General features: G+C 40.0%; 1 protein-coding gene across 3 annotated transcripts; it reads right to left on the reverse strand.

Moving 5' to 3' along the window:
- Window positions 1–11769: 11769 nt before the first annotated feature.
- LOC134334720 (uncharacterized) lies at window positions 11770–35583 on the reverse strand. Of its 3 annotated transcripts, XM_063017167.1 has the most exons (9): window positions 35497–35583; window positions 29014–29063; window positions 28525–28931; window positions 28248–28358; window positions 20329–20378; window positions 19840–20246; window positions 19563–19673; window positions 13092–13170; window positions 11770–12976 (listed from the first exon to the last, which is right to left on the reverse strand). In XM_063017167.1, the coding sequence occupies exons 1-5, from the start codon at window positions 35538–35540 to the stop codon at window positions 20361–20363; spliced, it is 630 nt and encodes a 209-aa protein (XP_062873237.1). In that variant the 5' UTR covers window positions 35541–35583; the 3' UTR covers window positions 11770–12976; window positions 13092–13170; window positions 19563–19673; window positions 19840–20246; window positions 20329–20360. The 3 variants fall into 3 exon arrangements, with proteins under 3 accessions (XP_062873237.1, XP_062873228.1, XP_062873245.1); XM_063017158.1 differs by lacking the exon at window positions 11770–12976 and having other exon boundaries at window positions 13010–13170; XM_063017175.1 differs by lacking the exon at window positions 11770–12976 and having other exon boundaries at window positions 13010–13170; window positions 20329–20979.
- Window positions 35584–72089: the final 36506 nt, after the last annotated feature.

Raw genomic sequence — 72089 nt, forward strand, 5'->3', positions numbered from 1 at the left:
GACGCTGCTGCAGCATGTGATCGCCTACACACCGTGGTATCAGAGCTGCAGACCTCGCACCCTCAGTCCCTCATCCTCATCTCCGGGGACTTCAATCATGCATCCCTGTCCTCCACCCTCCCCACCTTCACTCAGTACGTTAAATGCCATACAAGGGACAGTAAAACGTTGGATCTACTGTATGTTAACACAAAGGATGCATACAGCTCTTCACCCCTCCCCCCGCTTGGTCGATCTGATCACAACTTGGTGTACCTCCTGCCTGTCTACACCCCCATGGTTAAGAAACAACCCCTTACCACAAGATCTGTGAGGAACTGGTCTGCAGAGGCCAGTGAGGCATTAAAGGACTGTTTCGAGATTACAGACTGGGAGGTGTTATGCAGTCCACACGGGGAGGACATTGACAGCTTGACTCACTGCATAACGGACTACATAAACTTTTGTGTTGAGAGCACCGTACTAGCACGAACTGTACAGTGCTTCACTAATAACAAACCCTGGGTGACGCCTGAGCTTAAAGCACTTCTTAACGAGAAGAAGAGGGCTTTTAGATCAAAAGATAAGGAGGAGCTAAAGATGGTCCAAAAAGAACTCAAAAGGAAAATAAAAGAATGCAAGGACATTTAAAGGAAAAAAAATGGAGGGACACCTTCAACAAAACAATGCAAGAGAAGTTTGGAGAGGACTCAATAAAATCTCAGGACGGAGAAGCAGCAGAAATGGACCAGTGTGTGGAGACAGGACATGGGCTAACGAGCTGAATTTGTTTTTCAACAGATTCGACTCAGGCTCCTCCATGCCCCCCATTCACATGCATATGAACCAAACAGTGTCCAATACACAACAATCCATGCTATCTCACTTAACCACCCCCTCAAATACGGCGTCACCCATGCACAGCTTGGGTCCAATCCACCCCCCACAACTCATTGGTGAAACCTCCCTGTGTCTACCACCTCTAGATTCCTCCCCATTCATCTCTATAACGGCTGAGCAGGTGAGGAGAGAACTCAAGAGGAACAAAGTGAGAAAAGCCACAGGCCCAGACGGCATCAGCTCCAGACTTCTCAAGGACTGTGCAGACCAACTCTTTGGGGTGGTTCTTCACATCTTCAATCTAAGCCTGAGTTTGAAGAGGGTGCCAGTCCTATGGAAAACTTCCTGCTTGGTTCCAGTGCCTAAGACTGCGCACCCCAGGGAGCTGAATGACTTCAGACCAGTGGCCCTTACTTCACATCTAATGAAGACTCTAGAGCGGATTATACTCAGCCACCTTCGACCGATAGTGGACACAACGCTGGACCCCCTGCGGTTTGCCTACAAAACTGGCATTGGTGTAGAGGACGCAGTCATCCACCTGTTACACAGATCCCTCTCACACCTCGACACCCCTGGGAACACTGTGAGGGTCATGTTTTTCGACTTCTCCAGTGCTTTCAACACTCTACAACCATCACTACTTGGAAAGAAGCTGGAGGTAGCTGGAGTTGACCGTCACCTCACTGCGTGGACGATTGATTACCTCTCCAACAGACCACAGTACGTGAGGCTTCAGGACTGTGTGTCCAACGTAGTGGTTAGCAGTACAGGGGCACCGCAAGGGACTGTCCTCTCTCCATTTCTTTTTTCCGTATACACCTCAGACTTTCAACATAACACACAAGACTGTTTCCTGCAAAAGTTCTCAGACGACACAGCCATTGTTGGATGCTTATCTGACGGGAATGAACAGGATTACAGGAGTATCGTCAAGGACTTTGTTTCCTGGTGTGAACTGAATGTGCTTCATATTAACACCAGCAAAACTAAATAACTGGTGATCGACTTCAGGAAAAAGTCGCATCACACCACACCTGTGAGCATCCAGGGTTTGGACATTGAGATGGTGAAGGAGTACAAATACCTGGGTGTTCACCTCAATAATAAACTGGACTGGTCTAGCAACTCGGATGCCCTATACAGAAAGGGCCAAAGTCGCCTCCACCTTCTGAGGAGACTGAGGTCTTTTGGAGTGTGCCGACCACTGCTTAGATCCTTTTATGACACTGTGGTAGCATCAGCCATCTTTTATGGAGTGGTGTGCTGGGGTGGTGCAATATCAGAGAGAGACAGAAAAAGACTGAACAAGCTGATCAAGAAAGCGAGCTCTGTCTTGAACTGTCCTCTCGAACCTGTAGAGGAGGTGGGAGAAAGGAGGATGATAGCCAAGCTGTCATCCATCCTGGACATCACCACACATCCACTACATGAGTCTGTAGGAGACCTAACAAGCTCCTTCAGTACCAGACTCCTCCACCCCCTGTGTAAGAAGGAGCGCTACCGCAGGTCCTTTATTCCTGCAGCCATCAGAGCTTATAACAGTAATAATATATAATAATATCAGTCATTCCTTATCTTTCATGTTGGGTGTAATAACAAGTGCAATATGTAACCTATTCACAATAAGTGCAATTATATATAAAACTTAATATATTTTGCATATTTTTAATGTATATATTATTTTTTAGATATTTTATAGAGTAAATAACTACACACTATGTGTGCAATATTTTTTACTTAGTTGTATTTCTTGTATTCCTGTCTTCATTCTGCTGTAACAAGTTAATTTCCCTAAGGGGATCAATAAAGTCTTATCTTATCTTATTCGTATGATATGGGAATAAAATTCTTAGAAAATAAAATTGCAACACCTCCACTAATTGTATTGTTGTGGCTTAAAATAGAAAGTCCATTCCATTCTATAGCCCAATCAGTAGCGTTCTCTGCATCACTATGTGTTTCTTGCAACAACATTATATCAATGCCCTTAATTTTTAATAACTCATAAAGTTCTGCTCTCTTTACCTTATCTCTTGCCCCATTTAGGTTTAAAGCAGCAATGCGTATCTCACCCATAAATATGAGCAAGGAAAAATTTTTGCAGATCCCCATTATGCTGTTATTTAACTCTAATATTAAACATTACAATCGATTTCTCTTTTATCTTTTTATTTCAGTTTTCTTTTTGCTAATGTCTAAACACTTCAGTGTTTTCAAAGATACCCTTGGTCATAAACCACTTAGTTTTCTCAACAAATTGTTCCAAATCTGGGAAGTACTCTTCAATTTTTACGTCTCTCATATTTTTTGTTGACTTCAGAAATAGTTTAATGTCTTCTACATCATAAGTCCTATATTTACTCTCACTTTGAGAGTTTTCCATAGCACTTGAGTCTGACAAGTCATCATCACTACTGATATCTATGTCTCTGTCTATTTTTTTAGCCTGGTTCTTTTCAATATGACTTGCTCTCCTCTTAATTGGTGTTTTTCCATTAAATCTTCAAGTTTTTCTTTTTCATTGTTTTTGCCAGAATCCTTTTGTATGGATTCTGTGTTTTCACCGTTCTCACTTTTATCAGAAACTCCTGGGTTTTCAGAACTTTCTGTTTACTGGATTTAATTCGATTTCAACTGGGTTTATTATTTCTGTTTCTGCATTGACACTGGCAGTAATGTTAAGATCCTCTACATTATTTACTTCCCCCATTAAATCGTTTTTTGATACCCGTGTGTCTTTTTGGACCTCAGTACTATTTGTTTGGTTATCTTTGCTATTAGCATTATCAGACTCACTTACTGGATTTTTTTTAAGTGGGCATGCTCTAATGAGGTGTCCTGGTCCGCCACAACCAAGACATTTCATTGTTTCTGTAGTGGCAAAGACTGTGTAATCATAACTGTCAATATGAAAATTAAAAGATAAATCTAATTCTGTGTTGTTTTCATTTAAAACCATGTACACAGAGCATCTGAATGATACAACATGTTTTAGAAGAGGCGACTTGCTGGCGATTGAAATTTTTTTGATAGGGGAAACTATTTTACCATATCTGGCTAGAATTTCAACTATCTGGTCATCTTTTATAAAAGGTGGGACATTTGAAATGGTTATTCTTTTGGCAGGTGTAGAGAGAGGAAACACTTTGATATGACTGCCTCCTATGTTTACCACATTCACAATTAGTTGGTTTGCTTTTTCAACAGTACTTAAAAAGATTACAATAGTACTGTTCATTCTTGAAGCAGATAAAATAGCTTCGTGACCAACAACATTCCCAACCGCTAAACTGCACTCTTCTATGTTTACTGCTGACACGATTTTAACTGCATGACGCCGCGTGAGAAATTCAAAACTTCCTCCGTCAGCAGCCATGGTTTGTACATGGCAAGAGACCAATCGGTCTCCTCCACTAAAGAAAAAACAATTCTAACTAAAATTCTAAGTCAAACTATTTACAAAACAAAGAAATAATTACTTACAAAGGTAGAAAGAAGATAGAAAAAGAATTAAATGCACAAACGCAGCACAGAAGCCACAGCTCACACACGCTCACGTTCACACTCCGCCTACTCACTCCCAGCATGCACTCACAGAGAGAGAGAGAGAGAGAGAGAGAGAGAGAATTACAGTACATGTACAGAAAAAATTGGGACAGGATGGAAACTGTAAATAAAATAAAAACAGAGTTTCTTACATTGACTTTTATTTGATGTCAGACAGGATGAAGCTGAGATATTTCATCTTTTATCTGCTTAACTTCATTTCATTTATTATTAAACATCCATTCCTGCATTTCTACACATTCCAAAAAAAGTTGGGACGGGAGCAATTTAGGGCTAATAATGAGGTGAAAAACTAAATAATGATGTGATTTTAAACAGGTGATTGTGATGGTTTGGTACAAAAGCAGCATCCAGGAAAGACTGAGTCTCTGATGAGTAAAGATGATCAGAGGATCCAGTGAGAAAATTATTGAAATGTTTAAAAACAATGAACATCAAAGAAAGATTGGAAGGGATTTGCATGTTCTCCCTCTACAGTGCAGAATATCATTAAATGATTCAAGGAATCGGGATGAATTTCAGGGTGTAAAGACCAAGAGTGCAAGCTTAAGCTGAACAATAGCTGATATAACCACATGGGTGATGGATTAGTTTATCAAACCTTTATCAAGCTCTACAATACAAAGTTACTGCACAAATGATACTTCAAACTTTACTGTGCAAAAAAGAAGCCTTATGTTAACCATGTCCAGAAGCAGCGTCGACTTCTCTGGGCATTTGGCTTTTTTGGAAAAAATAGACATCGTGTGTACCAGACCAAAGATGAAAAGGACCATCCAGACTGTTATCAGCAACAAGTCCAAAAGCCAGAGTCTGTCATGGTATGGGGGCATGTCAGTACCAGGGTCTGTCATGGTATGAGGGTGTGTCAGTACCAGGGTCTGTCATGGTATGAGGGTGTGTCAGTACCCCGTACTGTTGTACATCTTAAGACGTGTTTGCAGGAAGAACGAGACAAAATAAAAGCTGAAACACTAAATCACTTGTTCTCCTCTGTGCCAAAACATCTTTTTTAAGTGGTGAAAAGGAACGGCAACATTACAAAGTGGTAAATGGTTTACTGTCCCAAGTTTATTTGGAATGTGTTGCAGGCCTGAAATGCAGGAATGGATGTTTATTAATAAATGAAATGAAGTTGAGCAGATAAAACATGAAATATCTCAGCTTCATCCTGTCTGACATCAAATAAAAGTCAAAGTAAATGTAAGAAACTCTGTTTTATATATTTGCATTTTCCATACTGTCCCCTTATTGTGGCATCGATAATTGGTTAGCACTACTCTGTACTGACTGAACGAGACACACTGAAGTCCTACAGTTCATTTATGCTACAGTTCCTACAGTAACAAGATATCCTCCTGACTACCAGCAATTCAATTTTGTCCTTTCTAGAGGACATATTTAAACCTGAATATCATCCACACCATGCATTTTACTGGGCTAACTCTTTTTGTTCTCTAAAGAGGACATTTAGAACTAGGGGGTGGGGTTTGGGGAACTGCCTCTTGCTCTTTAAAAAATATGGCGTCCATCAACACAATCACCTTTTATGGAAAGAAGATGCTTAATAATTATAATTGAGCACATTTTGTCTTAAAATGTTGTTGTATTATTTTATATGAATATCTGAAGAATGCTTTAAACCATTGTCTAAAGTAATAAAACTATATTTTACCATGATAGGACAGTGGACATTTGTATTGATTACCTCAATTTTGTTCTCAATTTTTTCAACTGAAATGGAAGGGATTCACTATCTGAGGCAGAGAGAATTTTACTGCAGACTGTTGATGAAAACTCAGATATTGAGTTGCAAGGAAGAACAAGGTGCTGATGGAGAAAGGGTTGGCAGGTACTGGAACTCTCATGAAGAACATGATGAAGAGTGCATCACTATAGTGGATCAGGCCATGAAAAAGAAAGAAAGCGGGGCATCTGTGATAGTTGTCAGAAGAGGTCCTGAACATGCTTTCATCAAGTGGTTTGAAAACAAGCCAGTGGTCATGACATCCTCCACCTTTTCTTTGGAATTTATGTACAGTAATTATTACAATTATGATTCAGTTTCATATGTACCGTCTTCTGATGTCCACTGTAGTGGACACATTATATTTTTAAAATAAAAACATTTTTAAAAATAAAAATGTTTTAAGTATGCTTATTGACTTCCAGACAATGTGGGAAATAAAAAAAAACAAAGAATTGGGAGACATTTTTCCCCTGGTAGTCAGGAGGATATAATGATTCATTAGTTCACAAGTGTTAAATTAAGGGGGGGGAGGGGGTGTAACATGCAGGAACTGCACACACAGACCAATCAAATGGGTGAATAAATATATGAACCGAGGAGGAAGTGAGAGAGAAATGCTTAAATTACAAGATTTCCTGAGAAGAACAAGTTTTCTTTTGCTCCATAATAATACTTGGTGTTTTGTCTAGATACACACAGTCTGACTGGGTGCTTTATGATACACTATTACTGCCTAGACACAAAAGTTGTATATTCAAATCTTTTCAGACAACAAATAATGATATAAAAACATTTATACAGAACAAAATTACAATTAATATCCACTTTAGCGCTGTCACCTTTTATATTTGTTCTATCATCACAAACCTCTGTATACTCTGCATTGTAAAATAAGGGGTTCAACACAATGATGAATATAACTATGAGCTCTGATGTACTTCTGAGCAGAAATACCAGTCACTTAACACAGTCCACCACTGCTTTTCACTCTTATTTTGCTTGTCCCAACTTTTAATGTGCAGCAGGCATTAAACTCTAAATGTGTTTATAAAACACAATCAAGTTGGTCATTGTAAATCTTTTCTTTCCACTTTTATTACTTAAAAATCTTTAAGAGAATTAACAAATCACAGATTATTGTCTTAATTTACAAAATATCCCACCTTCTCCAAAGACCCTGCAAATCCACATTTATGCCTGAGAGGTCATTTTTTACATTTATTTTACAATACAGCCACATTATATTATTTCAATTATGATATATTATATCATTTAATAGTAATTACTTGATGGTTATACTTTTTTTTTTTTATAATAACCATAAACTATACTGTTTTATACCATGATATTATAGCATAAAATAAAAATAAATAAAAAAAATGGATAAAAAAAATTAAATAATTTCACCAATAGTTTACAGCTCATATATAAAAAGTTAAGTGCATTCATGAGTGAGTGAGAATAGTTTTTTTTCTAGTTCCCCAAACTTCCTATTTGTATTACCCTGAAAATAAAAACACACAGAATAAATGTGCATGTAGGGCACTAACACCTACCTTCTCCAGGAGTTGATTCATGATCTCAAGTTCATCACTGGTGGTCGCTGCATTATTGATGAGCTCTTTAGCAGTTTTGAAGAGGACAAAGGCATTATTAACAAAAGCTCTCTCTTTCTCCAGGAATTTGTTTTTAGCCCTGTTAAATGATTACATAGATAATTAAAAGAGAAATAAGAAACATTTAATTCTCCACAGCAGAAGACTTTACAACATACAGCAAAACAAAAGTAAAATTAGATTCTTATAATAATTCTGCTTGGTAAATGTATGACAAATTCTAAATTCATCCACAAAAATATACACCTTACCTTTCTGATTTATCTGTCATCTGTTAAAAGAGAAAATGCACATTATTAAACACATCAGAGAAATATCAATCACAGGTAATAAATAAAGATGTTACAACCCCTGGCAAAAATTATGGAATCACCACTCTTGGAGGATGTTCTTTCAATTGTTTAATTTTGTAGAAAAAAAAATAAATCACAGACATGCCACAAAACTATCATTTCTCAAAATGTCAACCTTTTGACATTTAAGAAACAATAAAAAAGAAACAAATATAATAGTTGTGGTCAGTCACAATTGCTTTTTTTTTAGATCAAGTAGAGGAAAAAAATATGGAATCACTCAAATCTGAGGAAAAAAATATGGAATCACTCTGTAATTTGCAGTTTAAAAACAAAACATCTGCAGCAGATTAGATTTGCTAATTATTCTTCAGTTTAAAAAGAGTGCTTACACCTCGGAGAGCTGTTGCACAAAGCAGATTGTCATGAATCATGGTTCCAACACAAGATATGTCAGTTGAAACAAATGAGAAGATTATAAAACTCCTTCAAGAAGATAAATCATCGTGGAATGTCGCAAAAGATGTTGGTTGTTCCCAGTAAGCTGTGTTTAAAATCTGGACCAAGTACAAACAAAATGGGAAGGTTGTAAAAGGGAAGCATACTGGTAGACCAAGGAAGACATCAAAGCATCAAGATAGAAAACTTAAAGCAATATGTCTTGAAAACAGAAAATGCACAACAAAGCAAATGAGAAACAAGTGGCCGGAAAGTGGAGTCAATGTCTGTGACTGAACTGTAAGAAATCATCTAAAAGAAATGGGATTTACATACAGAAAAGCCAAACAAAAGCCATCATTAACACCTAAAAAGAAAAGAACAAGGTTAAAGTAGGCTAAAGAAAAGCAACCGTGGACTGTGGGTGACTGGATAAAAGTGATCTTCAGTGATGAATCGCGAATCTGCATTGGGCAAGGTGATGATGCTGGAACTTTTGTTTGGTGTCTGTCCAGTGAAATTTATGAAGATAACTGCCTAAAGAAAACATGTTAATTTCCACAGTTGTTGATGATATGGGCCTGCATGTCGGGTAAAGGCACAGGGGAGATGGTCTTCAATAAATGCCAAAGTCCACATTGAAATTTTGGATGCTTTTCTTATTCCATCAGTTGAAAGGATGTTTGGTGATGATGACTTCATTTTTCAAGATGATAATGCATCTTGCCATAGGGCAAAGGACATGAAAACTTTCATTCAAGAAAACATATAATGTCAATGGCATGGCCTGCAAATAGTCCGGATCTCAATCCATTTGAAAATCTCTGGTGGAAATGGAAGAAAATGGTCAATGACAAGGCTCCAACCTGCAAAGCTGATCTGGCAACAGCAATAAGAGACAGTTGGAGGCAGATTGATAAAGAATACTGTTTGTCATTAGTTAACTCCATGCCTCAGAGAGTTTAAACCATTATAAAAGCCAGAGGTGGTGCAACAAAGTAATAATGGTGCAGTGTTTTCTAATGATTCCATAATTTTTTCCTCAGATTTGAGTGATTCCATATTTTTTTCCTCTACTTGATCTAAAAAAAAGCAATTGTGACTGACCACAACTATTATATTTGTTTCTTTTTTATTGTTTCTTAAATGTCAAAAGGTTGATGATAGTTTTGTGGCATGTCTGTGATTTTTTTTTTTTTCTACAAAATTAAACAATTGAAAGAACATCCTCCAAGAGTGGTGATTCCATAATTTTTGCCAGGGGTTGTATAAACCAGAGCAGCTTTACCTTGAGAGCAGCTTTACCTTGAGAGCAGCTTTATCTTGAGAGCAGCTTTACCTTGAGAGCAGCTTTACCTTGAGAGCAGCTTTACCTTGAGAGCAGCTTTACCTTGAGAGCAGCTTTATCTTGAGAGCAGCTTTACCTTGAGAGCAGCTTTATCTTGAGAGCAGCTTTACCTTGAGAGCAGCTTTACCTTGAGAGCAGCTTTACCTTGAGAGCAGCTTTACCTTGAGAGCAGCTTTAAGCTGAATGTAAAAGGAAAAGGAGTGGCCTGCTCAGTAAAATAAGGAAATGTGTGTGTAGAGGGTGGTGGTGATTGTCTGATAGACAGACAGACATGCATGACAGATGTTTACAGTTTCAGCATTTAACATTTACATATTCAGCATTTACATTTTCAGCCTTTAGCAGACGCCTTTATCCAAAGCGACTTACAGTACAGTGACAGTCTATAGTCTAAGCAATTGAAGGTCTTGCTCAAGGGTCCAACAGCAGCAACCTGGCAGTGGTGAGGCTTGATCCAGCAACCTTTTGATTACTAGTCCAGTACCCTAACCACTAGGCTACGACTTGCCCTTGTTGGCTTTTGCACCTTCAGCTGCTAATAGTCACTCATAACAAGCACAAAGTTTCTGAGATGAGATCAGACCTCGAGAACTCAGCAGAGTTTCTGTGTAGATCTGATGTCTGGCTTTTTCTTCACAGAACAGAGATTCAGGTCGTCTTCTTTCATGCAGCAGCAGACTGTATTAAATGACAAGGGTTTTCAGTACTACTCCGTACTACATGTGGCTTTATTTTCATAAAAGCATTGTGGCATCTCATCCAGTGTCATCTGAGAGATCAAAGGTCACACAGACACAAAGATCATTTCCAGCCTGGCCTTACACAGATATTTCTCCAGATTTTCTTAATCTTTTCACAATAGTGTGGTGAAAGACCCAAAATATTATTTTCTTCCCAAGTTGGTGAGCCACAGCCCATTATTGCTTGTACGGACTAATTATTTGATGTTTCCTCCTTTTATACTCAATCATGATTCCCTCACCTGTTACCAACTTACCTGCTTATTGTGGAATTCTGTAACTTGAATATTCTATAAATAAAAATTTAATATTCTATTTTCACTCTTATTTTATGCCAAAATTTTATAAATGAAGAAAAAAATAATAAGAAGTGAAATTACAGTTGTAATACTGGGGTGTTTCAAAAACAAATGCACATTCGAGAGTTCAGTGGTGCAAAAAGCAGGCGAGCACATTGTGGTAAACACCAAGAGAACCTTTACAGCATGTTTTATGCATACAGTGGGTAACTGGTATGTTGTGGGATTTAACATGGTTTGTGTTTATTATACACTGAGCCTCTTTCTTGTGATTTAAGTAACTGACAATGATATAGTCTGTGGTACCAGGCAAGCTGGTCAGAAGACTAAATGACAAAAGATCACATAGGGCTTCTGTACAAAAAAACAACTTTCAAGCAATGAAACATTTCTTATCTGTGAAGTACTTCAATTAAATACACACGTGTTAAAATACTTTTACTTAAACTTAACTCTACAAGTGTTTATGTTTTGGCTACAAGTCATTTAGAAGCGGAGCCATTGCCAACCTGTTGTGACTCTATTTTATAAATTGTAGCATGTAAGCTCCTACATGGACTTCATTGCAACCTATATTGTAAATGTGTGTAGTTAATGTGGGGATTATGGGTAGGCAACTGGGTGCTACACAGAAACATTGGTGCTGGGAAGCTGGTTTTAAACCTCACCTCTGATAACTGACTTTTCACATTGTGTCACATAGATTTTCACCCATCTCCTAACATGCAGAAGGAACAGTGGTAGCTAGAAGTTCCAACAAGGTATATGACAAATTAGCTTTGTTTCTGCCTAGATACATAAAAAGTGTTTTGGCCACTGTTGATTTTTATCACAATAAATGGTTTCAGATCAGATCATAAAACAAAATGCAATATAAGAAAACAAGGAAACAAGAATTAAAGCTTTTTCATGTTTATTTGTTTATTAGGATTGTAACGTCATGTTTTACACTTTGGTTACATTCATGACAGGAACGGTAGTTACTCATTACACAAGATTCATCACCTCTCAAGGTTATATCAAACACAGTCATGGACAATTTAGTGTCTCCAATTCACCTCACTTGCATGTTTTTGTACTGTGGGAGGAAACCGGAGCACCCGGAGGAAACCCACACAGACAGGGAGAACATGCAAACTCCGCACAGAAAGGACCCGAACTGCCCCACCTGGGGATCTTCTTGCTGTGAGGCGACAGTGCTGCCTACTTAGCCACCGTGCCGCCCAATGATAATGAAATGAGAAGCAGATACAGCAGTTGGAAATTTTAAACACCACAGAGAAAAATAGTGCTTCAGCCAAAAACAAAGCTAACAGTGTCCTAACATAGGAAAATGTCCACTGATAAACTAGAGGAAGATAAACACATATTGTGCATTAAAAAGAAAGCAGCTGTAGTTTTTAGCTCTACACCTACAACTAGAATATGTGTTATATGATATACGTTATGTAATCCTAATAAAGAGACCAGTACATTTAAACAGTATTTAAATATCTTCACAACTATATACATTACCAAATGCACTGTTTTGCTCTGTTTTACCATAACCCAACCTAAACACTTGGCAAATGAAGTACCCGCAAAGCCAATTCATTTTATTGGTGGTGCAGTGTGGTGGGGTTTGATGACTACTTGCCCATTACACACTTGTAGAGCTTGTGAAAACTGGATGATCTAATTATAAATGATTTCTCAACACATTTTAGCATTCACCTCAAAATTATTTCTTTATTAAGCAAACACGGTAAAGACTGTCAGAATAACTTCTTAAAAAATGTTTAATTATTAATTTATAAAAGTCTATCTAAATTAATCAGTTAATCATTGAACTTAGGGAATAAGTTTCTAGAAGTCATTGCATTGTCATTTGTTCATGACAAAGTTAAACTGTACAGAGAAAATTTACTCTGGAATGTTCTGTTCACAAGTCTACATTTAATTCTGCATTAGGTTTATGAGTTTACTATAGAGAAACGCACAAAAAATCATTAACCACATCTTAGTATACTGACAAGTAAATGTTCAATAGTTTTTGATTTACACATGAATGTTGTAGGTCTTCAGACTTATATACACAATCCAGAAAGAGTGAAGTTTCAGTATCTGAGATTGAACAGTAAGAGAAACAATACACAAAACATTTTACATACGTTTAATTGAAACATCTTTAACTTTTAGAGAAATAACAGCAAATAAAGAGAGATTTATTTTTACACACAGTTTAGTTGTGTTTTTATTCTTGTGCTTCTTTAAGCAGCTTATTTTGCTGCTCCCCCCATTTGAGCAGGATCATGATGCTGTAACAAAACAAACACAGCAGAACAGAATAAAGGCATTAATTTGTCACAAATACATACACACAAAAAAAAAATTCCCTGTTTATCCCAACTCATTTGGAGTGCAGGGTCAGCCATTGTACAGCACAGAGAGGGTTAAGAACCTGGCTCAAGGGCCCAACAGTAACTGCATGGCAAAGCTGGATTTAAACTCACAACCTTTTAACTGATAGCTCAAAACTCTGACCACTAGGACAGGGATAGCTTATATATATATATATTAGGGCTGTCAAACGATTAAAATTTTTTATCGCGATTAATCTCAGAATTTCATGTAGTTAATCGCGATTAATCGCATTTAAAAAAATCTGTGTAAATGTTATAGAAAAGAAGGATTTTTAAGTGAAATGTTACAATTAAAATGGTGAACACATTTTATGCTAAATGTACTTATGTTAAAAACTGCTGGGACAAGAGAAAACTGTAAGGGAGTTTTATTCACTCACATACTAGGCAGTAATACTATCCAATGGTTTAATGGACGTTTCTACACGAAGTGAGTGTGTTTTGACCCTTTGGGGCTTCCATAGTTCATGGACTAACGTGCTTGACTCAGCTTTCCGGTATTCTTTACCGTAACAGAATAAGTTAATAAAGTGTTCTGCTCCCGACAACTTGTGAATATAGCGTGTATTTATTTCTTTATTATGCAAGTGCATTACTACGACACTACGACGCTCGGTTACATTATGTTAACAAACCGCAAATGAAAAACGGTGGCAAGTCCGACATTAAAACGTTTGTTCTACCAGTCAAGTCTCAACATGAACTAGAATTTGCGTTAACGGCACTAATTTTTTTAATCGCGTTAAATTGAGATTGCGTTAATGCGTTATTATCGCGTTAACTTCAACAGCCCTAATATATATATATATATATATATATATATATAAACCCAAGTTGGGCTAGTATGGAAAATGCTAATAAAAATAAAACACAGTGTTTCTGTGTTTTTGTCATTGCAGACGGTATGAGCCCAATATATTTTATGTTTTGTCTGGTCAATTTCATTTTATTTGTTAATAAATTTCAGGACACACCCCACGCCATGACAGACTCTGGCTTTTAGACTTGTAGTTAATAACAATCTGGATGGTACTGTTTGTTTTTGATCTGTAGTACACCGTGTCCATTTCTTCCCAAAAAGATCTGAAATACTGATTTGTCTAGCCACAGTTCACCTTTCCACTGTGTGATAGTCCATCCCAGATGCCCCCAAGACATCTGGACATGTTCAACATAAGGCTTTTGTTTCACAGTAAAGTTGTGATTGTTTTTTTTCCTGAATGTAACTCTGTATTGTAGTGCTTGACAAAGGTTTGCCAAAGTAATTCCCTTCCTGTGTGGTTCTATCAGCTATTGATTATGGATGGTTCTTGATGCAGATCATGGCTGTTCAGCTTAGGCCCACACCTTTGCCCTTTACACACTGAATTTTCCAGATTCTCTGAATTGTTTAATGATATACCATAACATTGTAAGGCTAAAATAAGCATTCATCTCTTTTTTAAAATGTCTAGGTCCCGTTGAGTGTTTCTGACATTTGGTTCAAGCTGAGAGCAGTTTACAAGCTACATGCTGCTCCAACATGCTTAGAGTTTAGCTCAGGATTAAGCTTAGCATCTGCTTAGCATTTAGCTTAGTCTAAATCCAAGCATTAGTTTAGCAATGTTCTCTTTTTATATGCTTTGACATTTAGTACCATCTAAGGTCAGTATAAAAGCTAAATGCTTAGTTTGGCTGAGTGTTTAGCTCAGGCATAGCATTACATTTGTAAGAACCAGTTAACACTGCACCTCTGTCATTACATTGTTTACCTGAGAGAGAGAGATACTTTATTTTTCCAAGGGAATTTTTTGAGATAAACTGTTTTTTATCTTGAAAGAAAATAAAAAATCAATCAATTGTCCCACCAGGGGCAATAATACATTGGACCACTGCTATACTGTAATTAAAGATGCGTACCGCTCTGTGCCCCGTGCAGCTCTAGGACATTCTGATCACTGCTTGGTTCATCTTGTTCCAACATACAGGCAGAAACTAAAATCAGCTAAGCCTGTGGTTAAAACTGTGAAGAAATGGACCAGCGAGGCAAAGCAGGAACTGCAGGACTGTTTTGACTGTACTGACTGGAGTGTTTTTGAGACTGCAACCAACAGTTTGGATGAACTCACTGACACTGTGACATTGTACATTAGCTTTTGCGAGGACGTTTGTGTGCCCACCAAAACCTTCTGCAAATACAACAACGACAAACCATGGTTTACAGCAAAATTTTAAAAAACTTCGTCAAGCAAAGGAGGATGCCTACAGAAGTGGGGACAGATCCCTGTACACACAGGCCAGGAACATGCTGAACAAAGAGATCAGAGTCGCCAAAAACAGCTACACTGAAAAGCTGAAAAACAGGTTTTCAGCCAACGACTCTACATCAGTATGGAGAGGCCTGCAAGAGATAACCAACTACAGGAGATCACCCAACCCCATTGAGGCAAATAAAGACCTGGATGATGACCTTAATGTTTTCTATTGTAGGTTTGAGAAGGACACATTCACACCCACCCTCCACCCCTGCACATCAACAGATTATATCACACCATCAGCTATCACCACACATTCCCCCATGGATACACAATCTGCATTACAAATAGGTGAGATGGACGTGAGACGACTCTTCCAAAGACAAAAAACCAGGAAGGCACCAGGCCCAGATGGAGTCTCACCGTCATGTCTCAAAGCCTGTGCGGACCAACTGGCTCCTATTTTTACAAAGATCTTCAACGAGTCACTGGAGCACTGGTTATGACACATCTGAAGAACATCACTGGCCCCCTGCTGGACCCTCTGCAGTTTGCCTACCGGGCAAACAGGTTGGTGGATGATGCAGTCAACATGGGATTGCACTACATCTTAGAACATCTGGACAGCCCACGGACTTACGTAAGAATCCTTTTTGTGGATTTTACCTCAGCGTTTAACACCATCATACCAGAACTCCTCCACCTCAAACTGTCTCAGCTCAGTATGTCCCCCGCCACCTGTCAGTGGATCACCAGCTTTCTGACAGACCGGACACAACAGGTAAGGCTGGGAGATATCACATCTACCATAAGAACAGTCAGCACTGGTGGACCACAGGGCTGTGTCCTCTCTCCATTGCTATTCTCTCTCTACTCTAATGACTGTACCTCTACAGACCCAACAGTGAAACTTCTAAAGTTTGCAGATGACACTACGATCATTGGACTAATCCAGGATGGAGATGAGTCTGCATATCGGCATGAGATTGATCGGCTGGTGCTCTGGTGCAGTCAGAACAACCTAGAGCTGAACACACTAAAGACTGTAGAGATGACAGTGGATTTTAAAAGAAAACCTTCAACACTGCTCCCCATCACCATATTCAACAGCACTGTGTCTACCGTGGAGACCTTCAGGTTCTTGGGAACTACTATTTCCAATGACCTAAAGTGGGAGGCCAACACCAACTCCATCCTCAAAAAGGCCCAGCAAAGGATGTACTTTCTGCGTCAAATGAGGAAACACTGTCTGCCACAGGAGCTGTTGAAACAGTTCTACACGGCAGTCATTGTATCTGTCCTGTGCACATCCATCACAGTGTGGTTCGGTTCAGCCACAAAACATGACAGATGCAGATTGCAAAGAGTGGTGGATAGAGCGGCAAAAATCATAGGTGCTCCCTTGCCCACCCTCCAGGACTTATACACAACAAGGACCAGAAACCGGGCAGAAAAAATTATCACAGACTCCTCACACCCTGGACACGAACTCTTTAACCTCCTACCCTCTGGCAGGCGCTACAGAGCCCTGAACACAAAATCAAACAGACACTAACAGTTTCTTTCCAAATGCCATCAAACTCATCAATAACAAAAATTGAACTGCTGTTCACTGTTGTTTTTACATGCCACACTGCACTTTATACATGTTGTATAATACCGTAACTGCATCTTACCTTACTCAACTATTTATTTTACACTATTTTTATATTTTCTGTACATATGCAAATTCTGCTGAACATGTAAATTTGTACATTGTCTACATAGTCTTGTCTGTATATTGTATTGTTTGTAAATTGGAGAGTGTCTACATAGTCTTGTCTGTATATTGTATTGTTTGTAAATTGTAGAGAGTCTACATAGTCTTGTCTGTATATTGTATTGTTTGTAAATTGTAGAGTCTACATAGTCTTGTCTGTATATTGTATTGTTTGTAAATTGTAGAGAGTCTACATAGTTTTGTCTGTATATTGTATTGTTTGTAAATTGTAGAGAGTCTACATAGTCTTGTCTGTATATTGTATTGTTTGTAAATTGTAGAGTCTACATAGTCTTGTCTGTATATTGTATTGTTTGTAAATTGTAGAGAGTCTACATAGTCTTGTCTGTATATTGTATTGTTTGTAAATTGTAGAGAGTCTACATAGTCTTGTCTGTATATTGTATTTTTGTAAATTGTAGAGAGTCTACATAGGCTTGTCTGTATATTGTATTGTTTGTAAATTGTAGAGAGTCTACATAGTCTTGTCTGTATATTGTATTGTTTGTAAATTGTAGAGAGTCTACATAGTCTTGTCTGTATATTGTATTTTTGTAAATTGTAGAGAGTCTACATAGTCTTGTCTGTATATTGTATTTTTGTAAATTGTAGAGAGTCTACATAGTCTTGTCTGTATATTGTATTGTTTGTAAATTGTAGAGAGTCTACATAGGCTTGTCTGTATATTGTATTGTTTGTAAATTGTAGAGAGTCTACATAGTCTTGTCTGTATATTGTATTTTTGTAAATTGTAGAGAGTCTACATAGTCTTGTCTGTATATTGTATTGTTTGTAAATTGTAGAGAGTCTACATAGTCTTGTCTGTATATTGTATTTTTGTAAATTGTAGAGAGTCTACATAGTCTTGTCTGTATATTGTATTGTTTGTAAATTGTAGAGTCTACATAGTCTTGTCTGTATATTGTATTGTTTGTAAATTGTAGAGAGTCTACATAGTCTTGTCTGTATATTGTATTGTTTGTAAATTGTAGAGAGTCTACATAGTCTTGTCTGTATATTGTATTTTTGTAAATTGTAGAGAGTCTACATAGTCTTGTCTGTATATTGTATTGTTTGTAAATTGTAGAGAGTCTACATAGTCTTGTCTGTATATTGTATTGTTTGTAAATTGTAGAGAGTCTACATAGTCTTGTCTGTATATTGTATTGTTTGTAAATTGTAGAGTCTACATAGTCTTGTCTGTATATTGTATTTTTGTAAATTGTAGAGAGTCTACATAGTCTTGTCTGTATATTGTATTTTTGTAAATTGTAGAGAGTCTACATAGTCTTGTCTGTATATTGTATTTTTGTAAATTGTAGAGAGTCTACATAGTCTTGTCTGTATATTGTATTGTTTGTAAATTGTAGAGAGTCTACATAGTCTTGTCTGTATATTGTATTTTTGTAAATTGTAGAGAGTCTACATAGTCTTGTCTGTATATTGTATTGTTTGTAAATTGTAGAGAGTCTACATAGTCTTGTCTGTATTTTGTATTGTTTGTAAATTGTAGAGAGTCTACATAGTCTTGTCTGTATATTGTATTGTTTGTAAATTGTAGAGAGTCTACATAGGCTTGTCTGTATATTGTATTGTTTGTAAATTGTAGAGTCTACATAGTCTTGTCTGTATATTGTATTGTTTGTAAATTGTAGAGAGTCTACATAGGCTTGTCTGTATATTGTATTGTTTGTAAATTGTAGAGTCTACATAGTCTTGTCTGTATATTGTATTGTTTGTAAATTGGAGAGAGTCTACATAGTCTTGTCTGTATATTGTATTTTTGTAAATTGTAGAGAGTCTACATAGTCTTGTCTGTATATTGTATTGTTTGTAAATTGTAGAGAGTCTACATAGTCTTGTCTGTATATTGTATTGTTTGTAAATTGGAGAGAGTCTACATAGGCTTGTCTGTATATTGTATTGTTTGTAAATTGTAGAGTCTACATAGTCTTGTCTGTATATTGTATTGTTTGTAAATTGGAGAGAGTCTACATAGTCTTGTCTGTATATTGTATGTTTGTAAATTGTAGAGAGTCTACATAGTCTTGTCTGTATATTGTATTGTTTGTAAATTGTAGAGAGTCTACATAGTCTTGTCTGTATATTGTATTGTTTGTAAATTGGAGAGAGTCTACATAGTCTTGTTTGTATATTGTATTGTTTGTAAATTGTAGAGAGCCAACAACAACCGGAAACAAATTCCTTGTGTGTGTAAACATACTTGGCGAATAAAGCAGATTCTGATTCTGAGAAAGAAGAATAATAAAAAAAAACACAACTACTTGCAGCACCTTCCTGATCTCCAAACTCTTCAGGTAGGAAGACTCTTCTTTCTTCAACAATTCCTTGTGTTCCTTCATCATTTTACTCTTTTCTTTCAGTTTATCCCAGTCATCATCTTTCTATAAATTAAACATGATATTTTAATAATGTGATAAAAGCTGCACATTTTAATAAGCCTCAGTCTAAACAGTAGTTTTTGTCATATTTTACATAATTTTGTACCGGTTACCTTGAGTTGCTAAAAAACTGACTTTTTTGTTTTATGCTTGGTGATTTCCTACTCACCACGTCCTCAAAGCTTTGGCCTCTGTAGAATTGTTCAGTGCCTGGAAACTGAAACCCACTTTCAAAAAGCTCATTCAGGTTGTCGGCCACCACATGCAGCAACTCTTCTTCATAGCCAAACACTTTACCATCCTCACACACCATCAACACCAGTTCATCATCAGAGCTGTCACAGGGAAAATCTTCCAGAACCCCAAAAACCTTCATCTTCATTTCATCTGGTAGGTAGAACTGCTCCCACTCTTCTAACATGTCAGGATCTTGTTTGAATGATGTATCTTCAAAAGACCCGACTCTAAATCTGTACTTCTCCTGCTTAGGTGGTGTCTTTGTTTTTAACTCAATCTGTGAATCATGACGCTTTTGGATGACCGCACCGATCTTCTCTAAATATTCACTTTTCCCATCTGAACAAGAAAATCATTATTAAACAACATTTAGTCCTGGCTGTTTAAAAAATTAACCCATTTTTGTGTTTACAAAATTTACCCTTTTTAAGATCAGGCTGAAGAAAATCTTCCTCAATGTGTTTTTGCTTGCTACATGATGAAGAGACAAAAGAAATAATGTAAATAAACTTTCTCTCTTTGTACTATGATTTCCCCCTTCCTCCCAAAACATGTAGAAAATGGATTAGCCGTTATGTGTTGCTTTTATGTGTAAGTAAGTCAAGTCAAGTCAACTTTATTTATATAGCGCTTTTTACAACAGACATTGTCTCAAAGCAACTTTACAAAATCCAGGACCAACAGATACAAAAATCCCTGTTGAGCAAGCCGAGGGCGACTGTGGCAAGGAAAAACTCCCTGAAAATTACAGGAAGAAACCTTGAGAGGAACCAGACTCAGCAGGGCCCATCCTTCTTGGGTGGTCTGGAGGAAACTTTAAATAAATGTACGATTTACACAAAGCATACAAACACAGAATTAAATGATCTAAAAGTTATAACTGGTAATAAATAGATAAATAATAATAGAGTTGTTCTTCGCTCTAGTCTTCAATAAAGTCTGTAGTGATTTCTTGTCATTCTTGGTGCAATTACTCCAGACCCGTCACATCCAGCAGGAGCAGCAGTGTTGTCGCGGCAGTCTCGACTTTAATCCTTAACCTCGGCGGGTAAACAGGTTTCCATCAGAAGGCCTTTGCAGTAAAACAACAAAGAATGTAGTTAATAATGTACAATGCTAGTTGAGTAAAACAGTTTTACAGAGAGTTTTAGACTCCGGCAGCCCTAATTATTACAGCATAACTAAAAGGGAGAGCGAGCAGGTAACAAGGTCATGAAGGCTTTCACAGGACATCAGCGCCCATCTCCCCACCGTCATCAAACCTGAGTGATCGGATAAGAGAGGCAGGACGACAGCAACCCAACATCCCTGATCACCACAAGTTTCTATGACCAAGAACCCCCAAGCTCTGCTCCTTTGTCTATATTAATCAAAAGCCTGAGAAAATAAATATGTTTTCAGTCTAGACTTAAACATTGAGACTGTGTCTGAATCCCGAACAGAGGCAGGAAGATTATTCCAAAGTTGTGGAGCTTTGTAAGAAAAAGCTCTTCCACCAGCTGTGGTCTTTTTAATTTTAGGAACTATAAGTAACCCTGCATCTTGTGAACGAAGTGGACGCGCTGGTTTGTAGTGATTAATAAGTTCACTCAGATACTGTGGAGTCAGACCATGTAGTGCTTTATAGGTTAGTAAAAGTATTTTGTAATCAATGCGGAATTTAACTGGCAGCCAGTGTAGAGATGATAGAACAGGACTAATATGATCAAATTTTCTAGTTCTAGTTAGCACTCGAGCTGCTGCATTTTGAACTAACTGGAGTTTGTTTATGGATCTACCAGAGCATCCAGTTAGAAGAGCATTACAATAATCTAACCGAGAAGTTATAAACGCATGGATCAGTTTTTCAGCGTCATTAACAGATAGTATATTTCTTATTTTAGAGATATTACGCAAATGATAGAAAGCAACTCTAGTAATATTATTAATGTGTGTATCAATGGAAAGATCTGAATCTAGTGTGACACCCAAGTTTTTTACATCTGGGCTGGGAGTAACAGAGAAAGTGTTTAGGTTTAGCACCAGGTTACACAACTTGTCTTTTGCAGCTTTAGAGCCAACAAGTAAAACCTCAGTTTTATCTGAATTAAGTAAAAGAAAATTACACGACATCCAGTTTTTTATGTCGTTTACACAATCTTCTATCTTACTGATTGTGTCAGTATCATTTGGTTTGGCTGATATATACAGCTGTGTGTCATCTGCATAGCAGTGAAATTTTATGCCATGTTTATGAATAATTTCACATAAGTAAGTGACTGAATGTCTGAGTTTGTGATGCTCTATGAAGGACTGCTGCCATGTCCATAGTGTATTATTAGACTCGTGCTGAGGAAGAGTCTAAAACACTTAACGTGGTTTAATGTACTAAAACAAAGACCAATTATTGCTGATCATAATTGCTCTCTACTGCTGAAACGACAAACCTGTGGTAAAAAAAAAAACCTAATATTTTTTACTGTAAGCTTTTTTTAAGAAAAAAAAAGCTTAAGCTGGCTTAATGTACTAAACATTACAACACTGTATGAACACCAAATCTATGGTCTGAAAGTAAATTAATTATTTCTACGTTCTACCCATGTTTTAACTACAAAGTAAAAGCTTAATGTGGCTTAACATACTAAAATCAAACTGATTCACAGCAGTAGGTGGTTCAATTAATGTAGACTGAAGGCTGTAGAAGAGAGGTGACCAAGCTTATCCAAAAGCAGGGACTTCAGAGTAACTACAGAGTAACTGCAGGCTTTTGTTTTTACAAAGCAGGACAACAGACCGACCAACGGTTCAACTAATACAACCCCAATCAGAACAACTTTGGATGGCATGAAACATGCCAATATAAAAAAAGTGTTTCTAACATTTACTTTGACTTTTATGACGGTTTGAACCCAACATATTTTATGTTTTGAACTTCATTGTTTTGTTAATATACCTCCATTGATGCAGGTCAGGCCTGCAACACATTACAAAGGAAGTTGGGACGGGGGCAATTTAGGGTTAGTAATAAGGTTACAAAAACTAAATAAAGATGGAAATATCAACAAGTGTTTGTAATTCAATTTAATATAAAACAAAGCAGGAGCAAAGATCAGCAAAAATCAGTTTTTTATTTTTATTTAAATACAATTTATCAAAAACTATTGAAAGGGATTTACATGTTTACATATACTTGCTTCACGATGGCGCCGCGGATGGCAGCCTCGGCACAGCGCGCTCTGCTTTTTTCTTTGTTTTTGTTTATTTTATGTGTGTTTTGTCATGCAAACCCGATAACATACACCAGGGAAGAGCTGCTTAACATCGGGCAGCTTACCGCTAACAGTTTCTCTCCAATTTTTACAAACTCGGATAGTTTTATGGACATTTTTGTTTGTGGAGCAGCGGCTCTATGCGCGGCATGGAGGAGACGCAGACGGGGAAAGCGCGCCGGTGCGCTAGTGAAACTCAGACAGCGAGGATTTCGAACTGCGCTTCCATCGATTCACTTGGCGAACCTCCGCTCTCTAAACAACAAAATGGATGAGCTGCTTCTCCTGAACAAAATTAAAAGAGACTTTGCACATTCCGCTGCACTTTGTTTTACTGAAACTTGGCTAAGCGAATCCGTTCCTGACAGTGGATTACTTCTGCCGGGCTTTAATCTACACCGAGCGGATCGTGTAACGGGACTCTCAGGTAAAACTAAAGGTGGTGGAATATGTTTTTACATCAATGAAAACTGGTGCACAGATGTCACAGTATTAAACAAACACTGCAGTCCGGATTTAGAAACATTGTTTATTAACTGCAAGCCGTTTTATTCACCGCGGGAGTTCTCCTCCTTTATCTTGGTCGGTGTTTACATTCCACCTCAGGTTAATGTGGGTGCTGCACAGAAAAGCCTGGCTGACCAGATAACCTGTTTGGAGCAGAAATATGCGGACTCACTTTTTATCATACTTGGGGACTTTAACAGGGCAAAACTGAACCACGAACTTCCAAAATACAGACAACACATCAATTGTCCCACCAGGGGCAATAATACATTGGACCACTGCTATACTGTAATTAAAGATGCGTACCGCTCTGTGCCCCGTGCAGCTCTAGGACATTCTGATCACTGCTTGGTTCATCTTGTTCCAACATACAGGCAGAAACTAAAATCAGCTAAGCCTGTGGTTAAAACTGTGAAGAAGTGGACCAGCGAGGCAAAGCAGGAACTGCAGGACTGTTTTGACTGTACTGACTGGAGTGTTTTTGAGACTGCAACCAACAGTTTGGATGAACTCACTGACACTGTGACATCGTACATTAGCTTTTGCGAGGACATTTGTGTGCCCACCAAAACCTTCTGCAAATACAACAACGACAAACCATGGTTTACAGCAAAATTAAGAAAACTTCGTCAAGCAAAGGAGGATGCCTACAGACGTGGGGACAGATCCCTGTACACACAGGCCAGGAACATGCTGAACAAAGAGATCAGAGTCGCCAAAAACAGCTACACTGAAAAGCTGAAAAACAGGTTTTCAGCAAACGACTCTACATCAGTATGGAGAGGCCTGCAAGAGATAACCAACTACAGGAGATCACCCAACCCCATTGAGGCAAACAAAGACCTGGCTGATGACCTTAATGTTTTCTATTGTAGGTTTGAGAAGGACACATTCACACCCACCCTCCACCCCTGCACATCAACAGATTATATCACACCATCAGCTATCACCACACATTCCCCCATGGATACACAATCTGCATTACAAATAGGTGAGATGGACGTGAGACGACTCTTCCAAAAACAAAAAACCAGGAAGGCACCAGGCCCAGATGGAGTCTCACCGTCATGTCTCAAAGCCTGTGCGGACCAACTGGCTCCTATTTTTACAAAGATCTTCAACGAGTCACTGGAGCTGTGTGAAGTCCCATCCTGCTTCAAACGCTCCACCATCATCCCAATTCCCAAGAAACCCTCCATCACAGGACTTAATGACTACAGACCGGTTGCTTTAACATCTGTGGTCATGAAATCCTTCGAACGACTGGTTATGACACATCTGAAGAACATCACTGGCCCCCTGCTGGACCCTCTGCAGTTTGCCTACCGGGCAAACAGGTCGGTGGATGATGCAGTCAACATGGGATTGCACTACATCTTAGAACATCTGGACAGCCCACGGACTTATGTAAGAATCCTTTTTGTGGATTTTACCTCAGCGTTTAACACCATCATACCAGAACTCCTCCACCTCAAACTGTCTCAGCTCAGTGTGTCCCCCGCCACCTGTCAGTGGATCACCAGCTTTCTGACAGACCGGACACAACAGGTGAGGCTGGGAGATATTACATCTACCATAAGAACAGTCAGCACTGGTGCACCACAGGGCTGTGTCCTCTCTCCACTGCTATTTTCTCTCTACTCTAATGACTGTACCTCTACAGACCCAACAGTGAAACTTCTAAAGTTTGCAGATGACACTACGATCATTGGACTAATCCAGGATGGAGATGAGTCTGCATATCGGCATGAGATTGATCGGCTGGTGCTCTGGTGCAGTCAGAACAACCTAGAGCTGAACACACTAAAGACTGTAGAGATGACAGTGGATTTTAAAAGAAAACCTTCAACACTGCTCCCCATCACCATATTCAACAGCACTGTGTCTACCGTGGAGACCTTCAGGTTCTTGGGAACTACTATTTCCAATGACCTAAAGTGGGAGGCCAACACCAACTCCATCCTCAAAAAGGCCCAGCAAAGGATGTACTTTCTGCATCAAATGAGGAAACACTGTCTGCCACAGGAGCTGTTGAAACAGTTCTACACGGCAGTCATTGTATCTGTCCTGTGCACATCCATCACAGTGTGGTTCGGTTCAGCCACAAAACATGACAGATGCAGATTGCAAAGAGTGGTGGATAGAGCGGCAAAAATCATAGGTGCTCCCTTGCCCACCCTCCAGGACTTATACACAACAAGGACCAGAAACCGGGCAGAAAAAATTATCACAGACTCCTCACACCCTGGACACGAACTCTTTAACCTCCTACCCTCTGGCAGGCGCTACAGAGCCCTGAACACAAAATCAAACAGACACTAACAGTTTCTTTCCAAATGCCATCAAACTCATCAATAACAAAAATTGAACTGCTGTTTACTGTTGTTTTTACATGCCACACTGCACTTTATACATGTTGTATAATACCGTAACTGCATCTTACCTTACTCAACTATTTATTTTACACTATTTTTATATTTTCTGTACATATGCAAATTCTGCTGAACATGTAAATTTGTACATTGTCTACATAGTCTTGTCTGTATATTGTATTGTTTGTAAATTGGAGAGTGTCTACATAGTCTTGTCTGTATATTGTATTGTTTGTAAATTGTAGAGAGTCTACATAGTCTTGTCTGTATATTGTATTGTTTGTAAATTGTAGAGTCTACATAGTCTTGTCTGTATATTGTATTGTTTGTAAATTGTAGAGAGTCTACATAGTTTTGTCTGTATATTGTATTGTTTGTAAATTGTAGAGAGTCTACATAGTCTTGTCTGTATATTGTATTGTTTGTAAATTGTAGAGTCTACATAGTCTTGTCTGTATATTGTATTGTTTGTAAATTGTAGAGAGTCTACATAGTCTTGTCTGTATATTGTATTTTTGTAAATTGTAGAGAGTCTACATAGGCTTGTCTGTATATTGTATTGTTTGTAAATTGTAGAGAGTCTACATAGTCTTGTCTGTATATTGTATTGTTTGTAAATTGTAGAGAGTCTACATAGTCTTGTCTGTATATTGTATTTTTGTAAATTGTAGAGAGTCTACATAGGCTTGTCTGTATATTGTATTGTTTGTAAATTGTAGAGAGTCTACATAGTCTTGTCTGTATATTGTATTTTTGTAAATTGTAGAGAGTCTACATAGTCTTGTCTGTATATTGTATTGTTTGTAAATTGTAGAGAGTCTACATAGGCTTGTCTGTATATTGTATTGTTTGTAAATTGTAGAGAGTCTACATAGTCTTGTCTGTATATTGTATTTTTGTAAATTGTAGAGAGTCTACATAGTCTTGTCTGTATATTGTATTGTTTGTAAATTGTAGAGAGTCTACATAGTCTTGTCTGTATATTGTATTTTTGTAAATTGTAGAGAGTCTACATAGTCTTGTCTGTATATTGTATTGTTTGTAAATTGTAGAGTCTACATAGTCTTGTCTGTATATTGTATTGTTTGTAAATTGTAGAGAGTCTACATAGTCTTGTCTGTATATTGTATTGTTTGTAAATTGTAGAGAGTCTACATAGTCTTGTCTGTATATTGTATTTTTGTAAATTGTAGAGAGTCTACATAGTCTTGTCTGTATATTGTATTGTTTGTAAATTGTAGAGAGTCTACATAGTCTTGTCTGTATATTGTATTGTTTGTAAATTGTAGAGAGTCTACATAGTCTTGTCTGTATATTGTATTGTTTGTAAATTGTAGAGAGTCTACATAGGCTTGTCTGTATATTGTATTGTTTGTAAATTGTAGAGTCTACATAGTCTTGTCTGTATATTGTATTTTTGTAAATTGTAGAGAGTCTACATAGTCTTGTCTGTATATTGTATTGTTTGTAAATTGTAGAGAGTCTACATAGTCTTGTCTGTATATTGTATTTTTGTAAATTGTAGAGAGTCTACATAGTCTTGTCTGTATATTGTATTGTTTGTAAATTGTAGAGAGTCTACATAGTCTTGTCTGTATTTTGTATTGTTTGTAAATTGTAGAGAGTCTACATAGTCTTGTCTGTATATTGTATTGTTTGTAAATTGTAGAGAGTCTACATAGGCTTGTCTGTATATTGTATTGTTTGTAAATTGTAGAGTCTACATAGTCTTGTCTGTATATTGTATTGTTTGTAAATTGTAGAGAGTCTACATAGGCTTGTCTGTATATTGTATTGTTTGTAAATTGTAGAGTCTACATAGTCTTGTCTGTATATTGTATTGTTTGTAAATTGGAGAGAGTCTACATAGTCTTGTCTGTATATTGTATTTTTGTAAATTGTAGAGAGTCTACATAGTCTTGTCTGTATATTGTATTGTTTGTAAATTGTAGAGAGTCTACATAGTCTTGTCTGTATATTGTATTGTTTGTAAATTGTAGAGAGTCTACATAGTCTTGTCTGTATATTGTATTGTTTGTAAATTGGAGAGAGTCTACATAGGCTTGTTTGTATATTGTATTGTTTGTAAATTGTAGAGAGCTAACAACAACCGGAAACAAATTCCTTGTGTGTGTAAACATACTTGGCGAATAAAGCAGATTCTGATTCTGAGAAAGAAGAATAATAAAAAAAAACACAACTACTTGCAGCACCTTCCTGATCTCCAAACTCTTCAGGTAGGAAGACTCTTCTTTCTTCAACAATTCCTTGTGTTCCTTCATCATTTTACTCTTTTCTTTCAGTTTATCCCAGTCATCATCTTTCTATAAATTAAACATGATATTTTAATAATGTGATAAAAGCTGCACATTTTAATAAGCCTCAGTCTAAACAGTAGTTTTTGTCATATTTTACATAATTTTGTACCGGTTACCTTGAGTTGCTAAAAAACTGACTTTTTTGTTTTATGCTTGGTGATTTCCTACTCACCACGTCCTCAAAGCTTTGGCCTCTGTAGAATTGTTCAGTGCCTGGAAACTGAAACCCACTTTCAAAAAGCTCATTCAGGTTGTCGGCCACCACATGCAGCAACTCTTCTTCATAGCCAAACACTTTACCATCCTCACACACCATCAACACCAGTTCATCATCAGAGCTGTCACAGGGAAAATCTTCCAGAACCCCAAAAACCTTCATCTTCATTTCATCTGGTAGGTAGAACTGCTCCCACTCTTCTAACATGTCAGGATCTTGTTTGAATGATGTATCTTCAAAAGACCCGACTCTAAATCTGTACTTCTCCTGCTTAGGTGGTGTCTTTGTTTTTAACTCAATCTGTGAATCATGACGCTTTTGGATGACCGCACCGATCTTCTCTAAATATTCACTTTTCCCATCTGAACAAGAAAATCATTATTAAACAACATTTAGTCCTGGCTGTTTAAAAAATTAACCCATTTTTGTGTTTACAAAATTTACCCTTTTTAAGATCAGGCTGAAGAAAATCTTCCTCAATGTGTTTTTGCTTGCTACATGATGAAGAGACAAAAGAAATAATGTAAATAAACTTTCTCTCTTTGTACTATGATTTCCCCCTTCCTCCCAAAACATGTAGAAAATGGATTAGCCGTTATGTGTTGCTTTTATGTGTAAGTAAGTCAAGTCAAGTCAACTTTATTTATATAGCGCTTTTTACAACAGACATTGTCTCAAAGCAACTTTACAAAATCCAGGACCAACAGATACAAAAATCCCTGTTGAGCAAGCCGAGGGCGACTGTGGCAAGGAAAAACTCCCTGAAAATTACAGGAAGAAACCTTGAGAGGAACCAGACTCAGCAGGGCCCATCCTTCTTGGGTGGTCTGGAGGAAACTTTAAATAAATGTACGATTTACACAAAGCATACAAACACAGAATTAAATGATCTAAAAGTTATAACTGGTAATAAATAGATAAATAATAATAGAGTTGTTCTTCGCTCTAGTCTTCAATAAAGTCTGTAGTGATTTCTTGTCATTCTTGGTGCAATTACTCCAGACCCGTCACATCCAGCAGGAGCAGCAGTGTTGTCGCGGCAGTCTCGACTTTAATCCTTAACCTCGGCGGGTAAACAGGTTTCCATCAGAAGGCCTTTGCAGTAAAACAACAAAGAATGTAGTTAATAATGTACAATGCTAGTTGAGTAAAACAGTTTTACAGAGAGTTTTAGACTCCGGCAGCCCTAATTATTACAGCATAACTAAAAGGGAGAGCGAGCAGGTAACAAGGTCATGAAGGCTTTCACAGGACATCAGCGCCCATCTCCCCACCGTCATCAAACCTGAGTGATCGGATAAGAGAGGCAGGACGACAGCAACCCAACATCCCTGATCACCACAAGTTTCTATGACCAAGAACCCCCAAGCTCTGCTCCTTTGTCTATATTAATCAAAAGCCTGAGAAAATAAATATGTTTTCAGTCTAGACTTAAACATTGAGACTGTGTCTGAATCCCGAACAGAGGCAGGAAGATTATTCCAAAGTTGTGGAGCTTTGTAAGAAAAAGCTCTTCCACCAGCTGTGGTCTTTTTAATTTTAGGAACTATAAGTAACCCTGCATCTTGTGAACGAAGTGGACGCGCTGGTTTGTAGTGATTAATAAGTTCACTCAGATACTGTGGAGTCAGACCATGTAGTGCTTTATAGGTTAGTAAAAGTATTTTGTAATCAATGCGGAATTTAACTGGCAGCCAGTGTAGAGATGATAGAACAGGACTAATATGATCAAATTTTCTAGTTCTAGTTAGCACTCGAGCTGCTGCATTTTGAACTAACTGGAGTTTGTTTATGGATCTACCAGAGCATCCAGTTAGAAGAGCATTACAATAATCTAACCGAGAAGTTATAAACGCATGGATCAGTTTTTCAGCGTCATTAACAGATAGTATATTTCTTATTTTAGAGATATTACGCAAATGATAGAAAGCAACTCTAGTAATATTATTAATGTGTGTATCAATGGAAAGATCTGAATCTAGTGTGACACCCAAGTTTTTTACATCTAGGCTGGGAGTAACAGAGAAAGTGTTTAGGTTTAGCACCAGGTTACACAACTTGTCTTTTGCAGCTTTAGAGCCAACAAGTAAAACCTCAGTTTTATCTGAATTAAGTAAAAGAAAATTACACGACATCCAGTTTTTTATGTCGTTTACACAATCTTCTATCTTACTGATTGTGTCAGTATCATTTGGTTTGGCTGATATATACAGCTGTGTGTCATCTGCATAGCAGTGAAATTTTATGCCATGTTTATGAATAATTTCACATAAGTAAGTGACTGAATGTCTGAGTTTGTGATGCTCTATGAAGGACTGCTGCCATGTCCATAGTGTATTATTAGACTCCTGCTGAGGAAGAGTCTAAAACACTTAACGTGGTTTAATGTACTAAAACAAAGACCAATTATTGCTGATCATAATTGCTCTCTACTGCTGAAACGACAAACCTGTGGTAAAAAAAAAAACCTAATATTTTTTACTGTAAGCTTTTTTTAAGAAAAAAAAAGCTTAAGCTGGCTTAATGTACTAAACATTACAACACTGTATGAACACCAAATCTATGGTCTGAAAGTAAATTAATTATTTCTACGTTCTACCCATGTTTTAACTACAAAGTAAAAGCTTAATGTGGCTTAACATACTAAAATCAAACTGATTCACAGCAGTAGGTGGTTCAATTAATGTAGACTGAAGGCTGTAGAAGAGAGGTGACCAAGCTTATCCAAAAGCAGGGACTTCAGAGTAACTACAGAGTAACTGCAGGCTTTTGTTTTTACAAAGCAGGACAACAGACCGACCAACGGTTCAACTAATACAACCCCAATCAGAACAACTTTGGATGGCATGAAACATGCCAATATAAAAAAAGTGTTTCTAACATTTACTTTGACTTTTATGACGGTTTGAACCCAACATATTTTATGTTTTGAACTTCATTGTTTTGTTAATATACCTCCATTGATGCAGGTCAGGCCTGCAACACATTACAAAGGAAGTTGGGACGGGGGCAATTTAGGGTTAGTAATAAGGTTACAAAAACTAAATAAAGATGGAAATATCAACAAGTGTTTGTAATTCAATTTAATATAAAACAAAGCAGGAGCAAAGATCAGCAAAAATCAGTTTTTTATTTTTATTTAAATACAATTTATCAAAAACTATTGAAAGGGATTTACATGTTTACATATACTTGCTTCACGATGGCGCCGCGGATGGCAGCCTCGGCACAGCGCGCTCTGCTTTTTTCTTTGTTTTTGTTTATTTTATGTGTGTTTTGTCATGCAAACCCGATAACATACACCAGGGAAGAGCTGCTTAACATCGGGCAGCTTACCGCTAACAGTTTCTCTCCAATTTTTACAAACTCGGATAGTTTTATGGACATTTTTGTTTGTGGAGCAGCGGCTCTATGCGCGGCATGGAGGAGACGCAGACGGGGAAAGCGCGCCGGTGCGCTAGTGAAACTCAGACAGCGAGGATTTCGAACTGCGCTTCCATCGATTCACTTGGCGAACCTCCGCTCTCTAAACAACAAAATGGATGAGCTGCTTCTCCTGAACAAAATTAAAAGAGACTTTGCACATTCCGCTGCACTTTGTTTTACTGAAACTTGGCTAAGCGAATCCGTTCCTGACAGTGGATTACTTCTGCCGGGCTTTAATCTACACCGAGCGGATCGTGTAACGGGACTCTCAGGTAAAACTAAAGGTGGTGGAATATGTTTTTACATCAATGAAAACTGGTGCACAGATGTCACAGTATTAAACAAACACTGCAGTCCGGATTTAGAAACATTGTTTATTAACTGCAAGCCGTTTTATTCACCGCGGGAGTTCTCCTCCTTTATCTTGGTCGGTGTTTACATTCCACCTCAGGTTAATGTGGGTGCTGCACAGAAAAGCCTGGCTGACCAGATAACCTGTTTGGAGCAGAAATATGCGGACTCACTTTTTATCATACTTGGGGACTTTAACAGGGCAAAACTGAACCACGAACTTCCAAAATACAGACAACACATCAATTGTCCCACCAGGGGCAATAATACATTGGACCACTGCTATACTGTAATTAAAGATGCGTACCGCTCTGTGCCCCGTGCAGCTCTAGGACATTCTGATCACTGCTTGGTTCATCTTGTTCCAACATACAGGCAGAAACTAAAATCAGCTAAGCCTGTGGTTAAAACTGTGAAGAAGTGGACCAGCGAGGCAAAGCAGGAACTGCAGGACTGTTTTGACTGTACTGACTGGAGTGTTTTTGAGACTGCAACCAACAGTTTGGATGAACTCACTGACACTGTGACATCGTACATTAGCTTTTGCGAGGACATTTGTGTGCCCACCAAAACCTTCTGCAAATACAACAACGACAAACCATGGTTTACAGCAAAATTAAGAAAACTTCGTCAAGCAAAGGAGGATGCCTACAGACGTGGGGACAGATCCCTGTACACACAGGCCAGGAACATGCTGAACAAAGAGATCAGAGTCGCCAAAAACAGCTACACTGAAAAGCTGAAAAACAGGTTTTCAGCAAACGACTCTACATCAGTATGGAGAGGCCTGCAAGAGATAACCAACTACAGGAGATCACCCAACCCCATTGAGGCAAACAAAGACCTGGCTGATGACCTTAATGTTTTCTATTGTAGGTTTGAGAAGGACACATTCACACCCACCCTCCACCCCTGCACATCAACAGATTATATCACACCATCAGCTATCACCACACATTCCCCCATGGATACACAATCTGCATTACAAATAGGTGAGATGGACGTGAGACGACTCTTCCAAAAACAAAAAACCAGGAAGGCACCAGGCCCAGATGGAGTCTCACCGTCATGTCTCAAAGCCTGTGCGGACCAACTGGCTCCTATTTTTACAAAGATCTTCAACGAGTCACTGGAGCTGTGTGAAGTCCCATCCTGCTTCAAACGCTCCACCATCATCCCAATTCCCAAGAAACCCTCCATCACAGGACTTAATGACTACAGACCGGTTGCTTTAACATCTGTGGTCATGAAATCCTTCGAACGACTGGTTATGACACATCTGAAGAACATCACTGGCCCCCTGCTGGACCCTCTGCAGTTTGCCTACCGGGCAAACAGGTCGGTGGATGATGCAGTCAACATGGGATTGCACTACATCTTAGAACATCTGGACAGCCCACGGACTTATGTAAGAATCCTTTTTGTGGATTTTACCTCAGCGTTTAACACCATCATACCAGAACTCCTCCACCTCAAACTGTCTCAGCTCAGTGTGTCCCCCGCCACCTGTCAGTGGATCACCAGCTTTCTGACAGACCGGACACAACAGGTGAGGCTGGGAGATATTACATCTACCATAAGAACAGTCAGCACTGGTGCACCACAGGGCTGTGTCCTCTCTCCACTGCTATTTTCTCTCTACTCTAATGACTGTACCTCTACAGACCCAACAGTGAAACTTCTAAAGTTTGCAGATGACACTACGATCATTGGACTAATCCAGGATGGAGATGAGTCTGCATATCGGCAGGAGGTTGATCGGCTGGTGCTCTGGTGCAGTCAGAACAACCTAGAGCTGAACACACTAAAGACTGTAGAGATGACAGTGGATTTTAAAAAGAAACCTTTGACATTGCTCCCCATCACCATATTCAACAGCACTGTGTCTACCGTGGAGACCTTCAGGTTCTTGGGAACTACTATTTCCAATGACCTAAAGTGGGAGGCCAACACCAATTCCATCCTCAAAAAGGCCCAGCAAAGGATGTACTTTCTGCGTCAACTGAGGAAACATGGTTTGCCACAGGAGCTGTTGAAACAGTTCTACACCGCAGTCATTGAATCTGTCCTGTGCACATCCATCACAGTGTGGTTCAGTTCAGCCACAAAACAGGACAGATGCAGATTGCAAAGAGTGGTGGATAGAGCGGCAAAAATCATAGGTGCTCCTTTGCCCACCCTCCAGGACTTATACACAACAAGGACCAGAAACCGGGCAGAAAAAATTGTCACAGACTTCTCACACCCTGGACACGAACTCTTTAACCTCCTACCCTCTGGCAGGCGCTACAGAGCCCTGAACACAAAATCAAACAGACACTAACAGTTTCTTTCCAAATGCCATCAAACTCATCAATAACAAAAATTGATCTGCTGTTTACTGTTGTTTACATGCCACACTGCACTTTATACATGCTGTATAATACCGTAACTGCATCTTACCTTACTCAACTATTTATTTTACACTATTTTTATATTTTCTGTACATATGCAAATTCTGCTGAACATGTAAATTTGTACATTGTCTGCATAGTCTTGTCTGTATATTGTATTGTTTGTAAATTGTAGAGAGTCTACATAGTCTTGTCTGTATATTGTATTGTTTGTAAATTGTAGAGAGTCTACATAGTCTTGTCTGTATATTGTATTGTTTGTAAATTGTAGAGAGTCTACATAGTCTTGTCTGTATATTGTATTGTTTGTAAATTGTAGAGAGTCTACATAGTCTTGTCTGTATATTGTATTGTATGTAAATTGTAGAGAGTCTACATAGTCTTGTCTGTATATTGTATTGTATGTAAATTGTAGAGAGTCTACATAGTCTTGTCTGTATATTGTATTGTTTGTAAATTGTAGAGAGTCTACATAGTCTTGTCTGTATATTGTATTGTATGTAAATTGTAGAGAGTCTACATAGTCTTGTCTGTATATTGTATTGTATGTAAATTGTAGAGAGTCTACATAGTCTTGTCTGTATATTGTATTGTTTGTAAATTGTAGAGAGCTAACAACAGCCGGAAACAAATTCCTTGTGTGTGTAAACATACTTGGCGAATAAAGCTGATTCTGATTCTGATTCTGATTCTGATGTTTATCCCTCTTCAGCGAATAATAGGAGCTGTTTATATAATATAAATAAAGTAAACTTACCTCATTGTTAATGAAGAATGTTCAGAGCAACCGTTCTTAAACATTGTAAACAAACGCACTAATGCAAAACGAGTCTTTGTGCTTTTCTCTGGATCTGATCTGGTGCAGATGAACGCTGCACGGCGCATATAAACACTGTCAACGAGCATGCGCACAACGAGCTACAGGGCTGCGTTAGCTTGAACAGGTTATTTAAAGATACTTTTCAGATAAAGTCTGTCTGTATATAAACAAAATTCGACATTTATATTTGGTTTATTTATTTTGATGAAATTGGTAACAATAGAGAGCAAAAAAAAAAGCACTTAGGCTTTTATTTTGATGATTTACACACGCGAGACAGATAGAGAAGAATGTGGAGCTGCTGCCATCTACCGGACACTCAACTCAACTCAAATGTAGCTTTACTGCTAAAATATAAACATTCATATCACCAAAGCTTAGTTACATATTTAGGAAATATAATTAAAAATAATAAATAATAAAAACAACAATAAAATAACAGTAATGGAAAATAGAAAATATACAATATGTAGAAATTAGAAAAACAGTGCAAATGGTTATAACAATTTAAGAAATAAAAATTAACAGTGACGAACTAAATTTAAGCAAAAATGAGAACAAAAGTGTGTGTGTGTGTGTGTGTGTGTGTGTGAGAGAGAGAGAGAGAGAGAGAGAGAGAGAGAGAGAGAGAGAGAGAGAGAGAGAGACTTTGACTTTTCAACACACATTTAATTCAAGATTATTTACAAATAAAAACAGTAGCCATTTCCAAAAAACACTAACTGAAATAAAACAAATAAAAACACACACAATAAAAAACAAAACAGTCCAGTCACAAATTCAACACAAAACCAGCCAGACCATCGGGCTCACAAAGCAGGCCCCCAGCCCCCCACACGGTAAAGAAATAGTCCACATTGTCAGTAACAGTGTAGTAGCTAAACTCCACAGTGAGCCTCTTCAGAATTAAACCTTTTGTACAGGGACCGCCAGCTACATTTAGGGGAAGCATCAGCCGGAACAACCTCAGCCCACCCAGACTCCTTCACGTCCCTCAGGCTGCGGTGATGTAGAGTTTTAACACAAGCCTGGTACAGGACCCTCTTGTGTAGAACACTGAAAAGTCCCAAAGCAGGGGTGTCTAAAGACAGGAGTGTCCCCTGTCCCTCCTGCCGGTCCTCCTGGTCCATGTCCATTACCAGTTCAGGGAAGGTGACATTTTGACTCAGATGTTGCTCCACAGGGGTAGCGTTCAGGTACTCACAGGCATCAGCAGAGAGGTCATCCAGCAGCCGGTCCAGCAGCTGTTGAGCTAAACGCACCGACCTCAGACCGACCATCTCAGCCAACTGCTCCGCAGGCACCCAGTCCCTACCCCTCCGCAGGTCACAAACCTTGACAAGTCCACCTTCCAACAGGGCAGTCCTCAAAGCCCCTGAGACCCGTTGCAATGATGGGAAAGAGGAGTTGTGGAACAGTGGCTCCTCAAAGATCCACGCTGAAGGCAGAGTGGAGTCGTCCCTCGAAAAAGAGAACAGACGCCATGCCTCCAGCGCTGCTGTGTAAAATGGAGTCAAACCTCTCAAATCCACCCCTTCCAGCGGAAGGGAGAACAGATGTCGGTCCAGCCCCATACCACCAGCGTGCCGCAAAAGGGCACAGGCAACGACCTCCCAGCCCTGCTGCCCTCTGTACAGCAACCGCTGCACAGCTTGCAGACGCAAGGTTGCAATTCTGGACCGGATGTCGATAAGACCCTGTCCCCCCTCCTGCACAGGCAGAGACAGGACAGCTGCTCTGAGCCAGTGTTGTCCAGACCAGAAAAAGTTCACCAGTATTTTCTGGATGTCGTCGATCAGTTGTCTAGGTGGGTTGAGAACAGTAAACCTGTGCCACAAAGCTGATGCAACAAGGTTGTTCACGACCAACACTCGACCCCTGTACGATAACTGGGGGAGCATCCAGGACCATGAAGACAACCTGGCACGAACTTTCTCCACAACACCTTCCCAGTTCATTGTTATTGCCTCTTCAGAGCCCAGCCAGACCCCTAAAAACTTTATGCCATGCCTGCTCCACCGAACCCCTCCCGGGAGTGATGGCAAAATACTGCATGGACTCTGAGAGCCACACCACAAAGCCTCTGTCTTATCCCAGTTAAGTTTAGTGGAGGTGGCCTTGCTGTAAACTTGCAGGGTATTTTGCAGGGACACAACATCCTGGTCATTTTTCACTATGACTGTGATGTCATCAGCATAGGCAGAGACTCTATATAAACTGTTCATAATGTTTAAGCCTAACAGTCTTTTCCTAATTAAAACCAGAAGGGGTTCCACTGCAAGTGAGTAGAGTTGTCCAGACAAAGGACAGCCCTGCCGTATCCCCCTACTGACGGGGAGGGAGACACTCAGACCCCCTCCCGCCTTAATCAGACAGGAGGCCCCTGAATAAAGCAATTTCACCCAGGACATGAAACCATCCCCAAAACCAAAAGCACTTAGAGCAGTAAAAAGATAATCATGATCTACACGATCAAATGCCTTTTCTTGGTCCAGAGATAACAAACCAAACTCTAAATGAGACATCCTAGCAAAGTCACATAAGTCCCTAATTAAAAACAAATTATCATAAATAGAGCGTCGAGGCACACAGTAAGACTGGTCCTTATGTACAATCACGCCTAAAACACCTTTTAGTCTGTTCGCAATACAGCGGGAAAGTATCTTATAGTCTGAACACAAGAGAGAAACAGGTCTCCAGTTCTTTAAAAGGCAGAGGTCTCCCTTCTTCGGTAAGAGGGACAAGACGGCACGCTGACAGCTACTCGGGAGCACCTTGGCATCAAGGCCAGCCAGCAGAACCTCATACAAGTCCCTCCCAATGATCCCCCAGAAAGCCTTGTAGAAGTCCACCGGGAGACCATCAATACCAGGCGCTCTCCCAGACGAAAGCTGAGTTACAGCTGCAGTGAGCTCCTCGAAAGTCAACGTCGCATCCAGGTCCTGCTTGTGTTGATCATCCAGTTGAGGTAGATCCTCGAGCAGGATCCTGGAGCAGTGCTGATCCCTAGCACCTGCTGTATACAGTTCAGAATAAAAGTCCACAGCCAATCTTCTCACCTCCGCCGGTTCTGTCGTGATAGTTCCGTCAGCTTTGCGGACAGACACCAGTGATTTATGTCGATGAGAAGATTTCTCTAAATTAAAAAAGAAAACAGTAGGAGCATCCATGTCCTGCACAGACATGAACCTGAACCGCACCAGAGCTCCCTTTGCCTTCTCCTTTAAAATGACACTTAGTTCTTGTAGCTTAATCGTAAGATCCGCCCGCAGATCCAGTGAATTTTGAAGGAACATAGAATCGTGTATTTTAGAAATGTCTTGTTCCAATTTACTAACCACTGCCCTCAGTTTAGAGGTGGAATATGCGGTAAAGTCCTGACAGAAGGCTTTAATTTGGGCCTTCCCCACTTCCCACCATTGCATAAGGTTTACAAAATCACCCTTCTTACCAACCCACTCTCTCCAAAACAGTTTAAAATTATCGCAAAATTTTTTATCTGCTAAAAGTGCCTTATTAAAATACCACATTGGACTTCCAGAGGACTGAGAAACAACAGAAAAGACTACAGTACATAAATGATGATCAGAGAAAGAGGTGGGCTGAATGGTAGACTGACTGATCATATTCCGAGCACTATTAGAAACATAGAACCGGTCCAAACGGGCCGCATATACACCTCCTTCAAAAACCCTAACCCAGGAGTACTGCTTGACCGAAGGGTGTTTTTCCCTCCAAACATCAACTAAATTAAAACCAGATAAAGTAATGGCCAAAGTCTGAGCAGACTGGGGATGAGGCTCTTCGCCGTTTCTATCATTGACAAAATCCAAAGTGCAGTTCCAATCCCCTCCTAACACAACTGTGCCGTCTGAAGGTAGGGATTGCAGTAACTGCTCCAGCCTCACAAACAGCTCACCTCTTTCTGCACCTCTGTTTGGGGCATACACATTAATAAAAATAAACACATGATCACAGAGTCTAGCTTTAAGCATAAGGAGTCGTCCAGCTACAATTTCATCGACAGACAGTACGTTCACTCTACTGGACTGAGAGAAAAGAATAGCAACACCTGCGCTAACATTCGAACCGTGGCTAAGAAACAATTCCCCTTTCCACCACAGACCCCATTCAGAAGCTGAGGTATCATCACTATGTGTTTCTTGTAAAAAACATACATTTAATTTCTTAAGAGAAAAAAATTCATAAAAAAGGGCCTGTTTACCTTTGTCTCTAAATCCATTAACATTCAAAGAGCCCACCCTTAGAAAACCCATAATGATAGAAATAAGAGAGAGACAACAGTAGAACAGGAAACAAGCAAAAAGATCAAGAGAGACCCTCTTCCTACGTGCTCCGTGTTCAGACATTTTTACGAACAGACACGCGAGACACACCAGACTTAGCCCTTTTTACCTTCCTGATCGCAGTAACAAGTTTTTTTAAACGAAAACGCTTTTGCTTCGAGAGGATGTCATACCCAACATTCTTCTGTGCCATTAAAACCGAACATACAAACCTGTCCAGGTCAGGGAAAAAATCACTGACCTCAACAGGTCTGCCCTTAGTATCATCCAAAAACGAGTTTATCTGCTCCACAGAGTATAACATCCCACCTCCAGACTGACTCCCTCCAAAATCGGATACCTCAGACATCCTGTCCTCCTCCATAGCCTCCTCCTGAGACACAGCTGAACCAGACTGAGATTCACCGACAACCTCTGGCACCAGCACCTGAAAACTGCAACCTGCAGTGCTCGTTCCAGCCTCTTCAGAATCTCCGCTCACCTGAGCTCCTACACCTCTGCTCACCTCAGCTCCTACACTACTGCTCACCTGAGTACTAACACCTCCACTCACCTTAGCTACTACACTACTTTCATTCACCTGAGCTCTTACACCTTCGCTCACCTGAGCTCTTATACTACTACTCACCTGAGCACTAACACCTCCACCACCGCTCACCTGAGCACTAACACCTCCACTCATCAGATCACCTACACCACCACCCACCTGAGCACCAGACTCAGTACCTATATCCACACCACAGACTCTCTACATAGTCACCTGACTTTCAACTATATCCCCCACCTGACCGCTAAACTCAACCCCTGTGACTACACCACTTCCCACCCCCATGTTCTCCTGAGAACAAGCTCCACTCCCCAAGTGATCACCAATCTGAACCCCCGAATCCGTGCCACCACCAGTTCCCAAACTCATCTATTCACTGGTCTTAACAACCCGGTCTACCCCATCACCAACTGCCTCTCCCTCCTGAGCACCAGCCTCAACCTCATTATTTACTTCGCCAGCTACCCCACTGATAAGGGTGCTAGGCTTTACACCCACCTGCTCGGCTGTAAGCTGGTCAGCCTGAACCTGACCATCCCCACTGCCGATACCACTGCCCTTCAACCGCTCACTCACCTCCTGTCCACGCTCTGCCTCCGGAGCTAGAGTCACTGGCGAATCCTCTCCAGCATCTGCAGGAGCGTCACTCACAGCACCCTTCTCTAGAGCCCCACTCGGTTCAGCTGCAGTAGAGGCCTGGTCCTTCTGCGCTGCCCTCTGTTTGTTTAAAGGGCACTCAAACCACTTATGTCTACTGTTCCCGCACTGAAAACATTTCAGACTGTCCGTGGTCGCGTACATGATGTACGAGTTATTATCATGAAACACACGGAACGCAGCGTCAAGCGTTTTATCTGGGTTGTTTAGAAACATGAACACCTGCCTCCTGAAGGACAGGACGTGCTTCAGTGCCCCGTTCCTACAGCCCAGAGGAATCAGCTTCATTTCACCCGCAAACTTCCCAAAACGGCTTAGTTCCTGTCTGATAGACTCGTTGGAAACGAAAGGCGGGACATTAGAGACGGTGACCCTCGACGCCGGTGTAAACAAAGGAGACACCGGCACAAAAGTCTCCAAAATCTCAATGCCACTCTCCACCAGTACAGCAACCAGCCGCTCTTCCCTCACAAACACCACCACGGCTTTATTCATCCGCGAAGCGGAGTAGATCTTATCATGTCCGACTTTCTCTCCCACCGCGAGCAGCACGTCCTCCACCGTAGCCTGGGCCGGGGGGACGCACCCGAACCTGTTCGCACGGGAGAGAGACGGCATCTCCGCCGCGAGGCGAGAGGCCATTACTCGCCTCACACCGCACGCGCCGGATTATCGAAAACACTAGTGTTTAAGGTGAAAAGGGTGGACACTCAGAAAAACCCAACACCAGGGTTAAAAAGTAACTGAGAAAAAGAAAAGAGCACAAGCTCACCGCCACACACACCACCGCTCTCACACACTCACAAACGCTCCGCCCACTCCCAGCATGCAGAGAGAGAGAGAGAGAGAGAGAGAGAGAGAGATTTTTTTATTTTTAAAAACACTTTATTGACAGTTAAAGGAATTACTTCAGAAGTGCATTATATACAAAAATGTGTTAGGTATTGGGAAAAATAAAAAAGGAAAAGAAAAAAACAAAAACAAAAAAAAAGAAAAACATTACTGTTCGAAAACAAAAACACATTTTAGTCACTCAAACTGAGTTCTCCATTCTCATTTATTGTACACAGAACCTCGTTTATGCCCCAGGTCTCCACAAATTCTGTAATACGACCTACCATTCGATAGTAGGCATATTCTATTTTAAGTCTTGCAGCCACCAGGCCTTTAAACATGGCTACTGGGTTTACTGACCCTTGTTACGACCCAGTCTAGAGGTAAAAGCCGTAACACTAAGGATAAATAAAATAAAGAAGCCACTAGTGTTAGCAAAATGAACTAAACAGGAAACCCATAAAATAAACGGAGAACAACAAAGGTGCGTTTACTTTTTATAGTGGTTATGCAAATATTTACAAGGTGGGAGAAAATGACTATTTACAATAATATTTACAACCTGACCAAGTATACCGGACAGAACAGAACAGACTAACACAACGAACACTGATAGCAACACCAAATACTCAACGAACACCCAACTACAAAACACGAACGCATTTGGCAGAGCAACACACAGTTTAATGACCACAGCCAGTCTGAGCGCAAAAAAGGCGGCCGAGTAGGTGTTGCAGCGCCTCTCTTCAAGGATAGGTCCCGCCTCCGTTTTCCCGATCCCTTACGTTGATTGGCCATGCAGCTGTCTAACCCAAACGATCGGTTGGTTGTCCTCACATTCTGCCTGGTGACGGATCAGCGATCTATTGGTCGTTTCCCCTGTCTCAAAAGCAGCAACAACAACAGCAGAACAGAACGCACGAGCGTGCCAATAACTAATGCGCTGTTTTATAGCGCGCCCATAATACGCTGCCGAGATCGGGCAGCGTAACACCCCCACCCACAAAACAAAACCCACACAATAAGGAACATAATAGAAAAGACAAACTTACATAATTCCGCGCGAGAGTGCGTCAGCCACTATGTTGTCAAGTCCCCTCCGATGTATAATTTTTAAATTATATCCCTGCAATATTAAGGACCACCTCATCAGCCGGTGATTAGCGTTCGCCATGCGGTGTATATATAGCAATGGGTTGTGATCTGTAAAGACACGGATCGGACTGCTGCTGCTACCCAGATAAACCTCAAAATGTTGCAGGGCTAATAACAGCGCCAGGGCCTCTTTTTCTATTGTGCTGTAAGCGAGTTGATGTTTTAAAAATTTCCTGGAAAAGAAGCACACTGGGTGATCAACTCCAAGCTCATCCTCTTGGACGAGTACGGCACCTGCACCTGTGTCACATGCGTCAACTTCTAATTTGAATGGTTCGTTAAACACTGGTGCGGATAACACGGGAGATCCACTTAATAGGGTCTTGATCGAAACAAAAGCACTCTCAGCTTCGGGGGACCATGCGAATGATACGTTTGCACGTAACAAATTAGTTAGCGGGTTTACTAAGGTTGAGAAGTTCCTGCAAAAACAGCGATAGTATCCGGCCATACCAAGGAAACGTCGCAATTCTCGTTTTGTGGTAGGCACGGGAAAATTTTGAATCGCCTGGATCTTTGCGTCTAGTGGTTTCACCTGACCACTGCCAACAACCTTGCCCAGATAGGACACAACACCTTTACCAAATTCACACTTCTCTAAATGTAACACTAATTTGGCTTCCTTTAAACGTGTAAACACCGTTTTTAAAATCGAGATATGCTGTTTCCAGGACTCGGTATAAACGACTACGTCATCTAAGTAAACCGCGCACTGGGGAATGTTAGACAACAGCATGTTCATTAAGCGTTGGAACGTTGCGGGGGCGTTCCGTAACCCGAAGGCCATTACCGAATACTGGAGGAACGAATCAGGAGTTACAAATGCCGAAATTTCCGACGCGCGCTGTGTAAGGGGAACCTGCCAATACCCTTTTAACAGATCCAACTTCGTCACAAATTTCGCTGAACCAACACTGTCTACACAATCCTCCATCCTGGGTAAAGGATAGGAGTCCGGTTTCGTTACGGAATTTACCTCTAGACTGGGTCGTAACATTATATATGTTACTCCTAATAACTAATGCGCTGTTTTATAGCGCGCCCATAATACGCTGCCGAGATCGGGCAGCGTAACACCCCCACCCACAAAACAAAAATAAACTTCTAGGGTGATGTAGAAGTTTAAAATGTTTGACAACAGATGCAATGAGCTATGCAGGACAAAGAAAAGAAATGACAGGAGAAATATTTAAATTTCTTCCGGACGAGCCCCCATATAATGTTACGTAACACCCTTGTTCCAGCATTTTGTTTTTCCTTGTTTTCCATATAGCCAGTTTTGCTGTCCCACATATAAAGTTTATAAGCACTATGGTGTTCTTGTTTTTTACAGCATATTTAGGCCCAAAGATAAAAAGCTGTGTTGAGAAAGTCTCACCCAGCGCTGAAAACCAGGTTGTTAAGAACTGAAACAGACCAGTTAGACATTTACATTGAGCAAACAGATGAAAGATTGTCTCACTCTGTTCACAGAAAGGACAGCCCTCCCCAACACTAGGATCGAGGTGCACCCGATGTCTGTTCGTAGCTATCGCCCCATGCAAAGCCCTCCATTGGAGGTCAGCTGTCCGTTTATCAATTGGACGCTTATACAGGGATCGCCAAAAGCCTTTAGGGGCAGGTTCAGTGCCAAAAAAGTCAGTCCATCCGGTCGCTGGTACCTCGGCCAGAAGTCGTACTTGAGACACCTTTACACAAATCGTGTACAGAGATGTTTTCTTCGCATCTTCAAAACTGCCCAGCTGAGGGGTGTTGAAAGATAGAATGTACCTCTCATTTTCTGTGTATTCTCCCACCGCAGCTTTGACAGTTAAGTCAGGGGGTTTGTAAAGAGTACTTTCCTCCCACTGTGTGGTGGTGGATTGGTCCTCCAGGAAGTCTCTGTAGCTGGTTGGCAGTTGACTCAATATTTCTTTCCTCATCTGCTCCAGTAGGCGCACTGACTTGATGCCAGTTTTGCTAACCATTTCCTGTACGTTGTTTCTTATAAAGTGTCCCAGTTTTGTAAAGCCTGCCGACAGTAGGCGTGTACGTAGGTGCGCAGATGAAAGGAACTTTGAAGATAGCATTGGGTTCTGGAAAAGGGGTTCCTCTAGCAGCCATAAACTCACAGGTGTGTCTGTAGTCCTTACAATGTTAAAGACTTTCCATGCCTGCATCATGGACTTATAAAAAGGACTAAGATCTTTCAGCTCCTCTTCTTGCAGGTTCATCAGGGACAGGTGTTTATCCAGGCCCAGACCTCCTGCTTTTCTCAATAGTGCGGTTGCGGTGTCACTCCACGCAAAGTTGTTATAATACAGTAGTCTCTGAGCAGTCTGCAGTCGGAATGTCATAATCCTACTTCGAATATCTATAAGTCCTTGACCCCCTTCGTTCACCGATAGGTAGAGTACCGCTGCTCGTATCCAGTGCTGTCCTGACCAGAAAAATGTCACCAATCTCTTCTGAACTTCCTGCACAAGTCCTGCTGGTGGTTGCAGCAACCAGGTTATTGGCAATTAGAACTCTGCCCCTGTAGGACAATTTGGGTAGCAGCCATTTCCATTTAGACAATTTGGTGCACACTCTTTCCATAATACCCTCCCAGTTTTGTCTTTGGTAGGTTTCACTGCCTAAAAACACACCCAACACTTTCAGACCATCCTTACCCCACCTTATATTTCCTGGAAGCATTGGGAGCCCATTCACCAGCTCTAGTCCAACCCACAAAGCTTCGCTTTTGTTCCAGTTTACTTTTGCAGAGGATGCCCTCTGGTACACTGCAAGAGCCTCTGATAGAACCTTTGTGTCCATACTATGATTAATAAAAACAGTGAAATCATCTGCGTAGGCAGAGACCTTGATGTTTGGACCAGGGAGTGACCCATGAATATGTAAACCAGCCAGTCTCTCTCGGAGAGAGCAGAGCAACGGCTCAATGGCTAGACTGTACAGCTGCCCTGATAAGGGACAGCCTTGTCTAATACCTCTAGAGACTATGATTGGACGGCTTAGACCACCTCCCACTTTAACTATGCATGACGCACCAGTATACAGTAACTTAACCCAGTTTAAAAACTCATTACCAAGACCAACAGCTTTGAGTACACTAAAAAGATATTTATGATCAACCCGATCAAACGCTTTCTCTTGGTCAAGAGAGATCAAACCAATGCCTGTGTTGGAGGATCTGCAAATATCTATTACGTCTCTTAATAAGAATAAGTTGTCCATTACAGTCCTTTCTGGAATGCAGTATGTTTGATCTTTGTGTATTATAACACCTGACAAACCAAAGTATGGTTTGAGTTTATTGGCCAAGCATTTGGATAAAATTTTATAGTCTGTAACCGGGTTTCCATCCAAACGTTTCGCAAGTGTAATACGCATTTATGAAATATCGGCAGAAAAAAAAGCGGAAAATGTTGCGTTTCCATCAACTACAGTTATGCGAAAAAATCTTTTCCTTTACATCACGTGAGAGACGTCAGGCAGAACGAGCAATGGCCCGTCTAATGTGGGCTCAAATCTCCGTGCCACGGCAACGTTCACCCCGCATCTGGGAATGTAAACGCACTAAACAATTTGGGGAGCACATTGTGCAGAACCATTTTTCAAACGAGCTTTGGATCGAGAATTTCAGAATGTCAAAATCAGCCTTTGATGAGCTATGCACCATGATCGGGTCATCTGTAGAGCCAAAAGTTTACAGTCATCGACCACCCGTGCCAACTGAAAAGAGGATCGCTATTGCCTTGTACATGTAGTAGTGGGCGAGACGTTCAGCGTAACAACAGTTCACCGTAGTGTGTACGCTGTATGCCAAGCAATAACATCAAAACTAATGAAACATTACGTCGTATTACCAAATGCGCAGGAGGCAGAAGAAATAGCGCAGCGTAATTACGCAGCGCACCACATACCACAGGTGTACGGGGCACTGGATGGTACACACATTCCAATCCTCCCTTCAGCAGTCGGGTACAGGGACTATGTAAATCGGGATGGCCATCGATTGTTTTGCAGGCACTTGTGGATGACCAGTTGTTGATTCGTGATGTATGTGTTGGCTCTCCCGGCAGCGCACATGAACCATTAGTCTTTAAAACATCACTTAGTCTTTTCAGGTACACTACACACGTTAATATACACACGCGTGTATACATGCGTGTGTGTGTGTGGCTTAGAGCTTGAAACGTCATCTTTTATTCGCAAAACCCGTTTCCATCCCCTTTTTTCGCATTTCGGCGATGCGATATTCTAACTTTTCCACCTCGTTCAAGCGTGAAAACTTTTTTTGCGATATTTGGGTCTTTTTTCGAATTTTGAGCTTTTCCATCCAGGTTTTTTAATGCGCATTTTCAAAATTCGCAAAAAGTTGGTGGATGGAAAACCAGCTTGTGGTTAAATGAGCCACGGGTCTCCAGTTTTTAAGGAGAGCTAGGTCTCCTTTTTTTGGTAGCAGAGAAAGCACAGCACGTTGACATGAGGTAGGCAAGAAACCATTTTTACTGCATTCACAGAATACTTCATACAAGTTTTTTCCAATGGTGCTCCAGAAGTGCTTATAGAATTCCGCTGGTAGACCGTCAATGCCCGGGGATTTCCCTGGGCATAACTGGCCTACCGCGGTGGAGAGTTCTTCCATTGTTATGCCGGATTTCAGTTCTTCTTGTGACTCATAATCTAGTTTAGGAAGTTTTTGGAGCAACTGGTCCATACATTCTGGTTCACAGTGTTCTGCAGTGTACAGTAGAAATCCACTGCATGTCTGCGCATCTCTTTGGGGTCGGTGGTTCCATCAGGGAGCTTCAGGCAAGCCATTTGTTTTTGTTGTGCTTTAGAGCGCTCTAAGTTGAAGAAAAAAGCACTTGGGGCATCCATATCTGCAAGAGTGGTAAAACGGGATCTTATCAGTGCCCCCTTTACCCGTTCATATAGGAAAGAACCCAGCTCTTTTTTCTTCTGTTGAAGAGTCCTTGTGAGGCCAGAGTTACAGTCATGACTCAGCTCGAATTCTATAGAAGTTATCTCTCTTTCAAGAGCTTCTATAGTTTGTTTTATTCTCGCGCTTGAGTCGGCTGTATACTGTTGACTGAAAAGTTTGAGCTGCACTTTTCCAATTTCCCACCATTGTTTTAAACTTTCAAAATTGAGCTTCTTTCCTTTCCATTCCTCCCAAAAAGAAGTGAATCGTGCACAGAAAAATAGATCCTGTAACAGTCTTGTGTTGAAATGCCAAAAAGAGGATGTACTGGAGAAATGTGACAAAATAATTGTGATACAGGTAAGATGATGATCGGAAAATCCAACAGGAGAAATCTGAACTTCAGGGACTCTGCTGCTGTAGTGTTTTGATAAATAAATCCGATCTAAATGGGCAGCACTTGTTCTGTTATCACAGGCTTTTATCCACGTGTACTGTCTAACTGCTGGGTTTTTTTATCCTCCACATGTCTAGGAGGTTGTGTTCTTTAAGCATTTTTGATAAAATGCCAGCTGACTGAATGTGAGGCTCTTCTGTGTTATGGTCCAGTGTGAAATCTTCTGTATAGTTCCAGTCACCGCCGATAATAAAGACTCTGTCACTGCTGCACTTTCTTAAGGCACCGTTCAGGTTATTTAGAAAAACAGTTCGCTCGTGTCCCACATTAGGTGCATAAATGTTTATAAAATAAAAACGAATGTCCTTCATTTCAGCCTTAATTAGCAAAGCTCTGCCTTTTACTATTTCCTCCACAGCTAAGATGTTGATGTTAATTCCCACAGAGAACAAGATAGCAACTCCAGCACAGATTCGTCCCATGACTGAAGAAACATTTGCCGTCCCACCACATATTCCACTCAGCTTCATTGGCGCTGTCGCTGTGCGTCTCTTGGAGAAAAGTGACCTGTAGTTTCTTTTGCTGAAAATATTGCATGTTTATAGTGATTTCTACCACCATTAATGTTTAAGGAGCCTATTTTTAAAACTTCCATGAAGAAAAGAGGAAAAAGGAAGAGACAGAACAGACAGGGAATAAGAAGTACCATGTGGTGTGCATACATTTTTTATAGATCAGGTAATTTTTCTTTTGTTACTTTTGTACTTTTCCGTATGGAGGTAAGATTATTTTTTAGTCGATAGCGCTTTTTCTCACTTAGGTGGTCAAGACTAACAGATTTTCTTAACATGTTCACTGATCTAACAAATTTCTCTTCATCTGGGAAAAACTCTTTTAGAACCACTTGTTTGCCATAAGTTTCATCTAGAAAGTTGTTTATTTCCTCTAGAGTATAAACTGATTCATCCTCGGCCGTTTCTAGAAAGTCCACCTTAGGGGGGTCACTATACTCCTGCTGTCTTGCGTTAGTTATGATGTGACTTTCTTGAGAGTAACATTCATCATCTTCATCATCAAGTTCATCAGTACTTTCAACAATATCTGACCATAGTTTACGTTTGCTCTCTCTTTCAATCATTTCATTATCACATTTTGTCCGTTTGATGGCACTGGTGCTTGGCAGAGCTGCGTCAGTCATGGTTTGTGATGTTTCTGTAACGGTGGTATGAGATTCAGTCAGCGCAGGAGGATCAGGGTGTTTTACTGCTCCCTGTACATGCGAGTGTACAGCCGCGTCCTCCTGGTTCACAACAACGGTTTTACTGACTGTACTATTATTATTTACATTCATATTAGTGGCAGTTTCTTCCTGCATTTTATGTGGACATGCGAGTCTTTTATGTCTGATATCTCCGCATTCAAAACATCGCAAGCTGCCGGTACTGGCGTAAATCATGTTCTGTTTATCCTCGTATTTTACTTTAAACAAAATGTCTAATGTGTTGTTTGTGGAGTCCAAAATCATGTAAACTTGTCTCCTGAATGACGCTACATGCCCTAATGCCGGATGTTTACATCCGAGAGACACGACTCTAAACAAACTTACTATTTTACCGAATCGTTTTAGTTTGTTCTCTAATGCAGCATTAGTAATAAACGGAGGTACATTAGAGATGGTTACTTTGGTGGAGGGTGTAAACAGTGGGGTAACCTGTACCAACAGTTCTTTGATAATTAACCCACTCTCAACTAAACGATTAACCAGGTTATGCTCTTTTAAAAGCACAACCTCTCCTGCCGGGGCAGCCAGGACTGGGTGTGTCGCCCCGTCTCCACAGCCAGGTCGTGTGTGCTCAGTCCGTACCTCGTCAAGGTATTTCTTAATTTAGGGTCGGATACTGTGCTCAGATAATCTGCTGCACTGTAGTATCTGTTTAGGGCCAAATAACAAATAACAACAAATAACAACAAATAACAAACTGCATTTTACTCTGGACTTTTGTTTCAGTTTCTTAATAATTCAGATATTTACTTCTGAGACTTTGTGTCCAATTAGAATGAACCAAATTACACAAACACATCATGCATCTACCCTTATAAATGGAAATAGTGTGGAGCACTAAAACAGGGGGGGTTCAGTGAGCCTAAAGGGTGTTCCAATGAATTTAACTGAGAGTGAAAAAGTTAATCACACATAATGAGACTGGAAAATCAATAAGCTATTAGAAAATCTATGGAAAGAAAGGAAGTTGTAGCCTAGTGGTTAAGGTACTGGACTTGTAAGTAGAAGGTTGCTGGTTCAAACCCCACCACTGCCAGGTTGCCACTGTCCTTAAACAAGGCCCTTAACCCTCAATTGCTTGGACTGTATACTGTAAGTCGCTTTGGATAAAAGCGTCTGCCAAATGCCAAAAATGTAAATGTAAATGCAGATCTCATGTGATGTCATATAGATATATTTAAAACTACCTATATAACCTATGTTGGATCTATGAGAATGGACACATAGTTGACTTGCCCATCGCAAAAGAGCAAAGGTCAATGGACAGATTCTGATTCAGGTGTTCATGATCATGATAAAGTAGACCCAGGTGAGGAAGCTCCTACCACCAGTTCACCCGACGTAAACCCACTACATCGACCAAAATCAGAAAATATCAAGATATTTACCTTCATCATGGATTCATCATGTTTCCAATGAGCAAGAACTCTTTTGTCATTCTTGCTGAAAGCCTAAGAATAATTTAACTGTGTCAATGGGGTCTCAGACACATTTCTTGAACACAGGGGGGCCTACGAGAAAAAAAAGTTTAAAACAACCTCTATTTAACCAGGCAAGTTATTTAGAACAGCTTCTTATTTACAATGGCGGCCTGGCATACTACTTTATCTAGTTCTTCGGCCGCTCCCATTAGGGGTCGCTGGCGGATCGTGATCCGCTTTATTGATTTTGCAGTTTTTATGCCGGATGCCCTTCCTGACACGACCGTCCCTATTTATCCGGGCTTGGGACCGGCACGACAATACACTGGTTTATGCTTCCTTGCAGCTGGTACCTATAGGACAATTCAGTGTTCCCAATTAGCCTGGCTGCATGTTTTTGGACTGTGGGAGGAAACCGGAGCACCCGGAGGAAACCCACTTGGACACGGGGAGAACATACAAACTCCGCACAGAAAGGATCCGGACCGCCCCACCTGGGGATCGAACCCAAGACCTTCTTGCTGTGAGGAGACAGTGCCCACTTAGCCACTGTGCCGCCCGGCGGCCTGGCGTACTACTGTAGTTATGAAAAGTCTAATCTTTTTTTAACAGTGCGCAAATGGCACCCCAACCCCAGAAACTGGCCAAGTCCAACATGGATTTGCAGGTATGACTGAGATTACCATGGCAGAAGCTTGATTTTGTACTCAGTAAATATTCTGGATCCTCCACCATACTTAACAGTGGCCATGTTGTCATCCTTCTTTTTATGCCAAACTCACTTTGAGCCTAAAAGCTTTTTTTTGTCACCTGATCAGTAAACATGGTTCCAATCAAAGCATTTAGCAAATGCCAGGCACTTATGTTTGAGGAAGTCATGGATTACTGCTTGAAAGTTCATAAAAACTCAATTGAAAATTTACATTTTGTTACTAAAAAAATCTTTAAAAAATCTAATTCTACATTTCTTAGAATTCCTTTTACTCCCCTTTAACAGGATTTAAAATATCCTGGTACTAAATGATGTGGGCGGCACGGTGGCTAAGTGGGTAGCACTGTCGGCTCACAGCAAGAAGGTCCTGGGTTCGATCCCCAGGTGGGGCGGTCCGGCTCCTTTCTGTGTGGAGTTTGCATGTTCTCCCCCTGTCTGTGTGAGTTTACTCCAGGTGCTCCGGTTTCCTCCCACAGTCCAAAAACATGCAAGTGAGGTGAATTGGAGACACTGAATTGTCCATGACTGTGTTTGATATAAATCTGTGACCTGATGAACCTTGTGTAATGAGTACCACTGAGTCAAAACACGATAACATTTACAAAACAAACAAAAGCTGACAACACAAAAACATTAAGGAAAGCACAACAACATTAAGAAAAAACGCGAATACAATAAGGACAACACAAAAACATTAAGGGAGAACGCGAATATATTAAGAGACAACACAAATGCTTTAAGGTGGAATGCAATTACATTAAGGGAGAACACAATGTATTAAGGAAACATGAATACAAATCTACAACGTAATCACTCCCGGTCACTAGAGGGCATTTCTATCATTTATTATCTTTATGAACATTGCAGCAAAAGAAGCAGAGCAGCATAGTGCAGAGAATCTGGCTTCAGTTTAACTTTAATGTTCAGGGCTGTAATTCTAAACAAAAGTCAGCTTTTAATAAATTCATGTCAAACCATTTTTATACAAACACATTAATGTTTCTCACCTACTACTGTCACGAGGGGGCTTAAGGCGAGACAGAGGGGTGGACACATACGTGTAGATGTACTTAAACAATAGATTTATTAATAAAGACAAGTGCTAGGAACATAGTAACAAGCTAGGAACATGGCGAGTAACACGAGCTAGGAATATGGGTAGTAACTAGTGATGGGTCGTACTGTGCCGAGGCTTCGGAGCGTGTGTCGAGAAATCTAGGAAGTCTTTCGTGAAGCGCGTATCGAGGCTTGCTTCTTTAAGAACAAGTGACGTCACGGATGACGTGTGACGTGCCGGTTCAGGAAGTGGTTCGAGTACTGGCGCGATTTATGAGCATATTTAAAGCGCTTGAGTCCAAGCACAGTGGAAAAAATACTGTTTCTAAATAAAAATGAATTAAGTCCATCTCACCAGTATTCACAAACACAATCCTATAAAAACACCCTAAAATTTAAACATGAATAGACCTATATTACTTTTTCCCACTTAACAAAAATCATATATGAAATCATGAATGAATGGATGGATGGATGGATGAATTAACCACACAAAATCATATTATGTTTTTATTTCTATTCTTGGCAGTGATTATTCCCATGTTAACACTTGCATGGGAGGCAGGGGTCATCACATCAGTTGAAATGACAATAATAGTTTTGACCAGCAGGGGGGTTTGTGTGCAAATGAAGCCTCGAGAAATGAACCTTTTCTCGAACCAATTTGATGGAAAGCGTCAAGGCTTCACAAGGCTTCATCAGCCCATCACTAGTAGTAACACAAGCTAGGAACACGAGCTAGGAACATGGCTAGGAACACGAGCGAGTAACATGAGCTAGGAACACGAGCGAGTAACATGAGCTAGGAACACGAGCTAGTAACATGAGCTAGGAACACGAGCTAGTAACATGAGCTAGGAACACGAGCTAGTAACATGAGCTAGGAACACGAGCTAGTAACATGAGCTAGGAACACGAGCTAGTAACATGAGCTAGGAACACGAGCTAGTAACATGAGCTAGGAACATGAGCTAGGAACACGAGCTAGTAACATGGCTAGGAACATGAGCTAGGAACATAGCTAGTAACATGGCTAGGAACATGAGCTAATAATATGAGCTAGTAACATGGCTAGGAACACGAGCTAGTAACATGGTTAGGAACACGAGCTAGGAATATAGTTAGTAACTTGAGCTAGGAACATGAGCTAGTAATATGAGCTAGTAACAAGAGCTAATACCAGGAGCTAATACCAGGAGCTAGTAACATGAGCTAATAACAAGAGCTTACAGAGTCACACCGACCAACCTAGTTCCAAAGAGTTCCCAAACAAAGTAAAAGTAAAGACCAGACCAAGCCCCAAACAAAGTAAAAGTAAAGACCAGACCAAGCCCCAAACAAAGTAAAAGTAAAGACCAGACCAAGCCCCAAACAAAGTAAAAGTAAAGACCAGACCAAGCCCCAAACAAAGTAAAAGTAAAGACCAGACCAAGCCCCAAACAAAGTAAAAGTAAAGACCAGACCAAGCCCCAAACAAAGTAAAAGTAAAGACCAGACCAAGCCCCAAACAAAGTAAAAGTAAAGACCAGACCAAGCCCCAAACAAAGTAAAAGTAAAGACCAGACCAAGCCCCAAACAAAGTAAAAGTAAAGACCAGACCAAGCCCCAAACAAAACACAGAAACCAAAATGAAGTCAAACAAAAGTCTAATAGTTCCCAAAGTGTGTACAAACGCTGCCTCCTTAAATAAGGAGCAGCTGGAGGTAATTAGTCCAGGAGAACCAATGAAAAAGGGGGCGTTGGCTGGAGACTCAGTAGAGGGGGGCGTGGCACACAGGAGCTCAGTGTTACAACTACAAACTTTTTTATATTAATTTTAAATAAAGATCAATAAATCTGATCATTTTATATTGGAGATGAATTATCCAGGTCTCGTATAATTTCATTTATTAGTACAAACATCAATGTTTCCCATTTACTACAAACTTTTTATATTACATTTTTAGTTGTATTTTATTTAAATTTATAGTTGAAAATGTATGATCATTGTACTGCACATCGTTATGACAAATAATGGATATATTATCTTATTTCATATAGGATAATTATAAATTATAGAAGTATTTGATATGATTAGATTTATTAATGTAAACTATTTTACATATATACACATACAGTACATACCCTCACCTACAAACTTCTTTACATTATTAAATCATTTATTTTAATTTCTAGTTAAGATCAATAATTGTATAATAATTATATTTTACAGTTATGTGTCCATTTATGTGTCTATATAAAAATGGTTTGCCATTAATCTAATCAAATAATACAAGATTTGGGTGTATTTATTTATTTGCACAATAAAATTATTATAAAAATATTAAATTTTTGTATTGTTTTGTACAAGGTTTGTAGTAAGTGAGAGACATTGATGTGTGTATATAAAGATTAATACATCAAATTATATGACACTTTAATAAATTCCTTTTTCTAAAAAAAATGCACAAAATGTTATGAACATTTCTCAGTTTCTCCATTTGTTTTTGTTTTTTTAAATAAATAGACATAATCTTAAATTTAAAATGAAATTGCTTTTTAATTATGTTGCCTATTTTCATGTGTAAGAATTCATAAAATAAGTCTTAGGTGTTTTTTCAAGCACTTATTTATACCAGAATGCTGAATGTCAAATGAATGTTGAATATTAAACTAATGGGCATGAGTATGTACGCTTAAAATGCTTAATGATAACTAACTAATACATTGTAAATATACTGTTAAATGGTTTATGACATTAAAACTGTAAAAGCATGGCACAATATGACAGTCTGTTTAAAGCTCAAGTTTGATTTTGCAATTATATTAGAAATATGGCGAGCTAGTAGCTGCCTGATGTTTAAAAAAAAAAGGCACTATACAGTCAACCCGCCGACACTAAAAAGCTGACATTTATTTAGAATTACAGCCCTGAACATTTAAGTTAAACTGAAGCCAGATTATCTACACTGTGTTCCAAATTATTATGCAAAAAGTGTTTTGGAGTGATAAGGTAAGAATTTTTTTGTTTGTCAGTTAAACTCATTGATGGTGATGTATGTCAGGGCTCTTTATATCACTGAAAGCAATTGCAGACACCTGTGCTAATTAGTTTGGCAGGTGTGTCCAATTAAAGGCAAGACTACTTAAGAAGGCTGTCCCACATTATTAAGCAGCCTACATTTTCAGCCAAAATGGGAAAGAAAAAGGATGTGTCGGCTGCTGAGAAGCAACAAATTGTGGAGTGTTGAGGTCAAGGCATGACTACAATCAACATTGCCAAGACACTTCATCGTGATCATCGCACAATCAAGAAGTATGTAGCTGATTCAGAGCACACACGTGTGCGTGCTGATAAGGGAAAATTGAGGATTCTTTCCAACAGGCAATTACGTCAGGTTAAAAGAGCAGCTGCAAAAATGCCTCGTCATAGCAGCAGACAAGTTTTTGAAGCTGCTGGTGCCTCCAACGTCCCCCGAACAACAAGATGCAGGGTCCTTCAGAGGTTTGCAACTGTGCGTAAGCCATCCTGTCGACCTCCTCTATCCACTGCACACAAGCAGAAACGGCTCCAGTGGGCCAAACAATACATGAAGACCGTTCACCGAGGAGTGCCGTGCAATGCTCGATGGTCCAGATGGATGGAGTGGAGGATGGCTGGTTGATGGACACCCATGCAAACAAGGCTACGGCGCCAACAAGGAGGAGGTGGAGTAATGTTTTGGGCTGGAATCATGGGGAGAGAGATTGTCGGCCCCTTTAGGATCCCTGAAGGGGTAAAGATGACCTCCATAATGTATGTGGAGTTTCTCAAACAGCACTTCCTGCCATGGTTCAAGAAGAAGAACCGTGCATTCCGCAGCAAGATCATTTTCATGCATGATAATGCACCGTCTCATGCTGCAAAGAACACATCTGCATCTCTGGCTGCTATGGGCATAAAAGGGGACAAACTTATGGTGTGGCCCCCATGCTCCCCTGACCTCAACCCCATTGAGAACCTCTGGGGCATCATCAAAAGGAGTGTCTATGATGGCGGGAGGCAGTTCACATCTAAGCAACAGCTCTGGGAGGGTATTCTGTCCTCATGCAAAACAATTGAAGCAGATACCATCCAAAACCTGACAAATTCAATGGACGAGAGAGTTCAGAAGCTCCTTTCGAACAAGGGGTCCTATGTGCAAGTGTAACATCACCTAGAATAAAGTTTTGACTTGAAAACTGTTTGATTTCAGTTTGTAATAACCTGCTAATGCTTATAATTTCACAAATGACCATTTTTTTGTTCTTTATAAAAATGAAAAGGTTGAAAACTCTGCTGTGCATAATAATTTGGAACATGCATTTTGAGTGCATTTTGAGTGTTTTATTTTTTTTTAAATATACTGTTATCATTGGCAGTTTGTTCAAAAACCTTTCAATTGTACTCTAGTAGTTGATGACTGGAAAATTACAATGACTGCAATTCATATAGATAATTTTGGAAAATCTGAGAAAATATTATTTGCATAATAATTTGGAACACAGTGTAAACCAGTGGTTCTCAAACTGTGGTACGCGTACCACTGGTGGTACGTGAAGCAGCATGAAGTGGTACGCCAGATAATTTCGGAAAAGTAACTACATGCACCGAAAAAAATAAATAATTTAATAATTATAAATACAAAAAAATGAAACAAAATGTGTAAATTACTAATAAAATCTGTTTCAAAGTAGTTATAATTCTGTTTTAATGAAATCAGTTTAATTAAAACGAATGTGTTTTTAAAAATATTCGGGGCTACGCAGACACCGTACTTCATTACGTCTATACTTCACGTTCGCGGTTTTCATCTTGAAATCAGTGATCCGTAAAGTGATCAGTAAAGTTATCAGTAGCTCTCACTTTTATCAGAGCAGATCTGCGTCTGAATCTCACTGATCTCCTTCCTGACATCACCAGGCTCGTTCTATTAAACGGATCTTTGAAATGAACGAAAGGAACCGAGTCTTTTACATTTACATTTTCAGCATTTAGCAGACGCTTTTATCCAAAGCGACTTACACAATGAGCTGAACACAATGAGCAATTGAGGGTTAAGGGCCTTGCTCAGGGACCCAACAGTGGCAACTTGGTGGTGGCGGGGCTTGAACCGGCAACCTTCTGTTTACTAGTCCAGTACCTTAACCACTGAGCTATCACTGGCTTTTATTTTTGCGCAGTTCATATAGACTGTAATCCATCCATTCAGCTTCAAATCAGTAGAGGGAATTAATCGTAAGTTGTAATGAGGACACAATGTTTATTGTCGATATTCAAATCCCGAAACACTTTCAGTATCGCTGAAAGATCCGCAGAGCAAGCGACACACACACACAGAGAGAGAGAGAGAGAGAGAGAGAGAGAGAGAGAGAGAGAGGTGGTAGTATAATGGCAAATAATTGAGAAATAAACTATTAACTTGTTTAATTGTGTTAAATCTGGTTCTTTCATGGTGCGTATGTTTTAAAGCAGGAACAAACACAGTCACATCTCAGTACAAGAGAGGATTGTTCTAAAAACTTGATGTAATGAAACCACAGTACGTCTCTGTAGTTTTTTTTCCTTTTGAAATAAATCTTTTTTTCTCGTTTAAGTGTTTATAATTAGGCCTACATTTAGGGTAAGATAGCAAAATCCGATGTTAATATCGAGGGTGTCCTATAGTTTACCTAGTAGCGCCTCCTGAAGAACGAAGAGCCATTCTTTTAAACGGCTCTTTAAAAAGAACCGAGCCAAAAGATCCGGCTCCTTTCAAGAAGGCATAATTCCCATCAGTAATATATATATTAGGGCTGTCAAACGATTAAAATTTTTAATCGCGATTAATCTCAGAATTTCATGTAGTTAATCGCGATTAATCACATTAAAAAGAAATCTGTGTAAATGTTATAGAAAAGAAGGATTTTTAAGTGAAATGTTACAATTAAAATGGTGAACACATTTTATGTTAAATGTACTGATGTTAAAAACTGCTGGGACAAGAGAAAACTGTAAGGGAGTTTTTGTAACAGACTTTTCTGTGGTTGTATCGTGACAATGGTTTGATTAGATAGATAGATAGATAGATAGATAGATAGATAGATAGGTAGGTAGGTAGGTAGGTAGGTAGGTAGGTAGGTAGATAGGTAGATAGGTAGATAGATAGATAGATAGATAGATAGATAGATAGATAGATAGATAGATAGATAGATAGATACTTTATTGATCCTGAAGGAAATTAAAGCCCCAGTAGCATAATACAACAAATAATTAACAGTACAAAAGCAAACAGGAAAAAAAAATAGAACCGAGTCTTTCTTGTTATTTACATAAAATGAATAACTGTAATGATGCATAAGGTATATTGCTAGTGTAAAAATTGAATAGTAATTAAACTATCAGATTATTACATAGTAAAGTGACATGTTACAATATTGCACAATTAGGCCAATATAGCCACATATATACAGTACATGCACATATATATCCATATACATACATATTCACACATGTAAATACCCATATACATACATATTCACATATGCAAATACATACACACATACTCAAGTACACATATGCAAATACATACAGTGTATCACAAAAGTGAGTACACCCCTCACATTTCTGCAGATATTTAAGTATATCTTTTCATGGGACAACACTGACAAAATGACACTTTGACACAATGAAAAGTAGTCTGTGTGCAGCTTATATAACAGTGTAAATTTATTCTTCCCTCAAAATAACTCAATATACAGCCATTAATGTCTAAACCACCGGCAACAAAAGTGAGTACACCCCTAAGAGACTACACCCCTAAATGTCCAAATTGAACACTGCTTGTCATTTTCCCTGCAAAATGTTATGTGATTTGTTAGTGTTACTAGGTCTCAGGTGTGCATAGGGAGCAGGTGTGTTCAATTTAGTAGTTCAGCTCTCACACTCTCTCATACTGGTCACTGAAAGTTCCAACATGGCACCTCATGGCAAAGAACTCTCTGAGGATCTTAAAAGATGAATTGTTGCGCTACATGAAGATGGCCAAGGCTACAAGAAGATTGCCAACACCCTGAAACTGAGCTGCAGCACAGTTGCCAAGATCATCCAGCGTTTTAAAAGAGCAGCGTCCACTCAGAACAGACCTCGCGTTGGTCGTCCAAAGAAGCTGAGTGCACGTGCTCAGCGTCACATCCAACTGCTGTCTTTGAAAGATAGGCGCAGGAGTGCTGTCAGCATTGCTGCAGAGATTGAAAAGGTGGGGGGTCAGCCTGTCAGTGCTCAGACCATACGCCGCACACTACATCAAATTGGTCTGCATGGCTGTCACCCCAGAAGGAAGCCTCTTCTGAAGTCTCTACACAAGAAAGCCCGCAAACAGTTTGCTGAAGACATGTCAACAAAGGACATGGATTACTGGAACCATGTCCTATGGTCTGATGAGACCAAGATTAATTTGTTTGGTTCAGATGGTCTCAAGCATGTGTGGCGGCAATCAGGTGAGGAGTACAAAGATAAGTGTGTCATGCCTACAGTCAAGCATGGTGGTGGGAATGCCATGGTCTGGGGCTGCATGAGTGCAGCAGGTGTTGGGGAGTTACATTTCATTGAGGGACACATGAACTCCAATATGTACTGTGAAATACTGAAGCAGAGCATGATCCCCTCCCTCCGGAAACTGGGTCGCAGGGCAGTGTTCCAGCATGATAATGACCCCAAACACACCTCTAAGACGACCACTGCTTTATTGAAGAGGCTGAGGGTAAAGGTGATGGACTGGCCAAGCATGTCTCCAGACCTAAACCCAATAGAACATCTTTGGGGCATCCTCAAGCGGAAGGTAGAGGAGCGCAAAGTCTCGAATATCCGCCAGCTCCGTGATGTCGTCATGGAGGAGTGGAAAAGCATTCCAGTGGCAACCTGTGAAGCTCTGGTAAACTCCGTGCCCAGGAGAGTTAAGGCAGTTCTGGGAAATAATGGTGGCCACACAAAATATTGACACTTCAGGAACTTTCACTAAGGGGTGTACTCACTTTTGTTGCCGGTGGTTTAGACATTAATGGCTGTATATTGAGTTATTTTAAGGGAAGAATAAATTTACACTGTTATATAAGCTGCACACAGACTACTTTTCATTGTGTCAAAGTGTCATTTTGTCAGTGTTGTCCCATAAAAAGATATACTTAAATATCTGCAGAAATGTGAGGGGTGTACTCACTTTTGTGATACACTGTACATATATATACTGTAGTATGGACGTTTCTACATGAAGTGAGTGTGTTTTGACCCTTTAGGGCTTCCATAGTTCATGGACTAGCGTGCTTGACTCAGCTGTGCGCTATTCGGTACAATAACAGAAGTAATAAAAGTGTTCTGCTCCCGACAACTTGTGAATATACCGTGTATTTATTTCTTTATTATGCAAGTGCATCACTACAACGCTTGGTTATATTATTTTAACAAACCGCAAATAAACAACGGTGGCAAGTCCGACATTAAAACGTTGGTTCTACCAGTCAAGTCTCAACATGAAACAGAATTTGCGTTAACGGCACTATTTTTTTAAATCGCGTTAAATTGAGATTGCGTTAATGCGTTATTATCGCGTTAACTTTGACAGCCCTAATATATACACATACACACACACACACCCCTAATAAATGTGTGGCATATGTGGTTCTGTGATGAAAAACATTACATTTACATTTTCATTTACATTTTCAGCATTTAGCAGATGCTCTTATCCAGAGCGACTTACAGAAGTGCTTCTATAGTGAACATTTCATTTCTCAAGTTTAGGTAAACAACAGTCGAAGAACACAAATCTGCTAGAACCTGTTAGAACCCAAGTTTTTTTTTTTTTTTTTTTTTTTTTTTGGAAAAGGAAAAGAATGGAACAAAATGTTAGTAAATAAGTACAAGTCAGCCTAAGTGTTTAGTAAAAAGGTGAGTTTTTAATCGTTTTTTAAAGACCGCAAGAGACTCAGATGTTCGGACCGACAGAGGAAGTTCATTCCACCACTTCGGTGCTAGAACAGAGAACAGCCTTGATGCTTGTCTTCCTGTAGTCCTGGATGGAGGCTCAAGTCGAGCGAGACTAGAGGCTCGGAGGTTGCGTGGTACAGAGCGGGGTTTGATTAGGCCACGAAGGTAGTTTGGGGCTGCTCCATTTTTGGCTTTGTAGGCAAGCGTCAGTGTTTTAAACTGAATGCGTGCAGCTACAGGAAGCCAGTGAAGAGAACGCAGCAGTGGGGTGATGTGGCAGTGTTTGGGTTGGTTAAAGACCAGACGGGCAGCTGCATTTTGAATGAGCTGTAAGGGTTTAATCGTGGACATGGGAGCTCCAGCCAGAAGGGAGTTGCAGTAGTCCAACCGTGAGATTACAAGTGATTGCACCAGAATCTGGGCAGCTTCCCTGGAGAGAAATGGACGAATCTTCCTGATGTTGTACAGGAGGAACCGACACGCTCTCGTCATGTTGGCTATATGAGGAGAGAATGTCAGCTGGTTATCAAGGACAACACCAAGACTTCTTACCTTATCAGATGGTCTGATCTGGGAGTCATCCAGAGAAATTACTAGGTCCTGGGTTGGAGACTGATCTCCAGGAATGAGCAACATCTCGGTCTTGCTGGGATTAAGTTTTAGATGATGAGCCGACATCCATACTGAGATATCTCGCAGACATGCTGAGATGCGAGCTGAGACTTGCGTGTCTGAAGGAGGAAATGACAGAATGAGCTGAGTGTCATCTGCATAGGAGTGGTAGGAGAAGCCATGGGAGGCTATGACCTTGCCCAGAGAGCGGGTGTAGATAGAGAAAAGAAGTGGACCAAGTACAGAGCCCTGAGGAACACCAGTTGAGAGAGTGCATGGGGGAGATGTGGATCCCCTCCATGACACTTGGTAGGAGCGCCCTTCGAGGTAGGAGGCCATCCATTGCCATGCTGAACCTGTTACTCCAAGGTTGGAGAGAGTGGTCAGGAGAATGCTGTGATTCACTGTGTCGAAGGCTGCAGAGAGGTCAAGAAGAATAAGGACAGATGACAGTTTGGCTGCTTTGGCTGCATGAAGCTTCTCAGTAACCGCTACAAGAGCTGTTTCCGTAGAATGTGCTGCCTTGAAGCCAGACTGGTACGGATCGTGGAGGTCATTCTGAGTGAGAAAGGCAGATAGTTGGTTATAGACAGCACGTTCAAGAATTTTGGATAGAAAGGAGAGGAGTGAGACGGGTCTGTAGTTGTTGATGTCTGTAGTGTCTAGTGTAGGTTTCTTAAGAAGGGGAATGACCTGAGCCTTCTTAAAAGCAGTAGGGACAACACCTGATGTCAGGGAGTTGTTGATGATGGGTGTGATGAAGGGGATTAGGTCCTGTGAGATGTCTTTGAGGATGGTGGATGGTATAGGGTCAAGTGTGCATGTAGTGGGATTGCTGGATGAGAGGAGCTGTGTAACCTCATCCATGGTGAGTGGGGTGAAGCTGGTGAGTGTGTTGGTGGGTTGAGGGTCAGTTGAAAGTGGGTCAGTCAGAGAGAAGGATTGATTGATTTTGTCGATCTTGTCCTGAAAGAATGTTGAAAAGTCAGTAGCAGTGAGAGAGACAGATGGGGGAGGAGGAGGAGGGTTCAGAAGAGAGGAAAAGATAGCATGAAGCTTACGTGGGTCAGCAGCAGATTGTTCAAGCTTGGCTTTGTAAAAAGATGTTTTTGCAGCAGTCACGTCAGATGAGAACCTGGACAGCAGATCGTGGTAGGAGTGGAGATCAACACCGAGCTTAGATTTCCTCCACTTTCTCTCAGCTGCCCTTAGTTCTCTTCTGTTGCTCCGCAGTGCATCTGAAAGCCAAGGAGCAGGGTGAGAAGGTTTTCCTCGTTTGAGGGTAGGAGGACAGAGCTGATCGAGGGATGTTGAAAGAGAAGAGAGTACAGTATTAGTAGCAGAGTTGAGTGGAAGGGTAGCAAGTATGTCAGGGTTAGGTAGTGACGTTAGGATGGTGGAGATCAACAGGGAGGAAGATAAAGAGTGAAGATTGGGGCGTGTTGTAAGGGTGAAAGTGTGGTTGGAGGTAGGAAGAGTTGGGAGACAGAGAGAGAAGGACACAAAGTGATGGTCAGAGAGGTGGAGTGGGGTGACCGTGAGGTCCAGAACAGAAGCTGGACGGCTGAAGACCAGGTCCAGAAGATTGCCTCCTTTGTGTGTCGGAGGGCTGTGGTTAAAGAGGAGGTCGAAAGATGAAAGAAGAGGAAGAAGACAGGAGGACTGAAGTGTAGGGAGATTAAAGTCACCAAGAAGAGTCAGAGGAGTTCCATCTGAAGGGAAGAAACTCAGAAGAACATCCAGCTCTTCTATGAAGTCTCCCAGTGCGCCAGGCGGTCTGTAAATGACAATGATATGAAGAGTAATTGGAAAAGTAACAGTAATTGCATGAAATTCAAAAGATGAAATGTTAAGGTGAGAAACATTCACAGTAGTGAATTGCCATTTCCTGGTCAGGAGCAGACCTGTACCACCACCCCTACCAGATCCTCTCGGTGTATGAGAGAAGGTGTAGGCAGAGGATAAGGCTGCTGGTGTTGCTGAGTTCTCGGTGGTGATCCATGTCTCAGTCAGTGCCAGGAAGTCAAGGCTGTGAGAAAGTGCAAAAGCTGAGATAAAGTCAGCTTTCTGGACGGCTGATTGACAGTTCCAGACCCCACCTACCACAACTGTTTGAGACTGTTGCAACAGTTGGGGGTAGATGAGGTTGCTGGCGTTGCTGTTCCTATAATGTGCCCTCTGATGTCTGCAGGGTCTGTGAGATATAAGCACAGGAATGTTTGAGTAGCACATGCTGAGAAAAAAGTTTGGTAGATTGAACAATGTCAGAGACTGATAGTACTTACCCAAGTTAGTTTAGATTAGTAGAAAAAACAAAAGACCTAGTGATAGAGAAGACCAGCGGAGCTTTAATTTTATACTAAGCTTAGCCCTGCCCCTCAATTCACACCTAGGCCTCTAACAAAAGGCACCTGAAGCCACTTTAACCAATCAGCATAAACACAGATTAATGCATCAACAGACTATCTTTTAACAATAGTTAAATGCTACTTCAATTCTAGCAATGTTAATAATCAAAGTTACAAAGATAGAGTCTAGAACAAGTTACAGCAAAAATATACACTTTAACCAGAAGCTTACCTTACCCAGGAATACAAATGAACACTATAAAATTTACAAGCACTGGTAAGTAACATAGGTGGTACTTGGAAGTTTTGGTTTGATAATGGGTGGTACTTGGTCTAAAAAGTTTGAGAACCACTGATCTAAACTATGCTGCTCTTCTTCTTTTGCTGCAATGTTCATACTGATAAAAAAAAAATGATAGAAATGCCCTCTAGTGAACGGGAGCATTTCCGTTGTAGATTTGTATTCGTGTTTCCTTAATTTAATTGCGTTCTCCCTTAATTTAATTGCGTTCCACCTTAAAGCATTTGTGATGTCTCATATATATATATATATATATATACAGTATATGCAGGATGAATTATGTATTCATGTTTTCATGTGAAATGTTTCAATACACAAGTCTTGAAAAATAGGTTACTTAGTTTAGGTCTATTCATTTAAATTGTTGTAGACAAATATTTAAATCTATTCAATAACATAAATATGTGTTTGATAACATGTTTGTTAGAACTTTTCTTTTTCACCAATCTACAAGATAAATGAATGATGAGTAAAACTATATTTATTTACAGATTTTAGAGAAACTTAGTTTGACACTTTATGGTCATCTATAGTCACCACTATGGATTTGGAAAACAAACGCTGGGTTTAACCTGCTCAATGATCAAGAATGTTTAGTTCGATTTCACGCAAAAGCAGAGCGATTTCTACTGAATTCACTTCATCAGCCACGAAGAACGCAAACGCCGCGAGATCCGCTGTAGCTCATGTGGGTTGCAGGTGGCGACTGTCCGACTTGACGGCTTTCTTTTAACCTCCTCCCCCAACTGCAACCGGCAGCTCTCGCTGACCACCAAGGCGAGGCGCAGTTCATCTCGAACAAGCCTAATGTAACCAAAGTGTAAAACATGACGTTAAAATACTAACAAACAAACAAACAAACTAAATGAAGTACTAACTATACTGACAAGTTTACACCTGTCAACTCACATTTATACCTTAGATTTATACCTTAGATTTATACCTTAGATTTATACCTTAGATTTACATCTTAGATTTACATCTTAAATTTACATCTTAAATTTACATCTTAGATTTACATCTTAGATTTACATCTTAGATTTACATCTTAGATTTACACCTTAGACTTAGATTTATACCTTAGTATATTTTGCATATTTTGTTTTCTTCCTAGGATTTTATTTGAGTATAATAGATATAAAAGATGCCATTTTAAATTTAATTTGTAATAGTTTTAAGAATTAACCAAAAGGTATGTAAATGTATTTATTTGAAAGCTTTTGAAATGAACCCATGTAAAACTAAACTCTAGGTGACAGTAGTGTACCAGCATTAGTGAAACTGGTGCGGTTTATTTGTTCAGGACTTATAATTTATATTAGTTTCAGCACTAGTGTATTTATTATGTATGTACACTACTGATTTGTAAATGCATGTATTTATTTATTAAATCACACTAATAGATTATGAATGGATAGTGAAGCTTGGCAATGTTTTACTGTTTATTATAAGCTAATACACACACACACACACACACACACACACAAACACACACACACACACACACACGTTCCTATTAATAATAACAACGGACTATTGATTGGCAAAGACAATAACCTTGTGAACTGATGAATCTTGTGTAATGAGTAACTACCGTTCCTGTCATGAATGTAACCAAAGTGTAAAACATGACGGTAACATCTTAATAAAGAAACAAACTTAAGTTAAAGGGTGAATTTTCTATTTTTCAGTGTGAGATTTGAGGCAATTCACTAAAAAGGTGACCTTATGATTAACGTTTTTATTTCTATTTACCAGGGATGCCAGTAAATGAGGAGTGGACAATATGTTCCTGATCATTGTAATCCTAGCCATCCCGACTATAGCATTAGTGAAACTGCATGAACTGGCAGGTCTGCAGTTCTTTATTTTAAAACTGTTCCCATTAAAAATATTGGAAAATGCACTACTTTGTTGTCATTAGACTAAAAGATTTATGAATAGATAGTGGAGCTTTTAGTAGGAACTTGTGTTCCTATTAATAAGAGTAACAAATAACTCTATAAGCCTAACACATAACTCTATCCCAGCATCTGCATAATTTACATTTGGCATCCTCACACGCATTGTGGCAGTGATGCATGTGGAAAACAATTTTCCACTGCTGATGGATTAAAGCACATCTCACAATGAACACTATATGGATGGCTAAATACAGAATCAAAACACCAGAATGATAATCAAATTAAAAGAGAAGTCATGAGAAGAGAAGTCCATTGTTTAGAGAAAGACTTCTTTGCACGATACATCTAAGGATGCACATGGACACATCATCAGTGATGGTACCTGGGGTCATAGGGTGTTTCGTGTCTTTCAACTACAGACACCCTCACTCAGGCGACCCGACTGATAGAGATCAGTTCCCAGCCTGTGTCCATGTAGCAACAGCCCACGGTTTGTCCCTCCTAAGCCACAACCATCTTGAAGCTTTCTCTGCTGCTTCTGAAGCTTGTCTGTTGGCTTTTCTTTTCTGTGCACTAGTGCTACCCAGGATGCTATAAGCTTTGCAAAGTGACCTCCCCTTAACTGAGTGACGAGATGGTCCTAAACTGCTTGATGTCTGTTGCATGTTCTTCTTTAGGAACCCACACCTACTGAGAATCTCCATTGCTGGGTTACTTTCCCCCTTCTCCAAATAACCTGCAGGATCTTTTAGAGTTGAAGTGTGAGTTTGGGACACCTCTTGTACACCAGATAGTATTACTTCAGGAGATTTTCTCATTTAGCTATTTGACTCGAAGTTTTACAGGAACTGTTTAAAGCAAATGTTTATCTGTTTGTGTGTGGGTTAATAACAGTTTAAAGTAGTTTAGCAGTGTATAGTTATGTAGATCCAGAAAAACGATGCAGAGAGAAGAGCTTTGTCTTTCTATTTTGGTCTAAATTGAGAACACATTCACATTCACAGCTATTATGAATACTGAAAGCACTGTGCACTTTTTTGCAAGACCACTGTCACTGAGCTAACTAAAGTAATGCTAAGTAAAGAATTATCTTTACTTTCTGAGCTTAAAATGCTCTAGAACCCTTAGCAACACACGTAGAATTAGCCTCTTTTACTTCCATATCTTACAACGAAACACAGCATTAATGAATATCTGCTGGGTGAAGAAGAGTACAATAAAATATTTGAATATTCACTAATGTTTTAATAACTTTATTTTTATTTTAATACACTGTGTTCCAAATTATTATGCAAATAATATTTTCTCAGATTTTCCAAAATTACCTATATGAATAGCAGTCATTGTAATTTTCCAGTCATCAACTATTAGAGTACAATTGAAAGGTTTTTGAACAAACTGCCAATGATAACAGTATATTTTTAAAAAAATAAAACACTCAAAATGCACTCAAAATGCATGTTCCAAATTATTATGCACAGCAGAGTTTTCAACCTTTTCATTTTCATAAAGAACAAAAAAATAGTCATTTGTGAAATTATAAGCATTAGCAGGTTATTACAAACTGAAATCAAACAGTTTTCAAGTCAAAACTTTATTCTAGGTGATGTTACATTTGCACATAGGAACCCTTGTTCGAAAGGAGCTTCTGAACTCTCTTGTCCATTGAATTTGTCAGGTTTTGGATGGTATCTGCTTCAATTGTTTTGCATGAGGACAGAATACCCTCCCAGAGCTGTTGCTTAGATGTGAACTGCCTCCCACCATCATAGACACTCCTTTTGATGATGCTCCAGAGGTTCTCAATGGGGTTGAGGTCAGGGGAGCATGGGGGCCACACCATAAGTTTGTCCCCTTTTATGCCCATAGCAGCCAGAGATGCAGATGTGTTCTTTGCAGCATGAGACGGTGCATTATCATGCATGAAAATGATCTTGCTGCGGAATGCACGGTTCTTCTTCTTGAACCATGGCAGGAAGTGCTGTTTGAGAAACTCCACATACATTATGGAGGTCATCTTTACCCCTTCAGGGATCCTAAAGGGGCCGACAATCTCTCTCCCCATGATTCCAGCCCAAAACATTACTCCACCTCCTCCTTGTTGGCGCCGTAGCCTTGTTTGCATGGGGTGTCCATCAACCAGCCATCCTCCACTCCATCCATCTGGACCATCGAGCGTTGCACGGCACTCATCGGTGAACAAAACAGTTTTGAAGTCAGTCTTCATGTATTGTTTGGCCCACTGGAGCCGTTTCTGCTTGTGTGCAGTGGATAGAGGAGGTCGACAGGATGGCTTACGCACAGCTGCAAACCTCTGAAGGACCCTGCATCTTGTTGTTCGGGGGACGTTGGAGGCACCAGCAGCTTCAAAAACTTGTCTGCTGCTATGACAAGGCATTTTTGCAGCTGCTCTTTTAACCTGACATAATTGCCTGTTGGAAAGAGTCCTCAATTTTCCCTTATCAGCACGCACACGTGTGTGCTCTGAATCAGCTACATACTTCTTGATTGTGCGATGATCACGATGAAGTGTCTTGGCAATGTTGATTGTAGTCATGCCTTGACCTCAACACTCCACAATTTGTTGCTTCTCAGCAGCCGACACATCCTTTTTCTTTCCCATTTTGGCTGAAAATGTAGGCTGCTTAATAATGTGGGACAGCCTTCTTAAGTAGTCTTGCCTTTAATTGGACACACCTGCCAAACTAATTAGCACAGGTGTCTGCAATTGCTTTCAGTGATATAAAGAGCCCTGACACACATCACCATCAATGAGTTTAACTGACAAACAAAAAAATTCTTACCTTATCACTCCTAAACACTTTTTGCATGATAATTTGGAACACAGTGTATTGTTTTAACAGACTTACAGTTACTATTTAATCTAGCAAATTTACACATAACTACTACACTTAATAGTTTTAATTTGTATGGCTAAGTTAGTAGCACTGTCGCCTCACAGCAAGAAGGTCCTGGGTTGGATCCCCAGTTGGTTTGCATGTGGTTTGCATGTTTTCCCTGTGTCTGCGTGGGTTTCCAAAGAGCTGTCGAAGGACACCAGGAAGGAGTGGCTCCGTGAAAAGCATTTCAAGGTCCTGGAGTGGCCTAGCCAGTCTCCAGACCTCAACCCCATAGAAAATTTGTGGAGTCCGTGTTGCCCAGCGACAGCCCCAAAACATCACTGCTCTAGAGGAGATCTGCATGGAGGAATGGGCCAAAATACCAGCTACAGTGTGTGCAAACCTGGTGAAGACTTACAGGAAACGTTTGACCTCTGTCATTGCCAACAAAGGTTATGTTACAAAGTATTGAGTTGAACTTTTGTTATTGACCAAATACTTATTTTCCACCGTAATTTACAAATAAATTCTTTAAAAATCCTACAATGTGATTTCCTGGATTTTTTTTTCTCATTTTGTCTCTCATAGTTGAAGTGTACCTATGATGAAAATTACAGACCTCTCTCATCTTTCTAAGTAGGAGAACCTGCACAATCAGTGGCTGACTAAATACTTTTTGGCCCCACTGTACATACAAAATAATAAACAAACACACCATATAAACATATAAATCAAATAAAAGCACAAATGGACTCAAATACCAAAGAAAACAAATGACTTTTTAAATTTGACTTAAAGGCATCTATTGTGTGGGACTCCTCTATGAAAAGTCTATGAAAAGACTATTCCAGAGTCTTGGGGCAGCTACAGAAAAGGCCCTGTCACCCTTGAACCTAATTTGAGAACCAAGTGGACCAATTGGAGTGAACCAAGGCCACCATAAATTAATCAGATTCTGTGGCACCACTGTGTGAGCAATGGTCTCAGTCAATGGTCTCAGTCTGTGTGACTGAGAACCGAATGAAAATTGTCTGGCCAAGCTTCCAGACATGCAAGTGCTGCGGCGGGATTTTCCGATGGGTGTAACATGGATGTGTGTACACCTCAGTAGGCAGGTGAGTGTTTGAATTTAAGTGCAGCAGCTCCGGTTTCGAGTAATAAGGCATTATTACCGTATATGTGAAAGTATACAGCAGACTTTGAATTATTACCCAAGGCAGTGTAAAGTTCATGAATAAATCTGAACAGAACTAAAATTGCCACAGCAAATTCAGAGTTAAAGCAGGGCAGCAACGGCTCGTGTTAGGCAGGCGACAGTACAGATTAAGTCCAGAAAACTCGGGGTGCAATTAAATCCAATTTAGGGATGAGTCCAGACTGAATGTTGTCCTCTCGTTCCTGAAGAAGCAGCGATAATCCACCAATAAGATCAATTACTAATTAAAATTTTTAAAAATAATAAAATACGGTAGCGGCAGCCAAATGCGCCAGCGTCCACCATCCAGTACCCAACAGACGCCGAGACCATCCGATAGAAAAAGAAACAAAGCAACAGGAGTGGCAGCGACCACAAAAAGACGAAAGCATGACAAAAATACGACAAAACACGGCAAAACATGACAAAATACAGCAACGGCAGCGGCAGCCAAATGCACCAGTGTCCACCATCACCATGACAACTCATATATATAAAACACCACCAATGCCATAGTCAGATGCGTTTGTCATTACAATGGTAGGACTCTTTGTAATGAGCTTTTTTATTTTCTGGAAGTGCTGTTGGTCTTTTTTCAGTCTATCTGAAAGTACTTGGCTCTCTCAAAACATCTCTCACATGTTCCACAACGGTAATGTCATTCTAAATAAATTTGGTATACCAGACTGTAAGAAGTGTTGAGGCATCAGAAGGTGCATGAGCATCATGTATGGCTATGATGTGGGTATCATTAGGTTGGATACCATCACTACCTATAGTATGACTGAAGAATGATAGCTTATTTCGATGAAATTTGCCCTTTTTCTCGTAACACTGCCTACAAATGAGCATCACAGACTATGACTGAGGAATATTATTATAAAACGGATAGTTCCGGTCCTAAAATCTGATTGGCTGAGCCGCGTTAGAAGCCATTTTATAATCCCCGATAAACGCACACCTATGACCACCTTAATACGCCACTAAAAAAGAAAAAGTGAATGTGTTCGCCCTCATGTCGCCTAGCAACACTGTTAACGGACTACGTGATTTCGCGGAAGAATGCTTTTTGTAAGTGTTTTTGTACATAA

Source organism: Trichomycterus rosablanca, chromosome 2, assembly GCF_030014385.1.
Source record: "Trichomycterus rosablanca isolate fTriRos1 chromosome 2, fTriRos1.hap1, whole genome shotgun sequence".
NCBI lineage: Eukaryota > Metazoa > Chordata > Actinopteri > Siluriformes > Trichomycteridae > Trichomycterus > Trichomycterus rosablanca.

Bases quoted from the DNA above. Each gene is read 5' to 3' on its own strand.
- LOC134334720 (XM_063017167.1), bottom strand. From the start codon at position 35,540: ATGTTTAAGAACGGTTGCTCTGAACATTCTTCATTAACAATGAG. The intron at 29,064-35,496 runs GTAAGTTTACTT...TTCATCATGTAG, and splicing joins CATTCTTCATTAACAATGAG to CAAGCAAAAACACATTGAGG. The intron at 28,359-28,524 runs GTGAGTAGGAAA...TTTAATTTATAG, and splicing joins GCCAAAGCTTTGAGGACGTG to AAAGATGATGACTGGGATAA.